The sequence below is a fragment of the Nymphaea colorata genome, chromosome 8, assembly GCF_008831285.2.
Source record: "Nymphaea colorata isolate Beijing-Zhang1983 chromosome 8, ASM883128v2, whole genome shotgun sequence".
Classification (NCBI taxonomy): domain Eukaryota; kingdom Viridiplantae; phylum Streptophyta; class Magnoliopsida; order Nymphaeales; family Nymphaeaceae; genus Nymphaea; species Nymphaea colorata.
This window is the reverse complement of record NC_045145.1, coordinates 14,144,443-14,214,028: the sequence shown is the minus strand read 5'-3', so window position 1 is coordinate 14,214,028 and position 69,586 is coordinate 14,144,443. Positions and strand designations below refer to the sequence as shown.

Below are 69,586 nucleotides of genomic sequence, written 5' to 3'. Positions count from 1 at the left end.
AAAATTCTTATAATCATTTTCCTTTTTGTTAAGGTTATGCATGTTAAATTTGACTTTGTTAACATTTGTGTGTAATTGTGTTAGGCTCTGTTTTAGTTTAGGCTTTGTTAGCATTGTTTTATGTTATGTTTGTTTTACGTTATGTTTGGGTTATGGATCGGGACCTTAGTAAGGACCCGTTTTGCTTTATGCTGTAATCCTTTTTAGGCGTGATTAGCCCTAATGGAAGTTATTATGATATTTTGTTCTCTCTCTTGATCTCTCTCCCTCTTGTTCTCTTCCTCTCTTCCACCGTACCAGTCGACTGATAGCCTTGAAGGCTATCAAATTGTCAATGCTACAATGTAAACATAGTTATGCACAATTCTCACTAACCATGGATGTGGTTCAATTCATTATTCAGCCATCTTTTATTTTCTTAAGCAACATATAGGTGATGTTAATTAGCAAACTCAATCTGTTCTTGACTTTTTTTTTCATCCCATCATTAACCTGATTTTCAACAACATTAGATGTAAAACAGCTGCATGAACTGTACTTGGATATTAGCACTGTAGGGTGCTTTGCTTGCATATGCATAGGAAAAAAGTTAGTCAGGGAATAGTTTGGCAGTTTGATTTTGTGATCCAAGTTCGATAGGTTCTCCCAAAGTTCAGTCTAGCAACTAGAAATGTTGATGTGTTTTAATGTACGGGTCTGGGTCTGGACCCGGTCCAGTGTGTGCTCCTGTGCTCCTGTTTAGGCCTGTTGAGGCTCTACTTATATCTTTGTAACCCTAATTTTTTGGTATGAATGAAAGTTTATGAGAGAGAGTGTCTGGTTGCTAGTGGGCAACAGTCATCTTCACCCGTGGGTTTTCCCCTCTAGTTGAGGGGTTTTTCACGTTACATCTATGTTCGTTTCTCGTTCTCTCGCTTTTACTGTTTCTACATGGTATTAGAGTCAGGTTGGTTTTGAGTTTCTTGTTTGTGCTCGTATTGGATCACCGTTTGAATGGTGATCGTCTGCCGCCGTGAAGTTCCGGTGGACACCATCAACTCTTGCCTGTTTGCTGTGCGAGCTCCTTCACCATCGACGTGTGGATGACCTACCAGCGGATTTGATCGAAGGAGAACCGATTTGAGGGCCGTTTGAAGACGATCATGCCATATTCTGTATACTCAGTTTTAACAGGCCTCACTAAGCCTGTTTCTGTCTGAGCTTCAATCGAGGGCTCAATCGGCTGTAACTTTTGGGGGTTTTGATTCAGATCGCTTCCCAACAAACCAATCTGTTGAAGGGAAGTGGAATCGTGTCAATCGGTGCAGTATTGAGTGAGATTCGAGCTAAAGAAGTCTGATCAGACACTGTTCTGCTTTACTGCCGACCAGTCCATGTTTCCGGTGACTTTTCTAGCGATCGGACCGTTGGATTTTGATGATTCCGGTGCCATTCGATTCCCAACATCCAGGTGATCCTCTCCACCAAGTTTGACGTCGATCGGACCACAGATGGCGTTTCTGGAGGCGACAGACGGAATCTGGCGGGAATCGGCGGCGTCTTCTTGAAGCAGGCGACAGGCAACCCGCGACTTCAAGACTCAACGACCTGCGTGTAGACTGCTCGGATTCAGCCCAAATTTGGAGCGTCCACTCCTTGCCTTGTGCTCTTGCTGTGGTCCAAATTTCAGGATTTTTGGAGGTGTCTACGACTTTATGCGAATTTTCAAGTGAAGCCCTCTCCGACAGGCCTGAAGCTGAGTTGCGCCTGAGGACTTCTCCTGACGGTCCCAGTGCTCTCACGCGTTGGATCATCAGCTGCGTCGTCTGGCTGTCATCCCCAGCATCTGCAGCCTCTCTCATTCTGCGCCACCAGCGTCGCCGGTTTCTTCCAGAGCTGCCTGTTGTATCTGTGCAGCGCCGCCGGTGATACTGTCTGCTTCGCCCTGTGTCGTCCGCTCTGCGTCTGACGGGTCTCCCTCCCGTGTTTATGCATTTCTGCCCATCGGTTGCTGCTCATCCTCTGCTGCCGTGAGTTTTGGTGGTGTTTCTGTTGTTCCCTATTACCGTTGGTAGTCCAGGACTGTTCGCTGCCACCGTGTAGTTTCAGTGGTGGTCTAGTGTTGCCTTCATCGCCTCCGTGCTGCGATTGCCGCTGCTGCCGTTGCTCGTGTTGGTCGTTTTTTGCTCTGTGTGGGGCTGTCTTCTTCCTTCTAGCAGTTGGCCACCATTTGTTTCACGCTTCCAGCCTTTATTGCTATTTTAGTGAGCTTTCGTGATGGTAGATTCTCGTATGGACGAGTGGATTATTGATAGTGGTGCTACTCACCACATGACTGGCGATCCTAAGGTCTTTCATGGGTATAAGCTTTCGTTAGGAAAGGAACGTGTGTCTCTTGCCGATGGTTCCTCTATCTCTGTGGCTGGAAAAGGGAGTCTCTCACTTTTGAACAAGTTCTTAGTCCACAATGCTTTACATGTTCCTCATCTTTCCTTGAACCTCTTGTCGGTTAGCAAGATTACAAAAGAGTTGAATTGTGAACTTATTTTTTTTGCTGATCGCGGTGTTCTGTAGGACTTAGTGACAAGGAATATGATTATGATTGGTTTGTTTTCTGAAGGGCTATATCGTTTACCTATGCGTGCCGCTACTGCTCTCATGACAGCCGCCAGCAAAACAACGAAGAGTAGAGAAGACTCCCTTCAATCGATTCTGCATTGGCATGAGCGCCTTGGACACATTCCTTTTGGAATTCTGAGACAGTTATTTCCTGATCTGTGTTCCAGGTTAGATATGACTATGGTGTCTTGTGATGTCTGTCACTTGGCCAAACATGTTAGGGCTTCAGTCTATCCATCGTTCTAATGAGGTGTTTGCCATGATTCATTCTGATGTGTGGGGGCCTTTAGGAATTCCTTCTTGTCATGGTTTTCAGTATTTTATCACCTTTATAGATGATTGTTCTCGGAACACCATTGTTTACTTGCTAAAAGACCGTAGCGAAGTTCCTACTGTTATAGAAACTTTCATTACTTATGTGGAAACTCAATATGGAGCATCTGTTAAGACCTTTCGTTTTGACAATGCTTGTGAATATACGTGTCAGTCTCTTGATAGCTTCTTTCGAAAAAAGGAAATTGTTCATGAGACTTCATGTAGTTATACTCCTCCTCAAAATGGAGTTGCTGAACGAAGAAAGGGAACACCAGTTGTTGAATATGACTCGGGCTCTTCTTTTTCAACGTCATGTTCCAAAAAAGTATTGGGGGGATGCTGTGTTGACCAGTGCGTATCTTATCAACCGTCTGCCTAGTCGGGTGTTGTATGGGCAGACGCCTCACTCTATGTTACCGGGGAGTCGTGAACTTTTCTCTCTTCCACCCAGAGTTTTTGGTTGTGTCTGTTTTATTCACAATCATAGTCCTCATATTAAAAAGCTTGATCCCAGGTCTATTAAGGACATATTTCTAGGTTATTTTCCCACTCAAAAAGGTTATAAGTGTCGGGACCCTTCCACTGGGCGTGCTTATGTTACCAAAGATATCACTTTCCTTGAACATGCTTCCTATTTTGGTGAGAATTCTCTTCAGGGGGAGAAGTCTATGTCAAGGGAAGAGTATTCTCTGAGTCAAGATATTCAGTTCACAGATTTCTTAGACTATAGGCGGGAGGAGAGTCAAGCAGTTGATGAAAGGGGTTCTACTGGGACTGAGGAGGAACGTAGTGATGAAAGGGGTTTTACTGGGACTGAGGAGGAACATTGTCACCGTTTTGGGCAAGTTTACTCTAGGTGAAGAGTCTGTACAGATGAGGTGACAGGTGGTGAGAATTCTACTCCCAATTCAGTTAGTCCTTGCCTGATGATCCAAGTCATGCTTGAGAGAAACAAGTTGAAGAAGACATATAGACTGTTGCTGCAAGTGAAGAGCTTCCCATCGCCCTGCGAAAGGGTGTCAAGTCATGTACTCAACATCCTATTGGTAACTTTGTTTGACTGAGCAAAGTCTACAAATGTTTTGTATCTTCTTTTTCTTTGGATGTGATTCCTAAGAATGTTGCTTAGGTTCAGAGTGATCCCAAGTGGACTTATGCAATGCAAGAAGAGATGGAAGCCTTGAATAGAAACAAGACATGAGAGGTGGTAAAGATTCTTGAAGCCGCTCATCTGGTAGGATCCAAGTGGGTTTATGTCATTAAGTATAAGCCAGATGTGAATATAGACAGATATAAAGCTCGACTTGTTGCCAAGAGGTTCAGTTAGAAATATGAAATCGACTACTTGGAGACCTTTGCTCCCATTGCAAAGATGAAGACTGTCAGAGTCATTATATCGTTAGCTGTGATAAATGAGTGGAAGATGTACCAGCTTGATGTCAAGAACGCATTTTTCAATGAAGACCTTGAAGAGGAAGTATATATGTGTATGCCTCCAAGATATGAGGAACCTGGAAAATGTTGCAAGTTAAGGAAAGCTCTATATGGGCTCAAACAATCTCATCGAACATGGTTTGAGCGACTTAGACTTGTAATGAGACAATATGGATATCATCAATTTGTGAAGAGGAATGAGCAAAAGGTTACTATTCTGTTGGTATATATTGATGATATGATTGTCACAAGTGATGATGAAGATGAAATAAGTAAGTTAAAGAAACTGTTGGCGATCGAGTTTGATCTCAAGGACCTTGGTAAGTTGAAATATTTCATTGGCATTGAAATTGCTAGGTCTGGTACTAGCCTTGTGCTAAATCAACAGAAGTACACTCTAGATTTGTTAAAGGAGAAAGAGAAACTGGGGTGTAGACCAGCTTCTACTCCTCTTGATGCTGGCCATAAGCGGAGTCTTAGAGATGGGGAGCCTCTCTGTGAAGAGGCCAAGAGAAGATATCAACGTCTTGTGTTGAAATTGATTTATCTTACTCTCACTAGACCTGATATTACCTTCATTGTGAATGTGATGAGTCAGTTCATGCATGCTCCCACGGATGCTCACTTGAAGGCTGTCGACAGGATCTTATGCTACTTGAAGAGGAATCCTGGCAAAGGTCTCCTGTATGTTAAGCAAGACACTCTTGGGATTTAAGGTTATTCAGATGCAGACTGGGCAAGCTGTATTGACACTAGGAGGTCCACCTCTGGCTATTGTATTTATTTGGGTGAGAATCTCATAGTGTGGAGGAGTAAAGAGGCAAGACGTTTGTTCTTTTTTCAGTGTTGAAGCAGAATACAGAGCTGTTGCTATGGGAGTTTCTGAGCTTTTGTGGCTGAAAGTATTGTTGACTGATATTGGTATAAAAGTTGAAGAACCAATGAAGATGTATTGTGATAACAAGTCAGCAATCAACTTGGCCAATAACCCTGTGCTTCACGACAGAACAAAGCATGTTGAGATTGACCTGCATTTCATTCGAGAGAGAATTGATGCTAAAGAACTTGTACTTCCTTATATGAGATCTGAAGACCAAACAGCTGATGTCCTGACCAAAGCCTTGTCTTCAACTTCATTTGAAAGAAATGTATCCAAGTTGGACATGTTTGATTTGTATGCCCAACTTGAGGGAGAGTGTTGACGTGTTTTAATGTACGGGTCTGGGTCTGGACCCGGTCTAGTGTGTGCTCCTGTTTAGGCCTATTGAGACTCTACTTATATCTTTGGAACCCTAATTTTTGGGTATGAATGAAAGTTTATGAGAGAGAGTGTCTGGTTGTTAGTGGGCACCGGTCCTCCTCACCCGTGGTTTTTTCCCTCTAGTTGAGGGGTTTTCCACGTTACATCTGTGTTCGTTTCTCGTTTTCTAGCTTTTACTTTCTCTCGCTTTTACTGTTTCTACAAGAAATAAAGAAGCTATTAAAAATGCATCTAAGGCAACTGTTTTGGTCCCGGTGATTAATTCCCAAATGAAAAGAGTTTCTTTTCATGAAATAGCACAATCTGCTATTGCTAACTCACATGGATTCAAGTTCACATGCGGGGTATGACATGGATAGAACATGTAATGTTCGCATTTTTTTCATAGGAGCAACTATTTATTGTGCTTGCATGCATGTATGAAATATATGCTCAGGATTTAACAATTAAGTAGGATCGAGAATGTGGAAATGATAAATCTGAGGTTGGGTTTCAAATTGTAAACTTTTTGTAATGCCTTATGCTCCAAGTTTGCTGATTCTTGGGAGAGAATTTGGATTGTGCAATAATCGTATACAGGGTATAAAAACATCCTTCTTGGTGCTAAATGTGGTTGAAGTGGCTGACTTTTGTTTCCTTACCTCTGTAGTTTGGCTGATAATAGACCTACTTTATAGGTACATACAGTACGTTAAAAGAAACTTCCAGCCCATACTTACAAAGGAAGCAGAAAGAGTTCTTTCAAGTTATTACCAACTCCAGAGAAGATCAGCTTTGCAGAATGCAGGTATCAGTCTGTTTAAGCTGGTTTCTCTGGTACTTTCTGAAAAGTAGGATTGAATGGCACTAACGTGTTGACTGTTCAGCAAGAACCACAATACGCATGCTTGAGAGTTTGATAAGATTGGCTCAAGGTATGAATTGCTTCACTCATTTGCCACGTTAGTCTGCAGATCATGTTCCTTTTCTCGTTCAACTTTTGAATTGAATTATGCACCTTACTTTTGTAGCACATGCAAGGCTCATGTTCCGCAATGAAGTTACTCGGCTTGATGCTATTTCTGCCATCATATGCATGGAGTCATCCATGACAGCCTCCGCAATTCTTGATGATGCTGGGAATGCTTTACATTCAAGCTTCTCTGACAACCCTGATCAAGAATGTAATAGGGCTTCTTTTGGTTTTCAATTTCCTATTGCTCTTGTTAAATTCATTCCTAAGTCTTGTCATTTTCTTGTCCATAACTAGATGCAAAGCAGGAAAAGCTGATACTTGAGATGCTTAAATCCGTTGATCATGCCTCATAAACTTGAATAGCATTGGATTGGATGAAATATTCGAGTTTGCCAGTCGCTGACCAAAGGAAGTTCGAGGCTTGTCACCGGTTTCTCCTGACCCAAGTTAGTGATTGTGGCCACTGGCAGTTACCTAAGTACCCTCTCACCCGGACAGCTCAGGTATGCACCACTTGGGAGACTGACTGGAAGAAACATTTGCCGGATGTGAGCTGTGGATCATGAAAATGGGTGGATGGCCTTTCAATGCCAGTCAACCTGCACATCTTTGAAAGAAGCCTCGTCACAATTGTTGTTGCACTGTTCATCACTCATCAGTCATAGTGCAGCTTTGGAAGGGATGATCGGATTCCTTTTGACTGTGAGAAAACCCTGGTTTTCTGACACCAAAGATCTCACATTCACAGCCCGTGTGACCTGGCATCACTGTCTGATGAGCCAGAGGCCTAGAGTTATAAACCCTAGGCAATTTTATGTAGCCCCCAATGCGCCAATGGCTTATGGGGTCATGCTAGTAAACGTCCTCTTGTGGCTGACGTTCATTTAAGCATAATGGCTTATAGTTTCTGTTGACTATCCATTTGTAAGTGCAAGGTAATACTAGTTGGCCGAACGACGCCTTGATATGCGACCAGCTCGTAACTTTAAGATCTTTGAGTTGAATCAGGCTAAGTAAAAGATACATTCCTTTGCATAATCTGTAACCCATGCTCTCCCACAGGGAGAAGTTTATCACTTGTTGGAAGCTGGTTCCGTCAAGGATGCATAGCTGGAGCACGAAGCATGTGGCCAACGATTAGATTTTGGATCCAATACTGGGTCATAAGGAAATATTATTTGCGCGACTGCTATCTGCTGGGTAACACATATTCCATTTACCTTATTAGCTAACAATGCGGACTCCTGATAAGGTGTCTGCGACAGCTGTTTGGGTTACGTTTACTACTGTCTTGTCCAGATCAAAGACTTGGTTTGAGTCATGATTATACCTGTGAACATACTTTGCCTATAGTCTCATTCGTTCCTGAAGGTAAATCCTACTAAAGGAAACTGGAGGTCTCCTGAAGGTAAATCCTACTAAAGGAAACTGGAGGTCTATCTGCGAAATTTTGAGCATCGATCATGCTGTTAGCTGCATCAGTAGTCCAACAAATGAAATACCGTAACAAAGCTGTATAACCACTATTCCTTTTTATGTTCATCATGATATGATAGATAAACGGCAACTTGGAGAACTCCAGATCGCTGATTGGGTCTGCGGCCCAGAAATTTCTACATTTGTGGCGTTAAGCTAAAAGCCCTAATCGCGTCGGTTGAGCAAGTCTTCGCCGAACGTTACCAAGCTCCCAACTTGGCATTGAAATATTGACCTTCAACCGTACTCCGGCGATTTTTATCGGAGTACCTTGAGTGCGATAACTGTAGTTATTTGCCGATTATTTGAATATAGGTGCGAATAGTTACGAATGTATAATGTTCGATCTGTATGGTTGTTAGACTGGTGTTTTTTAAACTGCCAAGAAAATCTCATAAACTCATTATCTGCTGTAATTAGAGCAATTTACTCAGCCTGTTCTTTCAGAGTTTAAGTCTAGAATATATCTTGCTTGTGCTTTTGAAATTATCAACCGAGATTTGGCAAAAATTGGTCTTAATGTGATCTCTCTCTTTCTCTCTCGGAAAGGTGCGCACGTAGATTTACATGCTGCCTTACCCGTGGCACATGTTTTTGTCGCTAAATGTCTAAGTGGAGAAGTCGAATTGTTCTACGGCGACGAGTGAAAGAATCTATTTTCCCAACCTGTTGGTAGATCAAGGAAGCCATGCCGACTACCCAATGGCCATCCTAATGATGTATCATTTTTTGTGAACAAAGATAGCTTCTCTGTTAACTATTGTCACTGGCTAAGGCAGGCAGACACCCTACCGCATTATGCGAGCTCATTCTTCCTTATGGACATGAAGCATTTTTTACCCTTCGCGTGTAGTCGGACCCTGTGAAGGAGAAGCCGTCGTTCTAGCGTATCCCTCTTTTCTCTTAATTTTTTAAGGTTGGATTGCCGACAGCGATATCTCCATTATTAACCTGACGATTCCTTCCACTGCAATTTAGTTTAGTAGTGGTGGGCGAAAGGCTAGGACTAGGTTGGCAGATAGATTGGAGACTGGCTAGATCCAGCCTGATCCAAGTTGAGTCTGTTGATGGTGTAGTTAGTTAGAACTGAAGCTCGACAAGGAAAGATTCGACAAGAAATATGCGAATGGATTGACTCATACCCAACTATCGATGAAATCACATATAAAATGGAAGTCTGTAACCCGAAATTTAGAGCCACCTTGAGTGTGCTTCATATGTCAAATAAACAGCCGCTTTATCAATGATTATCTTGAATCGGTAGTCTAACTTCAGAACAAGTTTCCAGTCAAACTCTATTAGTTTGCGTCCCTGATCGCTACGGATGCTAGGAATTAAGGATGAGAGGGGATCTCAAATCAATGCTGCATGAAATCCGCTGTTTAAACAAACAGTGGGTTTCCTGAAATCCACAGAATGTGTGACCCTTGGTGATCTCAGATCAACGTGGATATCAGCTCTGCAGTAAAACAAACGTAGCGTGGCTGAGATTTTACTGTGAACGCACACCAGAGGGATGCAAATCTCGACATGGTAACATGAAGTGACTTGTGTATGACTCCAAAAGCTCACAACCCAAGCACTAGCAGACGGACTGGATCTGAAACAAGAGTTTAGTCAGCTTTTCTTATACATCAAATGCAAACCCAAAAGGGCATTGGCTATAAAAGTTGAGGAAGACTGATTGTACTTGGCCATCGTTATATCACATCCAGACCCAACAAAATTGTTCGTCGTAAATTTAAAGAAGGCCAACAGCCCAATACTTGGGGTGCGTTTTTGTTGGCACAATTTAGTAAAAATGTGCCCAACTCCAGTTTCTCTTTAGAAAAGAAAAGAATCAACTTTGGTGCTGTCGAGGTCTGAACTGATTTGGATTCCTACCAAACACTAGTGGTAATGAGCTAAAACCAGGTGATTAATTTGACAAAGCAAAGAATGTTTCATTCGAAATCACCACCATCCATTGCCTCCGGACAACCGCATTCGTGAGAACTGTTCGGGTGATCTGAAAAACAAATCTTTCGTGCTCTGTCGAATCGGTGTTTTGGATGGTGCACTGTGGTTTCTTTTGGCGGACATAACGTCTGAATGTGGGTCGCAAATTCATGGTTTATTTGACACCAAAAACCCCACAGGAAAAAGATTGTGAAAGCGTGGCGACCTCTTCCGGAAGCCATCTGTAAAGGAATTTAATAGGCTGCCATGTTTCTCTCCGAGCCAGCCCCATCTCCCTCGTGCTCCAACAAAGCTCTGCACATTGTCCACGGCAACTGACAAGTCGAAGGCCATAATAAACGTGTCACCGAAATGTGGGCTCTGCCGAGAGGGAAAGCTTTGACAAGAAAAGCCCAAGAATTTGTTGCGTTTGTAATGCACATAACTTTTAGATTTAGGATGACCTCTCAAATGCGTCTGATTGGTCAAAAAACTCTTTGGATTCTTCAAGTTCTATCGATTCTTTAATCTCTCTCTCCCGGTCGCCCTGCACTCTCCGCAGGAACGCATGGGTCTTGATGTGAACTCTCAACGGAGCCATCCAAGCATCACCTTCAACCGGGGTTTTGGATTACGATATATTGTTTTTGTTTTGTTTTTTCACCACATCCTCGAGAAAGCGCTTCTTTCTTCTGCGCCAACCACTGAAGAACCAACCGAAAAGGGCCAGCGCGCCAGCCGTTTAGTCTCCCTCTGTCTTTATGTTCACAAGCTATTGAACACACGCATCCCTGTACAATAGAGTCTAGGAATCCCTATCCTACATACTTTAACTCCTTTCCCTCGTACACGCACACTAAAACCATAAGTTATGCTGGTCGTACTCTTGATAGTATAGTCTAACCTTAATGAGGAAGATTCACAATTAGACCATGTTCAACAGGTTTTATTTGTTACTTTCATGTATTAAGGTTTAGAGTTACGTGACGGGCCGCTTTTTAATCAATTTAATATTGACGAACTGTTTTCACTAAATAAGACCAACTTAATTTTCTCAGGTGATCATGACGCCAGTTAAAACAATCAACCTAGTAAGTACATGTCAAAATGCACACATATGACTACATAAAGCATTTGATGCCTGGATTTATGTGAACATGACCGTTTGAAAGCGCAAGTTTTTATTCAAAACTACCTTATATTTTACACACATACACGTTTAAACTAGATCTTGACCACTAAGTTCTTAGTACAGTTCTCTGTCCGTATTTCTTTATTGAACTTTTACGACGAAAAGAACCATAAACTCAGTTTTCAGAATGATAAGGTCTGGCAGAAGTCAGGATCTCTTAGACACACACTTGTATATGTGCATGCAGACTGGATCTTAACTTCTTCCAAGCATGGCACCATAACGAGGATGTCTGTTTCCTTTTATTGAGAGAGAACGTCTAATTCTTGGTGACTCAAAATTCATATCCGCGATAGTTTTTCTTTTAAAAAAAAAGGTAAAAAAACTGATAAAACTGTGACTTTTAATTCATGCCAATAATCAAGGGGGCCGTTCCTTACTTGCTCCTAGGGGTACCACTTGTTTGTTAATAGTTAAACAGAAGTGGTGGAAAAAGGAATGAAGTGTTTCGACTGGGGAGGCTACTGCACATGGATAGATATCATAGCATACCATCCTTCTGCCAACTTATTTCGCAAGTATTTCTGTCAGTTCAGTGCTCAAGACGCATGGAGATACCACGATATGCGTCGCACTGAATGAACAAAGGGATCTCATGAAATGGCTGATCTGTTCACTCTATCAATAACCAATTTTTTTGAAAAAGACAGACAATGACAGAAAGTATTTAAATAGTAATGAGGCTGACACCAATTTTCAGCTCATAGATTTTTTAATACAAGACGTGTTCCAAAGCATCTAACTCGTTTCACCACGGGAGCAACTTGTAACAAAGTTAAATTCTAGAAGGATAAACTTCCTTTCCGATACCGACATGGAGTCATATTCTCCAGTTCTTACTGTTCGTGATTTATCCCCTGCCTAACCTTTTGCCTCGCATCTCCAGATAATCTACTTTAATCGCAACCACGACCATTAATTTCTTGCTGCCAACGTCTCTGCTTATGATGTCACATCCTGCAAAGTAACAAATATTGGCAAAATCTACATATTCGAGTTTTTTTTTGCCAATATTTTTGAAGTTCGGAAGATTTCTAGTTTGATTGTAAAATATCAAGCAGGGTAATTCTTCTGCATGTTCTTCCTGATCTTGTAACTTCTGCTATACTGTTTTACCCATATGTAACAAAATTTTAAAAGTTCAGTAGTGAATTTCTTGGGATGTCCTCATAATAGCAAAGAACGAGAAACGCAGATTTTGTGGTTATGATCGTCAGATCGTGAGAAACGCAGATTTTGAATTCAGTAGTGGAGATGAAGAAATATTTAAGAACAATTAAATAAACCTTGAGCCCTCATGTTTCCGAGCACCATCAGGGCAGGGCACAAAACAAACAATACCAAATAGAGAAAAAATGAAGAAGAAAAGCGGGAGAAAGAATGGCGAAATTTTCCACACAATTAAAAGGAAAAAAGTGATCTCTCCGGAACTTCATGCAGCGATTCGCCATTCAGATTCGTCTGCTTCTCTTCGAATCTTTCGCCATCAGTCTTGGCCAATAAAGAAGTCCCATCCTTTCCTAAACCAACAACAAGTTGAACAATGAATTCATAAAATAGTATTTTCCATTAAAAAATTATTCCATGAGATTTTTTTTTTCTCTTTGAGTGACGTAGCCAACCTGCGAACCTTGGGATTTGAGCACCACGAGTCAAAGTTGGTGACGTGGATGGGGCCCGCGGTCTGCAGCCTTTTGGCCTCAAGTGGAAGTGAGAGAGAGGGAGAGAAAGAAAGCAAAGAGAAAAGGCATTTTCCAAATTGGTGTGACTATTTTTCTTCTATAGTTTGAACTGCGACCAATCTTTTTGAAATTTTTATGTGACTGCCGGATCCATGCATTCCCATATAACTTGATCTCCTTATGCAAATCAATTTCCTGTCTTTTCATGTACAGAAAGTCGACGAATCGACTAAGTTGAATGGTGCATAAGCAGTCATGGTGATACGTGCTGAGACCGGGTTTGATTCTTATGGGCACGATCAGCAAGCATGCATGCATGGTACCAAATTGACGTGCTTAGACTTTACGGCCAAAGTGTTAATGCAACTTCGAACCCCCGGAAGCAAGGGGAAAGGAAGGAACCCCAGGCTATTTTTTGGGCGGCTTCCAAGTTCTCCCGGTTAAGGTGTTGCCAAGTTAATCCATGAAAGAGTCAGGACATCAAATGCATTTAAATCTATACAATGATGGTAAACTTGTTAACTCAGGCGGTTTTGTTAATCCATGGAGCAGCCTAGAGTTGATTTGGTATTTCTCTTTTTGTTTCTCATAAGAAATGTAGAGGCCGGTGAAGTTAAATTTATATTGTTACCTCACAGATGGCCGTGTCAGGTTAGAAAAGCCATTGCTGAATCTTTACATATGCAATGGGTTCTTGGTCATCTGTTCAGAATGACCGGGCGCTTCAGGTATTGCACTGTGATCCAGCCAAGGAGACGTAAAGCATGCTCGACCCGACAGGTATTGCCTAACCAGGCTGTTTTGAGTATTAAAATTATTTTAAACTTGAATATAAGTGGTCAGCACTTTTGAAAAAACAAAGTAATTCGGTGTGTTGCACTCTATAAATTATAAACGCAATTAACTGAACGGTTGACGTGTCAATTTAAATAAATTTTGTGTTTACTTCGTTTATATATATTGTCAGGCGTACGTCGGGACGGGGCGGCGAAACGTTTCAAGCCGCTGGGACGCACTTGGGATTAAGTAAGAAATAGGAGTAGCTGGTTAGAAAAAAAGGAGGAGCGGTTGTGGGGTTGGGGATGGGTTACGACTACGAGAACGGGTGGGTCCCATGCGTCGCAGTCGGGGGACAGGAGTCCCTGACTTTACACCAATGGCCGAAGAGACGAGTGGATCCAAGAGCCCGCCAGCGTGTCCTGCGGGCCCCGCCCTCCACCGGCATCGCTTCCCCATGTGACTCCCCCGGGCCCCACCGCCTAAAAAGCAAAGCAAAGCAAAGAAAAACAAATCGAAGAAAAAGAAAACTACTCCGACCCCCGGAATCCCGTCGGTCCTTCTGTCAGAGGGCCCCACCTGCCCGGCGGTCCCCCCACAGGTCTCTTCACGCACTCTCTTAGCTCCAGCAGCTTCGCCCTGGAAAGTGGAGCGATTTACCAGAACGCCACTCCCTCCCTCGTTGGCAGGCTGCCACGTGCTGGACAAACGGACGTCAAGCGGCGCCTTCCTTTGGAGTAAACGGCGCGTCCGTCGACGTTGACGTCCCACCCGACGTGACGTCGATGAAAGCGGCTGTGACGTCAGCTCGCACCGTCGAGTCGCTTTCTTTCCAATCCGGCCTTCCACGTGGCCCCCGCGGCTGGGCCCCACGCGAAACGCTCCTCTACCCCCGTCGAAGCGAGAGACTTGGTTAATGACGCAATTGCCCCCCCAGCCCGGGCAGGCCCCACATTGCTCCGGTTCGGAATAGAATCGGGGCCTTCTTCCAGTGGTTCGTCGCGCTTGTCAAATGTCTCTTACGGGCGCCTTCGAGTCAGAGAGACGAGACCCCTCGGATACATAAATTTAAGCGGGGAGGGGAAAGAAAGGGGTACAAATTCTGTATATTAAAATTTTGGCTAGTGGAGCGGGTTTTTGCCCCTCTTGAAAAAAAAAAAAAAACTTTCTTCAACTTGAATGTCTAGGGGGAGATCTTTGCCATTGCTACTCAAAATTTTCCAAAACGAACGAGAAGGGAGCCGACATACATGAACTTGGTACAAAGCCCAAAAAACAAGAGCTTCTGGTAAAGGTCCCCTTAGTTTTTCTCCCATTTGTTGTCGACTATCTAAGAATTGTTCAATTGCCATCAAAATTCAATGGGTCAAATGTAAATGGTATTTATTCTTGAAAAATTATGTTCCAAAGCATGGTTTGCAAATTCAAAATTAATATGCTAAGATTTTCTGATCTATCATCAAAATTTAAGTGAAAACATTGATATTATACACAAGGGCACACGAAAACTTGGAAAACACTATCTGGGCTACATATTGCTGGGCTTGATACTTATTATGCTTTTGCAAAGTTGCAATGGAGAATTAGGCTGCACCAAAGGACTTTATTTGGAAATGATGGGGACGCATGATGGTGCATGGCCACATACATGATGGCATGATCAAGATCAAGGTACATGCAATTTGCTGCCACCATAAAGTTTGTCTCTTTTATCCCTCCCTCCAGATGGTAAGCGATGGGACCGGGCATGAGCATTAGATCGCGTCATGTCAAGGTCCATGGCATGGCAAAGTAGACGAAACGCCGTCATCATTCATGCCACCTAAGAACACCGCCTCTCTAGGTCTCGTCTCATATGCAAACATCTTACTTTCTTGGTCTATATGGATGCAATGACGGTGGAGACGAGCGTCGCTAGTATATATCCAAAGAAGGGGAGGCCTCTGTTAAAAATGTTCCAAAGTAGATCATGCCACCCTACAGATAGATAATAGATAATAGCTGAGTAGAGGAGCCACACTTTTATCATGCATATATAAAAGTAAAAGGTTTTGCGAGAAAGGAAGGAAAGGTTGGGGCTGCAGAGTTAGTTGTTTATTAGGGAAATCTATGAATAATTGAATATCCATCGCCCCAGAGTGTTATTTTTAGCAGTTGCAGAGTCTCTTTTGCTTCACCTCTCAGACCTAACAAGGGACAAAAAGAGAAGGGGGGCCACGGCCATGGAGTCCCTACTAAAAAAGAAGAAAAAGGAAATGATGGGAATCTCCTTTCCCACACACCCACAAACACTAAAATAAAAAACAAGCTTTGGCTAGCGTGCCACCCCTTTCCTCTCTCACTTTCTCTCTCTCTAACCCCATGTGCATGACCTGCAAGCAGCCCACCTCTTTTTCGTCTTCCAGCCAGCGCCCCCCCGTACACAGATAGAGCTTCGTCATGCGGAAAACGACTCCCCCCACTTGGCTCTCTCAGGTAGCGCCAAGCGTGTGTCGGAGTGTCCATGATCAGAGGCCGGGAAACGGAAAGCTTCTCTCCTGACCTGCAGAGCAGAATTACTGCTAAACAGGGTTTAGCAGGAAAAGAGAGAGAGAACTATCTATCAGAAAAGGTGGGGTAAGTGGGTAACAAAAGAGACGATTCCTTCTCTCCTCCTCCTATTCGTGCTTGAAAAGTTAGGGAGGAAGATTTTGATCGAGAGAAAGGAGGGAAAGGTGGAGGGAAGTGAGGAAAATGGAACGTTTCCCAATCATAGGCACGACTTTTGAGATTGATGTTCTTGTCAAGGAGTAAAGAGAATAGTTTAGTCTAGTCAGTGGGTCGCCTCCTTCTCGGCTTCTGAACCCCCTCTCTTTCTCTCACTTCCTTCTCTTCTTTTTCCAAAAATCGGGAAGGCATGGACCAATTTAAGCACATAACAGTACCGACTTCACCCTCGAACGCCTGAAACAGAAAAGAGCCATGGTGGCTCTTGATTTTTCGTCCTTCCCCTGCTTTTCTGGTCAAAATGATCTTCGAACTGTTTGGGCCAAGCCATTTTCTCCAATAGGAACACACTCCTTTAGTTCAAACATCTTCCTCCATTCTCCCTCACAGTGTTGATCTTGTTGCCTGCTGCCTGCTGGCGGGCGGTCCATTTCTCTTCCGACTGTCCCTAGCCGAGTTTGTGTGGTAATCTTGGTGCCTCTCTCTCTTCCTTCGACCAGATCACAAATACGTTGGGTGGTTAGCAGAACAAAATAAAATCATGCCTAATTTCTACTTATGGTGGCATCTGTTTTTTCCATATCCATGATTGTGCCTAAACAGTGGTATGCATAGCATCCAGGGGTAAACAATCAGCGTCATTTCTTTGGTGCAAATGCAATAGTGTTTCCATCACTGTAAAATAGAGAATTCAGCTGTGTTTGCAGACCTTCCAAAGCTTTAACCAATGGCAAGAGTACAAAATTACAAACTCCATGATATGGCTAAGGATGTGTACTGAGCGAGCATCTCGGGGAGCCTTTTTTTATTTTTTCACCCTGGCATGTAAGAGCGACCGACTCAGACTCTTGGTTACATCACCCTGTTATCCCGTTTTATCAGGGAACAAGGGGAGCAGTAAGTACTGGAGAGGGCATCTCAGTAACTTTTTTGAAAATCCTTCTCACCACTATGTATTCTACTGTTTGCCACCGTCAGATGCTTCCATCACCCCGTGTCTCATGTTACTGTGCACCCTTTTTTTTTTAACATCCCAAAGTTGACATGTGATATCATCCCCAGATTAAACAAAACAAAAGTACCTAGAAATGGCTTCTGAGAAAAAATTCAGAGATCCCCATGCAATCTCTTTTTTCAGCACTCCCCCCTTCCACCTCCCAATAATATCTACATTCATTATAATATGAACACCACTATAATGGTGTGGATTTGACAATGAGGTAATCATCAACCACCGGCAAAATGCCATCAACGTACCAGACAGTAAAACCCCAAATGCACGGGAGAAATCCCACAAAGGAAAGGAAACGCAATCATGGTCAGGAAAATTTTGAAGGAAGAAAGAGTGAACCAGGTGAAAGGAAAGCGGTCAACTCGCATCACCTACCGGCTACCACAAAGATTTAGAGAAAGAGGCAGCCAAACAAGGAAATGGCTTTCGGAGGATCCTGATTTCTTATTTTCCCGGCACTGATCCGCCTCCTTTCTTTATTCACAATCCTTCTCCCTTTTTCCCTTCGGAAAATTTTGTACATCAGCGAGCTGGTAGACAAGGAAAGGTAAACACATAAAAAGCCAAATTTTACAAAAACCGCTTCCCCCTGTTTGCTTCCTCTCTGCACCGATCCTGATTCGAAGAATTCTTTTTCCCAAGTTTGTTTGTTTCCCGTCCTACCCTCTCACGTCCATTGGTCGTAGTACCATGGCATAGTTGGGGGCTGCTCGTAATTGAAGAAGTTGCAAGACTCCTCGGAGTTCAGAAAGTTGTGCTCTTCCATCCTGAGGAACTGATGGAAGGTTTTGTGGGAGGACAAGGAAGAAGAGGATGGTGATTGCGATGATGGCGAGGGAGCCACAGAGAAGTTGAATTTCGATGGCTGGTTGATGAACTGCTGAGGGAAGAGCTCGGCTGCGACGATGGGCCTGTGAGGACTATTATCATCGTTTAGTATCGCGCTGGAGTCGCTATCATCTGAGCCATCCTTGACATCGTTGAAGATGGCAGCATTAGGAGGACTAGTAACGATGCTGGGCTTCTGATCGATGGAGTTGCTCCTCTCTGCAGATTCATTTACCAGCATAATGTTGCTGTTTTTATGGTTGCTCTGTTCTGTTGCTCTGACCTCCGCCTCACCGATCATTTCAATTTCCTCTTGCTGGCTTTCTGAGTCCCTCGTGACGATGCCCGTCTCCTCTAGTTTTTCTTTTAGCTCTCTCACCTGAGTTGGTCAGCAAACAAGGCATAAGCCATAAAAGATGAGAAAATTAATGCTGACGCTGGTGATACCAAGAAACGGATAAGTTGGTTTCTTGCAAAATGCTAAGTTCTGTATATTTATGGACTTGGGGTCTTAAAGATTGCTTGGAAAATCAGGTATGAGTGATCCCAAGAAGAAGGAAAAAGGAGGCCATGTCTGTTCTACCTTTAGGGGTTTGACAAGTTGGGGTTCCAGAGTCTGGCTACAAATATGAATTTCTTAATGATCCCAAGGAAACAATTTCCTCGTGTTTTGGTCTTTCGAGACTAGAGTTTGTCAATTGTCTTGCAAAATTAAAGTTTCTAATGGTGATCCCGATAAAAAGGAGAACTTAGTTCTCCGCTTTCTCTGCTTATGAGAGAGTTTTCATGTATGTATAAATCAAAACTATTTTACTTGTCCCAGCTCAAAGAGAAGCTTGCTTCCTTTATAGCTATTCGACTTCAGGGTTATGTCCACAATCCTAAGCTCAAATTCATGTTGATCTCAATCAAACTAAAGACTCGGTGTTCATTTCTGCCCGGTGCTGGTCGTTTACCTCTTGCACGAGAGATTCCTTTTCCTTCTGAAGGGACTCGTAGCTGGCCTTGAGAGTCTCATAGTCTGCTTTGAGTGTGCTGTAGTCTCTCTCTAATTGCTTCGTTTTCCAGCGGGCTCTCCTGTTCTGGAACCACACTGCAACCTGCCTGGGCTGTAGGCCTAACTCCTGAGCAAGCTTCACTTTCCTCTCAGGTTCGAGCTTGTTCTCCAACTCGAAGTTCTTCTCCAAGGCCTTCACCTGATCCACTGTCAGGCGTCTCTTCTTTTCCTGAATCCGACCCCCTTCCTCACTGCAATCATCCTCGTCGAAACCATCCAAGATGCTTTGGAAGCTCCTGCTGTAGCTGCTTCCACCTCCTCCATTCTTCTCTTCTACAAGAAGGATCATTCCATCCCCACCAGAACAGAAAAACAGAACAACCCATATGAATAATCACATAAACCGCTATCCCAATAGCTCGAAGATGTTGTATAGAAGATGAAAAGAGTAGGCCGGGAATGAATTAAACAAGGAAAATTTTACCAACCTGAAGTTGGACATATAGGAAGCAGACCCCCCAAAGAGTCCGAGTTTTCCATCCTTTTCATGGCTGTTGACAAATATATAGGTATCTGTATGTACGTAGAGAGTGCAGAAAGAGAGAGAGAGAGAGAGAGAGGAGGAGGAGGAGTGCAACCAGGAGTGCCTTTTTCTCTTTCTAGGTTGCCGGGTGGGAGACGGAGATTACTTCTAGTGTTGGAAGGCCATGTAGAGAGCACCTTACGAGAACAGCCAGAGCCGAAAATTGCAGAAATCCTTGGGAAGGTTCAAGGACTTCCAGATGGCTTCTCCATCCTGCTTCTTGTCTCCTGCCTCTTCTCCTTCAGTACCCATCACGGGGAGAGGAGAAAGAGGAAAGATCATTGACTCAAGAAGCTACTCACCATTAACAATCTTCTTGCTCTTGGAGCAGAGGAGATCATTCTCAGATCTGCCTTCTTGTAGAAGACGAAGATGCCGAGTGGAAACTAGTAAAGAAAGAAAAGCATCAAAACAAAAGTATTTACAAACACATCTAGCACCCCTCTCTCTCTCTCTCTCTCACTCTCCGTATTACTATTATATCGCCACTCACGGCTCCCTTTAAATAAACCTTACATGGGCTTCAGCAACGGGTTACAAATCTGATTTGAGTGGTTAAGCGCTAGACTTGTTCTGGAGAGGCTGCTAAATGAAATGCAGCCAAATTCATTCCAAATGAATTCTCTCTCTCCCTCTCTGTCTGTGCTTAGCTTTTGGAATTACAAATGGATAATAAACTTTAAGGCGATTTACAAAAGAACGCTCAACTTTTGACTTTTCACAAATTCACTCCCTTTAGCCTAAAAGATTGACAAGCATGCCCTTCTCTCCACATTTCTCTCTTTACCAGTCACAAAAAAAAAAAAAGAAGAAGAAAAAAACAAAGTGGGCGTCAAAAAGGAATTTTAAAGTGGCAGGGAAAAAGGAGGAGGAGGAGAGCTAGATCTTCATTGCTTTGTATCTCTCGGTTTCTTAGGAAGAGGAAGAGCTAACACGGAAGAAGCAGATATTCGCTCCTCTGTTTCTCTTTCTTTGTGACTTTGTTTTGCTTTGCCTTTTCTCGCTCTTAAAACTTTTGTGTTTGTTTCCCTGACTACTTGGTTAAATGTTCAACTTTTTCCCCTTTACATTCAATTTGTTTTTCTTCTTCCTTCGTCACGTCTCTCAAAAGGAAAAAGCAAAAAAACCATGTTGATTTGCTTTTTCTCTTGGGGTTTTCGTAGTTAGAGTAGTTTTTGATTTGTTTTTCTGTTTCTGCTGTGCATTCTTTTTTTTTTTGAGATGCTTTCTGCATTCTTACCCCAGGCCATTCATTTGTTCGCAGTCGTCGATGAATTTTTCTCTACTCTGTCCGAAGCTTTTTTTGGGATGTTCTCGTCATGATAGATAGCAATCTTCTATCGCCCACATCAAACATGGCATATCCAGTTTCTCCACTTGTTATTCTACACATTTTTATCATAAATTTATCACCGAAACCATGGTTTTAGCTGCTTCTGCTGCTGCCATTTTTTCAACCGCCGAAACCTTGCTTAGACCATATCAGTATTCCATTGAATGAAGCTCAAGGCGGTGCTTGCAGCTGACACCAACAAGTTGGGTACAAACAGAAACAAACCAAACCAAAACCAAAATGCCTGTGAGATTCAAGTGAAGTTAAACAGTGGTGCAGCTCCTAAGATCAATGGCAGTAAGAAATCAACTGACAATTTCAAGGCTATTGCTTGCTGGACAGAAGATTGCGGATGATGATGAGTTTTGTTTATGTTCATCGTCTCCACAGGAAGCGAAGCCAAATTATCAATCAATTTGTCAGACTGGACTGTGTTGCTTGCTGTGATGACAACGATCGTTTAAGCGGTAGGGAAGCAATTAATCAACTTCGACTGGAGGCTAAAAGGGCCAGAATTCGCATTGAAATTATTTAGCAAAAAAGGCTAAAGTTGCTTACAGTAGTTGAGGTACACTTTGTGAAAAGGTACTTTCATACGTTTCGATGCTACTTATAACATATTCTGTTAACACTGATGCAGTTTGAGAATTATTTTGCTAACCAACCTTTAAATGTCAATTCTGAAAAAGTTGAACAGCCCTTCATAAATCCCCCTATAGGTGGGCTCAGGGCTGGCTGCTATTTGTGGGTTTTTTTGAAAAGCCCTTCATGTTAATGGGTTATTACGCGAAAGAACCTCTTGGCGATTCAAGATTTAAAAGCAAGAGAGCTTCGGGAGCCTGGTGTTATGGTTTTGTGGAAGGAGTATTTGGTCATTTTCAAAAAGAAAAATAAAAAGAGTGCTTCAGTCATTCTTACTTTCCATTTTTGCCCCTACGTTGGGGTCTTCTTTTTTGAGGTGCAAGACTATCCACAATTCATGTGTTCAGGCACGAACATATAATTTTATTCCGAAAAAACGGCCTATAAAGCATCACTTGCTATTTACCGTATATCTTGGCTTAAGATTAACGTGAGCCGAAAAATGATCTTAAAATTGAATCCATGTCTTTAATTGTTTACTAGATTGACCTGACCAAACTCTCCAAGTAAAGACAACCAACTTAAATTGCGTTTGATCAGTAATCAAAACCATTTTAGAGCAAATAGCATTTCCGTTGTTGATGAATGCGGCCTCAGAGCTCGAACTAATAAACCCTACGAACGAAGACATGAAAGAATGAAAGGAAAACAAACCAAAACAACGAAGGAAAACAAAAGTGCGCAACAAAAAACATAAATTTGAAAAATTAAATGAAGTGCTGAGCATGAGCTCGAATTAGCCGAACTTCTGAGCATGAAATTGTCTTTATGCAAATTGTTCGTATATGATATTGTAAGTGGGGACTCTATTGCTAATTGGCCCGACTAGAATTATTTCTCAATTTTGCCCTCCATCCATTTAACATTTTTGTCTGGTCGCCACTTTTATTTTGAAGGATCGATCGCCTTGTCTCACAAAGCTCCTGATTCTTTCTACTCAAACAGTGTCTAAAAATTCCATTGTTGTCAATATTGGCGTATCGGTTCTGCTGAAAGGTGCAACGTATCGGTTGATGGCCATTGACCCACATCGGCTTATTTTCTCTATTTATATTCAAGCTACTTTAAACTAATTAAAAGGTGAAAAAACAAAACAAAAGCTCTGTCGGTACAATAAGGTATCATAAGTCATAGCCACTTGAACCCCCGCAGCAGCGTGGAAAAGTCTAAAAAGCTCAGCCGTCGACACCGACCATTTTAAGGAAAAAAAAAAAATGAAACCCCTCAAGCAAATAGGCTAAATCATTACAATGATTTGGAGAAAATTTTGCAATGTTTTTTCAGTGTAATACAATACCTGTTTTGAATAATTGAAACACAGGGGCCAATTTGTGATCCGGGATGTTATCGATAAAACTTGCTCGATTATATTAAGCCTTGGTTTGAAATGTTGTTTCTAATGGGGAGTCTCTTTGCATCCTTCTTTCTTTTTGGTGTCCAAATTTTTATAAGGAAGAAAAGAAGTGAGGGAGAGGAGTTTGAGGTAAAGAGTGTGAGAAGGGATCAAGAGAGATGAGAGATTCGAGTTGATGTCAGCGAATCGCTGGGTGCAATAGGCGTGGTTTAGAAGGCCCCTTGTTTTTGATATATATCATTAATAAGGAGAAGCCACCAACCCCTTCTATTGCGGATCGAGACGTGACACATTGATTGCGACCCTCCTTGAGTGTCCGCGATGTGAAACTACTCTCCGCCTCCTTCTGCTTGAAGTCTTTGCCTTAATTAACCAACAGACCAGGTATGCATGAAATCTTGATCACAGACAGGCTCACTTGGCACGCACCCACTTCGATCGACTTCAAGGTCTCGACTCAAACCCGTCTGATCGACTGTGCCTAGTCCTTTTGGATACGGGTTTTTATGTTTCTTTCCTTCGAAACTTTTTCTTGCCAACGAACGGAATATGGTTCTCCTGCCTGCATGAAATATCTGACGCCAGGTAGAGATTTTCCTTGCACAGTGTTTGGGAATTCCAGATCTTCCATAATCTTTTGCTTGCTAGGGAAGAAGATGGACGTATCTTACGTATCCTTGAAAGGAAGACAAGGGAAGAGGGAACCGGTCAATTTTATCCTAGATTTTGGTTCTTGTTACAAAATTTTCATCCGACTGTTTATCTCAGCAACTTCATAGATTAGGTCCTTTGAGGAAAGGGACGTGCATATTCAATTTAAAAATGTGTGGCCAGTGAAAGCCAAACTCAACCAGTACGTCTGCCCAAGTTTAGGTGCCGTTTGCTTGTCAAGAATAGCATGTGTGAAGTCACTGACAATCTCTCTCTCTCTCTCTCTCATTTAATGTTGATCTCACCGGCTCAACCGATATAGTGTCTTCACCGCGGCCTTTTATCCATCTTAAATTGGAAAATATTTTACAGTTCTTACACAAGCTGGCATTTGATCTAGGCCCCCATTCACAGCTAGCTCCACCTAGTCAACAGGCTGATGTATATATATATACATATACATATAGATTAATGGTCCTCAGTGCTTTTCATGCTTGACTTGTCCACATGCATGCCCAAATATATCAACACGTCTATTGACCTCTAAAAACAGTTGAGAGTTGCATTGGTAATGAGTTTTATACCTGAATCTCTGCATCATGCATAGAAGTTATTGTGGGATCTAAATCCTGTTTTGGTTGATTTTGTCTGACTCCAAATCCGATTAGTTTAGACTCGGCGATTACTACATCCGACCTGAGTCCTGGCCGTTTCCCTTCCTACTCCTGTGATATGAAAAGACAAGGAAAAGGGGCAAATCAGAAACCTGTACTTTATCCTTAATATGGGTGCAAATGGCGATGATAATTCTCAACTTTTATTATTTTTTCTTTTTGGCTGTCATGATACTAAGTGTTGGCAGGCTTCAACCTTTTTTGGGTGGAGGCTTAAGTCATCAATCTTACAGACCATCTGATCTGCAGCACTTTGTCAGGAGCACATTCAGTAACCTAGGCAATTATCTTGTTGCAGGAGTCAGAGTCATTGAAAAACAGGGAAGGGGAAAAGCTTCAAGATCGCTTTTTTCAATGGATCAAGGTGGGGGATGGGACTTCTGCCCTTCAATTAGGTCCATGAGACATCAGTGTGGAAAAGATGGGCCTAGAAATTGAGTTAGCAGGGACAACTGAGATGTCATTGTCCAAAGGGCAGGGTGCTGGCACTAGGTGTGTGGACCTAAGTTTTCTTTTCTCTCTTCATTTGTTTATTGGTGCAAAGTTTTCCAACTTCAATTTCCATTCAATTACTCACTGCCCATGGCGGTGGCCCACAAGTTCACTGTTGAAAATGAAATAGGAAAAGGACTGGTTCTACATGTGGTTAGCCTCTCACCACCGGCTGATTTGATGTCTCAAGGTTTGGGCATCTTGTGGAGTCGAAGCCAATTCTTCGGTGAATGAGATGCAGCAAAAAGTTGATCCAGCTTTTAAACCATGTCGATCCACTCGACTTGGGCTTATTGATCACATGGCCATTTATAATCGTAAAATCTGCAACCAGGACATGATTTTATTGGGCAGCGGAAGGGGAAAAAGAAAAGCAATGATATTTAATTTGCGCAGTAATTGTTTCAAGATCTCATCAACGTCATTGTCATCATCAACAGGTACACTTGAGGGCTTAAATACTCGGCAAAGCATTTAAATGGGTTGGTCATGAAATTGTCTCTCGCCTTTATGCTTTCTCTAAACCACCACTCATCACCTTCTTCTAAGTCCTTGCTCCAGAGCACAAGCTGAAGTACATCTTAGATCCAAGGTGTCGCCCACATGGTCCCAAGCTTTCTGGATCATGGCGTTTCCCCCTTCTCTTGATTTCCCTTATTGGCACCCTCAAGCAGTTGCAGACTGATAGGACAGTGACCATAAGTACTGTAGGTAAACACCAAGGTGGCCATGTGAGAGAGAGGAGGGGAGAAAGCAGACTTAAAAACACCTTTGCCCATTTGATGATTGGCTTCCTGCCATCTCAACTTTACATTTAAATTGGTCATTCGGGTATAAATTCTATTTTTGCCAGGGTTGAGAATCTCTTGGCAGGGAAGGCAATTGGGTGTCCATTGCTGCCCTCCATAAAGGGGTGAGAGCAATGATGTCGGGTGGTAGAACAGCAGAACCCTAAAATAATGTGAGTGCCGTCCATGAGCTTGAGCGAAAACGATGAATCCTTGTTGCCCATATGGCCAATAGTAGCAACGAAGGAAAAAAGAAACAAGGAAATGGTTTCCCTGCATGTGCAGAGATTAGTTTTAGAAAGCTCCCAGTCGTGACAAAATAAGAGTGGTCTTATTAAATTGTTTGATTTTGGCCAAAAGCGTTAAAAACTTCAAACTTAGCCGCAAGCGCGCACATAAAAAAATGATTGATGGTACTGAACACGGAAGCAAATTTGTTCAATTATTTTCACTTTTTTAGGGTTCATAGTGGACAAAGACTGTCCGAGAAATATAAAGTTTAGGCTTGGAGACCTGCTAGCTAATATTATTGGGTTTTTTCTTTTCTTTTCTTTTTTTTAAAAAAAAAAAAACTTACAACCTCAGCTCTTTCCGTCTTTTCCTTTCAAGGGAGAAAATTTTGATATGCAAACTGGAGTTAGGCTGGCGCTTACCAATTTAAGCCAAGAAAGATGTGTAAAGAATATGAACAAATCCTCCTTAAAGTCCGTAAAGAAATAATATCAATGGCCGTTCTCAAATTTTCATTTTCTAGCTCTGCCATTGTTAATCGCATCGGGAGGAAAACCCCGAGGCCAGTACTCTGGCTACCAGGTGGGCAGAGTTATTCTTGATATTAACAAAGGAAAACTACCAGTAGGGTTGGATGGAGATGAAGTCATGACGTCGTAACTGCCATTTCGCCAGTCGTTCTTAAATGTGATTTATATTTCCAGACCTTTAATCGAGAAGATCTCGTGGCCAAGAATGCAAGTTTCCTGCATCAAACTCTGAGCATGTTCTGCAACTTGAACCCCCACTTCCAGTCCACCTAACCAGATGTGAAAGTCTCTACGTGCAGAACACAATATCTGAAAGAATTGCAGAAACTGTAACGCGGTATGGTTTGACGGCAAAGGAAATAGACGACTAAAATAACACTACATTGCCTTATGGTCCTGAAAGGCTGAAACTGCTACAGTATTGATGCTGCTTTTCAAAGTCCCAAAGCCAAAGTATCTGATTCTCAAGGTACCGTATAGCTAAAACAATCTTCTCATCAGTTAGAAGTTGGGAAGAGCTAGTACGCACTCGCTCCTTGTATAAAACCACCCAATCCAAGTAATTAACACCCAATTTGCATAATAGCATCTATTAGAAAAGTTCTCTGCAGTAGTGGATTCTCTACTGCGGAACTAACTTGTAACTGGAGATTTCATGGCTATGTTCCTTTCCAAAGAAGTCAAAACCAGGTGAAGAAGCTCCACATGGCCAAGGCATCTATCAGCTGAAAGCATCGTTCTTTCTGAGTGGAATACGCATCACATCCCATCAGTCTTGAAAATGCACTTTGAGTGACGTAGTTCAGGGAATTTACTACATGCAGCGAAGTTAGAACTTCAGGGGTGTGCAGAGGCTCGTTGAACTCTAAATGAGGCCGCAAAGTTTGTTGGGAAGAAAAATTCTCCTTTTCCTGATAGTGTACACATGATTGAGAATTCACCAAAAGTAATGAACCAGTAACCTTATTTGTGTACATCACTTTTGCCTTTCATCGTCATCTTCATCATCTTTTTCTTTAGAGTTTCTCTTTTTAATAATTCAGGGAGCTAAGGATTTGATATGAAGAGTTGATATTTCATGTTTTCTGTTGATTGCGATGTTATCCATATCGACGTCAGGGGAACGGCTATGAAGAAGGGAAAAAAACGAATGAATTAAGCAATTTCTCGTAGATGTTTTCTGTTGATTGCACAGTTGTCTCTCCTGGTAACTGCTTTACAAAAAGATAGTGATTCAAGCAGTTGATCTTAAATAGTTTCTGCTGATTGCAATGTGATCCTTGTAGGCGACAGAAACTGAATTTCTTCACAAAAAGCTGAGAGAATTCGCCTACATCCGTTGTATTCAATTGCTGTGCGTAATGCCTTTTCAAAAACCTTTTTTTTAATTAAAAAGATCAAGGGAAAGGACCATTACATGTCTACTCGCACTGTCAGCCGTCATTCGGTTAGTTCTTTATGGGCCCCTGCCTCTTTCCAGTGGAAGCCGATGTGCACCAATTCTGCCAGCCATCATTGGTTGATAGATCTTATCATCGCGTTTATTACTCCCCATCTGTGAAGGACCTCTTGGTTTTACTGTAAAACTGAATGCAGATGGGGAAAGAACACTACCATCTTGGGAAGGCTGGATTTGCAGTTCACATGAAAGGGTTGTTTTCTGTGGGCGCTGCTATTCTGCAATCGTCGACGGAACAAGGAATCCCGTCGTTTAACTTCCTGAAGAATCGACATTACAGGGATAAGGGCGTCGAAGAAGCCCAAATCTGTTTTAGTGACTGGAACCCACGGTTCCTGACAGGAACCATCTGCCTTTCCACTTTCGTGATTCAAAGAATGACAGCTCTTGAACCATAACCGAAAGTTTTACACAAAACATTATGTTCTCAAGAACCAAGAACTGAAGAACATAACATTTGACCAAAGAAGACTTCTGTGGAATTTTTTGGTAGACGTCACTTTTGCTGCGCTTGCAGGAAGGAAAAAACAGAGTCCATCGGTAACTTGGAGAAAATTACGTTAATGTTTAAGTTAAATGTTGGCCAACTTGTATAGAACAATTTAAGGGCCACATTTGTCATTTGTTTGGCATTACTTGTCACACCAAGAAAGCTAATACTTAATGACTATGCTCGTAGATGGCCCACGACGCTAATGAATACCTACTCAATTGGGAGCTAGATTCCAAGGACTGATTATAAAATCGTCGTTCATTCTTTAATGAACAACAGGGGTGAGCAGTAGGGGACCTTGCTGGGAGCATTGATGTAATTTTTCTTTTACTTTCTTCCACATGGCCAAACAAAAGGATCTGAAACGACTTCCGAACGTTGAGTCGGCGACAGTTAAGGGGCTTGAGCAATGACCTATTGTTTGATTTAGAGATTTCGGAGGAAGAGTTTATACTCCAGATGAAAGAATTTCAGCAAGGCTAGTGACAGTTTCGCGAATGACAAGTGAGAGGCCTGAGGTCACCAACCATAGGTCCACGGCAGGTGTGACCAACGCCAGGAACCGCAACCAAATCCAAGATGTCCATGGTGCGTCTAGCCATGATTTTGTTACTAGAAACGCCGATGGACCTGGTATCTTGACGTATAGTTGTCAAACAAATAGTTCCCAGGACTGGTCGAAATTGTACAAGTAGCAGACTGCTCCTGTCCTGTATACGAGCAGTTTCATGCAATGGAGTGAGCTCACATGGGTTGATTTTTGGCATACCAATAGCTCCAAATTTATCAAAAATGCTAAAGTTGAGAACAGAAACCATGTACATGAATGACCACGAAAATCGCAGAAGTCATTCACTGCAAAGACAAAGTGTACGTTTCTCAATAACAGGCCTGAGCATGCATTTAGGATATGTGCATGTGGGCGCACAAGCTCGAGCACATGTGATCTCCTTTAAGTATGATAAATAATGGCAGATGGTTTTCAATGTCAATTAATATAATGGAATATTTCATATCTCACCAATCATAGTCGTCAGCAATGAATTCCAAGTGGGCGACTGAGGTGCCTTTTCATCACTTTAAAAAAATGAAAGTTAAAGCCAGACATGGTATCTGAAAGTGCAAAAAGTAGTCGTTTGAATGAAGAAATTGGCAGCTTTTATTGTGGTTGTAAAGGATGGCAAAAGGTAAAAAGTCAAAAGTAAACAGTTAGATAAATATGGGCAAAAAGAAACACGTCCATACATGGGGTAGGAATTATGAAACAACCACCAAATAAGACATCAAGCATTGGCAATTTTTAGATTCCATTATATACCTCAATACCGGAAATGCTGTGTGTGTGTGTGTTTTTTTTTATCTCGTTTGGACAGTCAGAACACCCAGATAAGATGACAATCCGGCTGCACTTTCATTCTTCCCGAACGGCAGTGCTTTGTATGAGCACATCATTTCCTGGCCAGGTTGCTTGATGCTTGAAGATAGTCCTAAGTTCTTGCCGAACAGAATTGCTTTGAATGCCATGTCATTTGGAACCCAGAATGTCGGTCTGCATTGGATTACTGGCACATTTCATTGCTAGGCTGCTCGATCAATGGTGATAGACAGACTGGACCAAAATGGTAAGTCGTTGAAGTTGCAGATGCAGATGTACATCTTCATAACTTTCAGCATCAGTTTATTCAGATAATCTGGTACGTGCAGTTAGTCCAGCAGATGTCAATCTAGTGTTTAGTTAATCTGATGACATGACAACCTGAGGAGGTTCATGAGAGACGGCAAGTTTTTGACTGTACAATATTATAAGATTAGGAAATTGTTAATTAAAAGGACCGAGAATGAAAGAAACCGAAAGTCCGTTCCGAGACCCCTCGCATACAACACTCAAAGTTAACCGAGCATGAAACCAACACCCGGAGACAGCCATACAAATGGCAGGAAACAAGGACTAAGTTAATTGCTGTTAAGAAAATTTTAGTTTGGTAAGATGGATTACTCTTTGCATCCACATTTTTTTGAAACACGAGAAGAAAGAAAAAAAAAAATGGTGCTTTGGTTCCGTTAACCAAACCTTGGTATGAACATGGCTATGGTGATGGTCGAATTCGACTTATGCACACACACACATGCACATGCACTTGGTGTGAAAAGCCTAAAGAATGACAGGTTCCGAGTCTCGAGTCATCAAACCCTCAGCGGTAATGGCATTCCCATCTCCGATCCCCTTGTCAGTCTCCATGCAAGTGCAGCAAAAGGGCTCAAACCTGTCGTTTAATCATGCTCAACAGCTCTGATCCCACTTCTTATAACAAATTTAGGAAGCAGCACGAATGGGTCTTGATCCAATTAAAGCACGACTTTTACATGGCCCAGATTACATGAGGATCTCTGAAGGGCCCCGCTGTCCGGCCCAGATCTTATGATGTCAAGCCTCAGCATGGTTGGATCAGGTAGAAGTCAAACAAATGGTTCAGCCGAAGCCTAGAATGACGGGACAGTGAAGCGAAGTTGCAAATGTAGGACCAACTGGATCATGGTGCGGAAACAAAATTTGAAGCCAAAACATGAAAGTAAGCATATATTTCTGGAATGAACATATTAAATGCTTGACCACCTTCGCTTGTAAAACTTGAAGATTTGAAGTATCTTGTCAAAATATATTTCCAGAAAGCATGAAAATCGTTTGCCGAGTTTTGAAGCATTAAATTGAAAGTGTGGAGTACGCATGATAGTTGAATTGGCTCGCTTTGGCGCCTTCATCAAAGATTCTAATTTGAAATTTGCAGAAAAAGGCTTTGCTCCTTTCTTTGAAGCTTTGCTCCCCAGGGGCTTTGCTCGTTGAAAGAAGAAAGGCTGTGTTTCGGATTGGGATCAGAGGAGTCAACAAGCGAGCCAAGATGATCATGGATGGATCCGAGAATGTGGCGTCGACGGAGCACGTAGAGAAGTTGGGAATGAAGTGTGAACCCCCCATACAAGATCGGAAGGGACACGAGCTGTGGGTGAGAAGGCAGTGCCGAGTGCCGATTAAGCTCGGTAGTTGGAAGCAAGGGGGTGCTTTGTTACGTGGTACCGATGGATGTGTGCCACATCCGGGTTGTACGACATGGGCTAAAGGAAGCTAGCAGCTCCATTCTTGGGGTCCGATAAAGAAAGAGTAACTGTCAATGACCTAGCATGACAAAGCACTCTCCGAGGGCATTTTCAGTCTAATTTTTCGGTTAGAATCTCAACAGTAATGTCTCTGTTATCTTCTCCGGTCGAAATACGGGAAAACCCCATTCAATTATCGATGGAAACTTTTTTTTACGAATTCTCCCCGAAACTGGAAGATCATTTCGAAATCTTCGAGCATATTCGAGGGTTCCATGTTACTATTGTAACTTGAGCCAAATTGCTGCTTTAGAGAAAATCATATCTGGTTTGGAAGAAATCATGAATATCTTTAATGTACGTCTGCTTCAGTTGACAAATGACTTCTCATTGTATTACAAGAGGCACCTAGAGAACATTAACCGATATCTTACATCTTTGTATCTGTCTCTCTGCTCATCCCAGGTGCATTTCAAGTCAACATAGAAAAGGGGAGGAGATTGTTGAAATGACATAATCAATGCTGCATATGGTGCAAAATTCATATACAATTCTGTAGACTGTTGAACCAAATGAGTCATTATCATGAAAGATGTCATTTTTAGCCTGCCTATTATATTTTCTAGATACATCACTTAATCTGCAAAAGTTCTCAACCTGAAAACACAGGCAAAAGATTGATTACACAGGAAAGTAATCAGAGGTAGGATCTCAAGTGGATAAGCTTACCCAAAAAGAAATATTAGTTTTGAAGATATTTCATGTTGTATTTCACTTCATCTAGGAAAGAAAATACACAAAATGAGACTCCAATAGTGAAATATTATTTCAAGCTCTTCATTGAAGTTTCCATCACAAGTAGGATCTCAATGGATAAGCTTACTCAAAAATAAAAAAAAATAGCTTGGATTAGCTTGGACGGTATTTGGTTTCATGTAGTGAAGCAAATACAGAAACTGGGCATGTGCTACCCTTGTCTCTTGTGGTATGCCCTAAACTAGAAGGCTCTGCCCAAAAGACCTAACTGAGTGGGTCTTCGCCGGTGAACTGGGGAAAATCCATTTTCAGAAGCTTCATGCAACTCGTGTACCCCCCATTTCTGTGTGAGGGCTTGCCACAAAATTTGGAGATGTTTTTGCAGTCTTGCTGCCGTACAACGGAGTCCACTGGTTAGCGTTGCTTGCATACTTTGGTTCTCTGCCTATGGCATCTTTTTCAAGCCCTTCATTGAAGCTTCCATCAATACATCTTTCCATCTCCAATCATCAGTGCTTAGAATAAAAGTCCTGATATCAGTAATTTGAGTGTGCAAATGAATAGGAGAGATACAAATAGCTGGATATGTAATAAACATTAGTTAATGGGAAATCAAGTTGGGTTAAATTTATGATGAGTCTGTCCAAACTTGAAGTCAGCCACTAACAACACTCCAATTGGTGCGGTACCAAGGTTAAGAGCTTAGAAAGACCATCGGTACATAGAGAGATCTTTGGAACTTTTGAGGCAGCACATTACAGAGTGGAAAAATCAGCCAAAGGCATATATGCTCAGTGAAAGTGAAGCTTCAGTACAAATCAAGCAACCTTGCTTGTAGCATTAGCCAAGCAAATACATGAGATTTCCGTCGTATGCAGCTCACCGTGCATGGTATTGAAGGGAGAATTCTATGGAACCAAAAAAAAGGAAAGCTGAATGCTATCTTCATTAACTGACAGGGGCTGAACCTCAAAAAAGCGACATTTGGGGGATGGTGCAGCTACGGTTGGTGATGACCTTGCTTTTAGGGAAAAGTGAATATGTTAGCAGCTTGAAGATAATCTACTAATCAGAGTTTGATATTTGACATTCATCAGCCTTCTAAGATACTAAACAACCTTGTGAATAGGTCAATTCTGTTTAAAATTGTCAAAGTCCTATCCACCCTTTTTTTTCTCAATATCAAGGATGCTTCTTCATCTTTTTAACTAGTTATACGCTAGGAATTGATTAAAGATAAACCAAGTGAACACAATAAATAGAAAATAAATTTTAGTACCTAGGCATTGTTCCAGCCACTACACAGCTTGAAAATTAAAAATCTGGCAAGTATATTTTTTTGGCTCAAAAGAAAAGATGAAATATGTATAACCGGAAAATGTATATTGATTTTGGCCAAACATATGAACCTCATAAAAGTTATTCAAAGTTAGATGTCCTGGAGGCTGCCAGAAATGTTTGTGGTTATTATATCACTTACTTTCAAGCATTAAATGGACGTGAGGTAGGTAGCAAAGCTAAGCAGCCATCTCTTGCAGCGTTCTACAGTGTGGTAGGATAGAGTTGACAGTGAGGTTAGACTGAAGCTTTTTGCAGTTGACAAAAAGGGGAAATTTGGTACCGAAAGGATTAAACTTGTATAAGATCTCTGTCATGAGGATAGTACAAATTTAGCATGATAGCTAGCAAGAGCTTGTCACGAATTAGCAGTGGTTGGAGTAGTACAAGTGATCCAGGGATGGTAATTCATACAACAGGAGAAAACTCTGCCAGAGTTCCATCATGATTAATGGGCGGATGCAAGTCTTTTTATAGGCTCAGTGCTCTCAAGCAATCCAGTCTTATGGCTCTTTAGATGGTCCTTTTGTCTTAGATGCTCATTTTGTCTAGGTCTTCAATACAGTGTTTGTATATAGTAGTTGTGGCCATTGACAATAGCTCATCGAATTCATCTGTCTAGGCTTATAACAAATCAAAAAGCGCTCACAAGTGTGAAGCACATAAAAATATACACAGAAAAGAAAAATGTATGTGAATCTCAATTCAAATACTCATTTATTGTAACAACAGTTGAAAGCACATCTAGCTACCATGAAATGTCATCTGAAAAATGGGATATCAATTCAGAGGTTTCTGTTTTTGAAGATAAACTTCACAATTAGAATTAAACTTCACAATTAGAATCATCATCAGAAGACTCCTGCTGACAATGGTAATGGAAATGGCACCGCTACATTCAAGAAGAAACATATGGCCTTTATTAAAGGAGAGATCCAGAAAGAGTCCAAACTCACAAAAGTGGTTCCATGCATGGTCTCCAATCATTAGAGATGTACCAACTTGTGGCCATACCTGAGTTCCTTACTTGACATGGACATTAAGCACCTCCATCCCAATGAAGCTCGATCTCCAACACAGAGAAAGAGAGATGTATAAAATCTATGTGGGTGTGGCTATGGCTTCTAATTGATATTTCTATAGTTTCATTCATTCTACAAGCAATCCACTTCAAAGGGAAAAAATATAGCCTTACTCAATTAGTTTCGTAGATATCATTCTTATTTTTTTTTTATCAGCAAGGTTTTTCTTGGGTATTAAACAGATAGTTTTTTTTTGTCAGAGGAAGTCTAAGGAAAATTTTGGGAATTCAAAACTTTAAAAATATAAAAGAAAAATCATAAGAAATTAAGAAAATTTGACCTCACACCTAATTTTCTTAAGAAAAAGTTATCTAAAATATTAAAAGGAACATCAGAGAAATTAATATATATTAAGAAACTTTTTTTTTTGAAAAAAGGAAAATGCACAAAAGATGCGATAAAAACAGGATAGCTTCATTTCTGTGCTTTTCTCCAAAATATTGACTTTTCCCTATGTTTTTTGTTTTTGTGTATTTTCCTGCTATTTTTAACATGTTTCTGGAAACATCAGAGACAGTTGTAACAAGGGCTCATATCGTATGCAATCACTCAGCAGATTATTCTTTTCGAACTTTATAAATGAAGTTATCAGGAACATGAGGAATTATGCTTCACATATCAATCATACACACACACACACACACGAGCCAAATCTGAGCACTCATGTGCACTTATGATTATTAATTTTATTGCTAACTTTCACGCTTGAATTGAATCTTGATAGTACAATTTATTTTATACTTCATAAGAGATATATTGGTTAGATAACTTTGTAGAAGACCATAGATTTCTTATGCTTCATATTTTTGTTGATAACGTAGAAGCTGTGAACATATGCTACATGTAGGCGAATATGCAAAACCAACTTATTTTATTTGTTTCTTTCTCAGAAATTGCTTCAGGCCATCTCCATAATGATGATTATTTCTATTCAGATGGAACTAGATTTTGTTATTTTTTGTTTTGATTTCCAATTGCTTGTAGGCGCTCTCAACTTAACGATATCGCAAATAACAGGACAAACTGTTTTCGTTCATCTTCGCTTTCAATTTTTGTTTGTCGACATCAATATTTTAAACTGCGGGAAGTAATTGCATTTGAAGTTTCAGCCTATTGCTGAATGCCTCAATCATTTTCTTTTGTAGATTTCAGAAAGTTAATCTTAGGAATGAAGGACCAAGTGTTGGTGATGACAGTGGTGCTACACAGATAATTAGGATGAGGACATCCACGCCCAGGTTACTATCAGCCACCGTTTGAAACCAGGAAATCCATAATCAATTTCTTTGTCTTGAAGATTTTGACCAGCACATAAACGTTCTTAAGCATCAGTATCTCGTCCATTCTTTTTTCCTAAGCTGCTATACACATTAGCACTGAAATAATCCTATGTAGCATTCCATTTGTCAAAGACAATCTAGAAGCCTTGTTTTTCGGTGCCTCTTCATGGTTTCAGGCAAAAGGGCACTCCTGTCCTAGGCAAACCGGTTCACCTCCAAGAATAGATGGACACCCTTCTCCTAACTTATTTTATTTTCCTTTTTTCACAAATTTATGAATGCCAATTATGTACAACAGAGGAAAACAGGAAGAAAGGAAGGAAAAAAGAAAATCGAAACCTGGAACTGGTATTGAATGAAAGTAAGACCCAATTTGCACGGGGATGAATTGACGGAGACCGAGAGCAACTTGAACGGTAGGCAGAGGATATCCAGCCGGACCTCACCCGTCACGGCCACGCTCGGAGATAATCGGTGATCAGCAATGGCGAGCCCGTAGAACGTAGAGCATAAAATAAGCCGTTTACCGATCACTTGTTGGCAGTGCCCGCTTCTTCTCCAAGTTGAAGAAGAAGAAGGAGGAAATGGCGAGAAAAGAAGCTACCTCTTCAGTTCCGTGAAGGCAGCTTAGAGGGAGAGTGTGATGTGGATTGGCCTGGGAATCATCTTCGACAGAGGGAGAAGGTCCGGAGGTAGAGACTTGACGGTGGTGGGCCGGGAATTAGGGCAGCCGTCGGCGACCGGAATTCGCCGCGAAAGCAAGGGCTGAACTTCTGATATTTGATCGAGGGACGATGACTGCCGACCCAAGCTGTGATTTTCGCGGAGGAACGACTGTTCTTGTATGTTTTGATAAGAAATTTGCCGCAAAAAGTTTTACAAAGAAAAGATACCGTAAAAACTTAAATCTTCGGTACTTGTGCATAACTTGCTTATATCAGTATACACCTAACTTCATGATCATCAGTTAGGTTCTGCCAGAGACTTCCTAATCAATAATCATCGGTAAGGTTCTAGTTTTTCAAAATAGGTTAAATTCTTGTTTATATTTTTTAAAACTGTTTTGAATGTAAACTGGCAAAACCATATTCTTATGCTTTCAAGATTTTAATTTACATGGGGTCTATCTAGGTGGACTTATCAAATGTCACGCTTACTTTCATTTATAATATTGAAAAATAATACATGGAAGCGTGCTACATGACGCGAGATTGGAAATACTGACCTCTTTGATTTGAACCACTTTGGATAGCATGCCTTTTGAGGTTATTTTTAATTGTATTTCAAAAATATATTTTGAAAACCGTGTTCTTATAAAAACTCAATTTTAATACCATTCAGATATTCTTTTAGGAAATATTGTTTTGAGTGAAGGAAAAAAAAAAAAAACTCTTCAAAATATTATGTTTTCGCTGAACGGGATAATATTTTATCAGCCTGCTCCCACGATGACGATGCCACATGACATGACGCGACTCACGAGCACGAGCTGAAGCAAGGGGAAATTAGGGTGTTTTTGATTTGGATCTCAAGCTGATCCGTGGTCCCGTAAGAAGCAAAGGGAAAAGTACAGCTGGAACTGGAAGGCCGCCTATCCAAATTCTGCTGGATCCGATTCTTGGTTGACGATGAATCCGATCTCCAAACCGGGTCGGTCCAAACCAACTTCCCGCCCCGCCCAAAATCCGAACCTGTCGTGCTTCACGTGGGCATGTCCTAAATGACCAAACCACCCCAACCTTCGTTGCATAGGATTAGGACAACAGCTCTTAAAAGGGAAAGATGCGAAATGAGGGAGGGATAGTTTGGTCTTTAAATAAAGTCAAAGGCCAATCGCGTCTCCCGCAACAGGACGGAGCGGCCATGACAATGCCGCCTCATCCGCCAAGCCAACGGCTATAAAAGCGGGGGATGGGAGACGCGCCTCATACAGCACAGAAGAAGATTCAGGGTACTTTCCCGCGCATTCCTGTTTTCTTTTATACTATTTTTCGTTCAATTTTGTTGCTGCTGTATATTTTAACAACTGTTCAATAATCAATTCCTTGCAGTCGGTTCACCGCCGGAGAAAATTCATCAACAGAATCCGAACAGGTGTGAAATTCTCTCATGACGTTTGATCGATTCGATTTTTCTGCCCCGATTTCGATTTCTGGTTCTGAAGCTGTTTGAAGCCTAGACACATGAATAAGATTCTGTAACGATGGAGAGCTAAAACTGCAAAAGTGAAATTCGAAGTTCATAAATTACAAGATCTCTGAATATACCGACCTCGGAGTCGATTTATAAATTTTGATCCATGAAGTTAGTTTATGTTTGTATGATCAGAAATTAAAAGAAAAGTTAAACTTTTGATTTTTTAAATGTAATTATACTTTCCTCAGCCTTTCACTTTCTCTCAAGTTCTTTATCTCAAAAATGAAAAATTTAGTCCAAATTGTGTATGCTGATTATGAAAGTAACAGTTTGGAGAGATGAAATCAAGAATTATAAATATAACTATCTTATTGTGAATGAAAGGAGGGGAAAAATATGCCAAGTTGTTTAGGGCTTTTAATGAATTCATCCTTGGGTTATACGCAATTGACATCTCCATCTCTGCGCGCGCTGACAGACAAATTTGTGCCGATATCTTTCGCTTTTAAAACAATTTAAATTCTTTTGTTATTTCAACTTGATTACCAGTCGCTGTGAGAAATAAGTGCATGTGTTTTTTCTTTTCAAGTAACGTAGAGTTGAATTTGTCAATTGCGTATAGATGAAGGTTGAATTTAAAAAAGCCAACACGAATTGAAGGAGAAGAACTTTCTAACCTTATATATATATATATATATATATATATATATATATATATATATATATATATATATATATATATATATATATATATATATAGAGAGAGAGAGAGAGAGAGAGAGATTAAAGTCAGCCGGTTACCTTTGTGACAAAATGATTTTTTCTTTTTTAAATTTTGTGTTATCAAAACTTGTGGCAAAATGTATATTAGTTACAAGGAACACAGTTTTTAATGACAAAATATATCTTTCTAAATAATTTTTAACGACACAAAATTAAAAAAACAATCATCCGGCTTATTTCAATTTTCTTCTACACATATATAACCTTTGGGGATTTCCAAATTTCAGTGAGAGTTAAGAACTTTGACACTTTTTCGTTGAGGCGTGCAGCGAAACATGTTATGCTATCAAACGCCGCATATGAGAAAATTTTCCTTTTAAACATTTGGCCAGAAAATCAACGACAGAAGGTCATTAGTAGCCATGGTGATCAGCTTTTGAGGGCTTCCTGTATCAAAAAAGAAAAAAAGAAGCTGATGCCCCAATCTTGAGGATACAACTAAGTTTCATAGACAAATTCCGAAGAGAAACCAGAGTTGAAAGGGCGATAAACTCACATATTCAAGTAATTTGACTAAAAAACTATGATTTTGATTATCAAGACTTAGGGGTGTTTGATAGGTGGGGATATTCTTTCTCCCTAGCGGAGGGAAAAAAGTGTCCTTCTGTCGACGTTAGCCTTTTGCAATATTAAATATTATGCATGGAAGAAAAGATATTTTAATAGTTATTTCAGATAAGAAACCCGGGTTTGGTTAACTAATTTGTCAACAGCTTCTTTTAAATGTATAGACTTTAAAATAACCATACTGAAATTTCAATGGATAACAAAAACTTGCTTACTCTTACCTAACCGTTTCATTGGATATTTGGATTGCTAAGAGAAAAGCTATTCATCTTATTAATTTGCTTCTTTTGGATATAATGAAGTGCTTAAATGTCACATATTCAGACGTCTATCATGTCTTCTGCTGTCCATTTTTTCTCAATTGTTGACCACTTATTGGAGCGTTCATTGTCGCCATGAACCAAGTGACCTGCTAAAACTTTTTTTTTTTTTTGGGCATTTGACTGTTCTACAGTTCATGAACAAACTAGCCAAACTCACGTGTGGCATCACCAGTTACGTCACCAATGACGCCCTTGTCCTCTAAGGGGGCTCCTCAACTTTCAGAAAGTTTAAAAGTTCACTTCATGTTGGCAGCGCTTTCTTGTGCGACTGTGATTTCAAAGATTGACATTTTTAAGTTCTTAAAAATTCGACCATATAAAACGTAATCTGCATCAAACACGTACAAGTTCGTGCTGGAACCTGTTGTTTTCTTGCAAAGATTTTATAATTTACGAGTTTTTTTTTTTAAAATAGTATACGTCGGGGTTTCTTATTTGTCAACTTCCTATTCAGATGTAAAAAGAAGCAATCTCAAAATACAGTTTTTAAGACTTGATATTAGCATCCGCCCGGCTAAATTTTGCCGGAGGACATAACAAGTTAGTTTCTGACAACGCGGTCATATAAATTTTCTGCAATTAATAACCAATCGTTTGATGAACGGTGGCGACGAAAAAGATAATGATCAGACGTGTTTTGGCTTCTCATCTGATGGAGAAACTCTCCTGCACCGCAGGGACCCAATCTATAAAAGGGCGTCTCCTTGTTGGAGGTTCAATTGACTCGATTCTTTTCCCAATAGGGAAGAGAGGAAGCTGCAAGAAGAGTTCCTTAAATCAATTTCTTGAAATTATTGTTCCGGATCAACAAGTACACCGTTCAATTTCAAGCTTGAAATAACTGTTTCACTAAAGTAAATTCTTAAATTTCTTCTGTCGGCGCTTCTCCATTAACGATCGCTGTCGGTGTTCGGTAGGAGAGACTGCTCCGGACGGCTCAAAGAAGGAAGCTGGCGCGAAAAGGAAAAGTCAAGTCAGAGAAGCACAACGTCCTGGTGGCGGCCGCAGTGGTGGTGGTTATTTATATCCTGCAACCTCTCCTTTCTCCTTGTTCTGCCTCTCTGTCTTAAAGCCACGCCAACTAGTTCAGAATAGCCGTTGCCAATAGAAAAAAGGGGCTCGGCCTCTCAGTTGCTCCGGGAAGAAGGTGCGTATGATGAAACTGTTTGAGTTGTTACTTATATGTATTCGTCGGTATGGTGATGTATGATCCGTTTCTCTTCGTGGGTAGTCTGTTCTTCGCGTGCAGATTGATTGACTCGCGTTTTAAAGGTAACCCATGTCTCGATTTTGTTCGTTACAAATGGCGGGGGCCCAGGAAATTAGTTCTTCGGCGATGGTTAGGACCACGATGGAGCTTCATCGACTGATGTAAAACTTTTCTGCCTTGTTTAAGTTACCTTTTGTTCTTTCTCTTTTGATGCCATGTGGAGCAATTAAGTTTTTGGAGAAGAACTAACTCGAGTTCCATGTGGAAAGCTTTTCAATCTGAAGCGCATTCTTTATTTTTATGTTGTTCAACGAAGTTTCTTTAACCTGATGTCAATTACATGTAATCCAGCTGAAATAGCTTCTGACTGATCCGCTTGTTTCATGTATTTTGGTTGCGCGTATCTTCTTTTTCAGGGGTCGGAAGTTGATACCCGAGGCCAGAGTTCTTCCACTGGCAGGAACTCTAAGAACGCGGAACTCTTTGTGGATAAGGTACAGGAAAGAGAAGACAATCTGTTTCTGTGCAAAAGGTGATAATGGGACTCTTGTTGCACAGAAAACTGGAGGCAGTGAATCTTTCTTTCAAGACAGTTTTCCTTCGGAAAGCATGAATGAAGTTCAGGCTAACGCTTCTGCAATTGGAAGGTATGAAGATAAATCTATTCTAGATGGGGATGACTTCTTTTTACAGCATAGCAACAGCTATGATGGAGATCTGGATTGCCCTTCGGAAGGCTTCAGTTCCGTACCAGAAGCTATTGAGGATATTCGCCAAGGCAAGGTCAGTTTTGGACATGTTACATGTTTTTGTCCTGCACTTCATATGTGTGCTTCCCGAGGTTCTCACTGTATGTGTTGGATATCTGAAAATGCAGTTTGTAATAGTGGTAGATGACGAAGCCCGTGAAAACGAGGGAGATCTCATAATGTCCGCCTCCATGGTGACACCAGAAGCAATGGCGTTCATTGTAAAGCATGGCACTGGCATTGTATGTGTGGCCATGAAGGGGGATCGCTTGGAAAAGTTAGATCTTCCTTTGATGGTTTCCCGTGAGGAAAATGAAGAAAAACTTTCTACTGCGTTCACTGTATCAGTGGTGCGTGCTTAATCCATACAGTGTTGACTTATGATATACAATTTGATTTTATGCGTCACACTTCATGGCAGATGAGCAAATGCATCTGGTTTTCTAATTGTTTAAGATTATTATTGTATCAAAGACAAATGGCTTGCCATTTATCGATCATAGAGTTGAAGGTTACTTTCACTGGCCCAAGATACACTTGTCTAATACTCTGCTTGCAATCAATTGTTTATGGATTCATCTGATCTTTTCAACTTGACCGGCTACAGGCGAGATGTACCTTTAAGCAGTTGAACAATTAGAAAATAAGGGCTTGTTGTGTCCTCTCTCATTTCCTGTTATTTGTTTTCTATGATATGTAACACTTTCATCTAATCTCATTCAAAGCATAGAAGTTTTGGATTTTCTCTTATTTGTGGCACATTAACTACCTCATATGGTACTCATTCATGCATTTCTGTGTAGGATGCAAAAGTAGGTACAACCACTGGAGTGTCTGCCACAGATCGGGCAAATACCATCTTGGCTCTCGCATCTCCTGATTCAAGGCCTGAGGATTTCAATCGTCCAGGCCATATCTTTCCTCTAAAGTACAGGGAAGGTGGCGTGCTTAAAAGAGCTGGGCACACAGAGGCATCAGTGGATCTTGCTGTGCTGGCTGGGTTGGACCCTGCAGGAGTGCTATGTGAGATTGTGGATGATGATGGTTCCATGGCCCGATTGCCTAAGCTTCGTGAGTTTGCAAGACAGGAGAACTTGAAAGTAATATCAATTGCAGACTTGGTCAGGTATTACAGATAATTTATCCTAGTAAAATTAGGAAGCGGTGTGTCCAAAATGTCACATTGAAAAGATCACTATTCTGTGCTGGGTTTTCTAAGCTCTTGAAACTTTGGAGTTCCTTGAAGTGGTAAATTTGCTTTCCCCTGGGAAGGGAAAGATATTTATGCTGCTCGAATTGGGTTCACACAAGGTTTAAGGAAAACCAACCGTCATCATGTCTCCTAAAACAAATCAAATGCCATTTTCTACTCTCAGGGAAAAGAAAGGATGACAGTGAGCTTGTGAACTTGGCTGTGAGTCTTGCACCTCATTTTGGCCCTGATTGTTGAGGCAGGTTAGCTCACTTGCTTCATGTATCAAACAATGGGGTGGTTAACTTAAAACGTCAGCTGACTTGAACATGTTCGGTCACTGTTTCATGAGGCCGACGGTTTGAATTATGTTTTAGAAAAATCCTGAAATTGAATAAGTCAACCCACTGAAAGCCTGAAATGTATCAGTACGAAATTCTCCTCTGCCCCCTTTGTGACCAAGTGTCTTCTTTTTCTTCCACATCTCCAAGACTTTGACTATTCTGGAGTTTGATATCAGGTGGACATGTTGCTTCTGTAGTTACTTCAACTTGTAGTCTATTGTTGAAATGGGATATCTGATTAAATGTACTATTGAGATCACAAGTGGAACAAAATGGAGGTGCATTGAATTTGTTCTAATACAGAGAATATCATATTGCCTTTTAACAGGTATAGACGGAAGAGAGAGAAGCTAGTGGAGCAAATATCTGTTGCTCGTCTACCTACAAAATGGGGTCCTTTCCAGGCGTGCTGCTATCGTTCCCTGCTGGATGGAATTGAGCATATTGCATTTGTTAAGGTACGGTATGGAGCCAATCAGATAAGTACAATTTGGTGCAAGAGATGCCACAGTAAAATATTTAGCTATGAAACTTCAGGAGACACAGCTGCCTATACCACCATTCAAGTTTTGAGAAATGGAGTCTAGAAGTTTTGGGCATTGGGATAAAGCCAGCTCCAGCCACTGCATCATACTTGAACCTCATATTACCAGTCGTGGAATGATCAATATTTGTTTATTTTTTAGATGACGTTCTGTTTTCTCCATGGGCCATATCTTAGTATTGTTCTATTGAACAGGGGGATATTGGAGATGGACAGGACATTCTAGTCCGAGTTCATTCTGAGTGCCTTACTGGGGACATATTTGGATCTGAAAGATGTGATTGTGGGAACCAACTAGCACTTGCCATGCAACAGTTCGAGGCAGAAGGTAGGGGTGTATTGATTTATTTACGCGGACAGGAGGGGAGGGGCATTGGCCTTGGTCACAAGCTGCGTGCCTATAACCTCCAGGATGCTGGACGTGATACGGTGGAAGCCAATGAGGAACTAGGATTGCCAGTTGATTCACGTGAATATGGCATTGGCGCTCAGGTATCAGAAGATTTCTCAAATTTCCCTTTGTATATTATTGTGTTGCTGTGTTTCTGTAATTCACGGTGCTTGAATAAAGCCATATGCAGCATCCAGGTGCCTAGAGTTCTGCCGAAAAAGTAAAAGACATTTGGTAACTGATACCATTAAATTCGTATGTCCTAAATTGGCATTTGTAAGTCAGATTTACAGCTGAAAATGATATAGAAAAATTTAGGGGCCATAGTCTTAATCCTCTTAATATCACATACCACAACTGAACCGTCCAGCTTTTAGCTGATAAATGTGCTTGTGCTTTCTCCCAACGAACACAGCCTTCTGTTTTGCCTTGACTTTTTGCTGCAGCTTAGATTCATTTCTTCATGATTCTGTTACACCTCTACTTTTCACTTCTTAGGGGTCTGCAGTCAACGTTTCACTGTTGTAAGGCAACAGTTAAAAACTTAAAATGCTTCACTACGTTCAACTTCCTCCATAACGAGCATCTTATGTGTTTGATTTGCAGATACTGCAAGACCTGGGTGTCAGAACTATCAGGCTAATGACCAACAACCCTGCTAAATACATTGGGCTGAAGGGCTATGGTTTGACCATTGTAGGCCGTGTACCATTGTTGTCCCTGATCACAAAAGAAAACCGGAGATATCTGGAGACAAAGCGCTTGAAGATGGGGCATATATATGGTTCTGAATTCAGCGACCGTCTAAATGGCTCCTCCCAAGCACTGGGTGTCGACAATGTCCTTGCCTGATTTGCCTCAGATATAACATGTACTCTTATCGATAAGTTCATTTGTTGATTTCTTGTTCTCATGAGGCTACATTTGAAGGCAAATAAAGAGGGTCCACTATTCTACATGTTCTAGTAAGATGCGATACCTACTGGACTTACTGATCTTTAGGTGCGTCTCTACAGCACAAAGAAGTTAAATGGCGAGTCATGGATAAGCTGCTCTTTCCATCATTTCGAATGTGCAAAGTCGAAGCTCTTCTCCGCTTTACTTGTTTCATTTTATTTCAAAGTTAAGAAACCGTACAATGTTGAAGAAAGTCCTTAAGACTGGGAAAATCAAAAGGCAATCCCCCACTATAACTCTTTTCAAATTCTAACCAAGTTGGCTGCCCTATTCAATCGTAAGCAGAGTTTTAAACTGACTTCATATATGTTTTGAGTTGCAAGGCAGGTTGTCCTGACTACGTTTCAGGTAGAGGGAGGCCACGGATGGAATGCCCCATTGAAAGTTTAGTTCCATATTAAATAGTCAGAAATCATTAAGGACTTCTAAGGAGGGTTGTTACGTGATGGTTGTTCTAGTTCTTAGTTTTTTTGGGGACTAGAATCAAAGTTGCTAAAGGGTGAGTTGAGATTTGCCATATCAGGGATTCAAGTCAAGTGTGCAAATGGACTGGTTGTTACATTCAGTATAAAAGGGGGTTCAATACTCAGACTTAAAGTCCTACATAAACATGTATGCCTTAAGGACGACGGATTTTAACATACATCTCATTGAAAGTCCAGTTATATATTGAATATTATAAGAGATATTCAAGGACTTACAAATGAGATTGTTAAGTGTTTGATTGTTCTAATCCCTCATTTTTCAAAGCTAAAATCAAAACTGCTAAGAGATAGCTTGAGATCCGCTGAATCAGAGACTTGAGCCTGATGTAACAGTGGGCTGCCTGGTGTGAGAGTGAGCGGGGTTATTACAACCGATGTAGATGGTCAAGGTTTTAAGAGCACGGCTTCTTTGCATGTTCCGAGTTTGGCCTAACCCAGTTCGTAATGTGCTTAGACATCCGAACTGTTTACATCCCAGTACAGGTGCCAGTACATGTAGCAATAATTGACGGCCGCATAATGCATTTCTTTTTGGACTAATTCCCGATGGCTGTTTCAAGCTGGCTTAGCAAAGAGGAAAGCAAGTAACAAGCCCATCATTTAGATAATTCAGACCAAAAAATGCGGATACAGTAAGGCTTCAATAATATTCATGCGTGCCGAGTTAAGGGGTCAAGCAGAGCAGGTATTAGGTACATTAATAAAATTTCAAACCTAATGTTTAAAATCGAAAAGCTGTTTACTGGACATGAGAGAGAGAGAGAGAGAGAGAGAGAGAGCGAGAGAGAGAGATGCTTTTGAGCTTCATTGGTCTGGGATGGAGAGGTCCTTGTTCATATCTATTTTTTTTCTATATTGACTCGGGCAAAAAATCGATGTTTCACACATTCAAATACCTTCAGGCTTCAAAAGGAGGACTTTCATTGACTGATTCCGGCAGAAGTTCTTCCATTTTCACATCTACATCAAAAATAAAAACTGCGCTAGTCAATCCATTCCATTAAGCTCCACTTCATCTGTAGATTTGAGGCAGTTTGTTATGAAGCTCAACTACCGGATGCCTAATTTTCAGCCTTAGGAAGGGACCTTGCTATTGGGTATTGAGCCCCAAGTAACTAAAATTGCTTCCTGGAAGCTTCAAGGCACATAAAATGAAGAACTCAAGAGGTGTGAAATCATCTTCCCATAATTTTGCTGTACCTCCGGCTGCTGCAACTTGCAAAGATTTCCTAAAAAGACAATCTTGACAAGAGAACTATGTCCATGCTTGCATAAAGCATGCCGTTTAAAATGTTATTCATGTTTCCCGATTAATTCAATCTTGCATTCGACTGCAATACGGGAAGCTCCGAATGAGCATAAACCATGACTCAACAGGCACAGGCAAGCCCAAAAGTGAATAACCTCAAGAATTAGCATCAAATTTATGGCTGTAACCAGAGACGAACAACAATGAGAAAGGAAAAATCAGTGTGCTTCTATAATCAACTTGCAGCGCAGAAAATAACAATAATTTTGTAAGATCCCAATTAGAAGTTTTCGGATAATATTTGAAGCAGGATCAGGAATAAGACGGCACCACTTGCTTGGAATTGCACACTGGAGAAATGGATGCCTGTGAATGAAAACCCAGTTTCCTGTATTTGGGCTGCAGACAGAGCGAAAAGACCTGGTTCTGTGGATGATAGAAGATAAAAAGCAAACAGATGATGCATCTAATGTTTTGTTTAGTTGAAGAAAAACATTCATGAGATTTTGACAGTAGAAGGGACGACGATATTAAATAAAAGAAGAAAACTTGCATCATTGAAGAAAGCGCATCAAGGAAGCTTACACATTTCAGATACCACACAGGTAACCAACCAAACAGTAGACTATGTGTCAACAGCTTCAAACTCTAACAAACCCGGCAGAAGGATATAGCCGAACGCCAAGTCTTGGCAGTTCATCACCACGGAGGCCACTCAATCGCCATCCTCTTCTCCATGTTAGTACAACGCCTACACTTGCCAAACTCAAGCAGAGAGTAACAGCCCAATACCATGCCCTGTTAGAATAATTGTCGACTTGATTCTTTTTGCCGTTTATATCAGAGGACATTTCAGAGCAATCGGAACTACCATTGGACTGAGAAACCGCACCCTGCGATTGTAGCTGCAAGATCTCCAGTTCAAGTAGCTTCACCCATTGCCGGTAAGCAAAGATCCGAGCAGAACCTTTGAAATACAAGTTCAGTAGATTTTCGTTTTCCATGCTCATAATACTAGCTTTTCTCTCTGCTACCCTTGCGCGCGTCTGTGAGAGTTGAAGTGCTTTCAGCAAATCAAGTTTCTTGTCAGGATGCTCAGTCGTACATTCTGAAGTTTCGGTAATTCTGCCTCCAATGCTGGTAATAAGAGAACATCAGATATTTTGAGATTAAGGAGAAAATGACCACGACAAAGCGGCGGAGAATTCACATAATAGAAAATCGCGTACGATTCAGTGGAGAATAGAGACATTTATGCAACAGAAGAAGCACATGATTAAACCATCCACACAAAATGAATACCGATTCATTTGGATTCTCCCGCAAACATGTAAACCCAGAAACTATATTGGCTTTCATTTTAATGTGCCAAATTTCACAGGCATATACAATAAATGCAAATCATAATTTATTTATAATACTTTCCCCAGGTAGCTGGTTGTTAACAAGAAGCCTAGGTTCCTTCAGAAGCAGAAGAATAAACAGTATCATTTGAATCAAACCAAAGGAGAGAGAAAAGGGTGAAAAACTAACACGAAATCATGCAAAACACACAGTAATCTCAACGAATTAAAATAAACACGAAACACTATAACCCCACAACTTCCTTGGGAAGACAGATGATAGACCCCATAATTTGAATGAAAATAAATAGGTAAAAACAGAGGGGAATGAAAACACAACCGACCTCTGTAACAGAGAATAGTCATAATCAGACGAAACAGATTTTGTTGGTGCAACAGGCTTGTTCCTCTCTCCCTCCAGGGAATTCTTCAGACTTCTCCTCTGATATGGAGTCGGAAGGTCACAATTCTGAAGAGGCTCTGACTGCCTATCTGCAATCATGAGGGCCAATTCCTTTTCCTCTGCCAAGTACCACCGAGACCTTCCATACCTCTCATCAAGTGGCACTTCCCCTTTGTTCTCGGAAACAATTTCACACCCCTCTCTCCCTTCGAGACCCAAAGGATCAGGCTTCCTCGGCAGGCCCTTCTGAACCACAGGAGAAGAGCTGGGCGAGAAGTTTGTATTGGGCACCACTGAAGTCATCCTCTCGCGATGTCCTGAATCAGCCTGCAGCCACCATTTGTTGCCAGAGAAGCTGTTCGGTTGGTTCATCTCTTGCAACCCCAACCTGTTCAGAGGGAAAGGGTGGAGGTGGGGATGGAGGGTACTCAAAGTCGGATCCCAACCGAACTCACAAAGAGCTTCCCGTGCCGTTTAAGGGGAAACGGAGGGGTGGGTGAGGACGTGCCGCAAGGAACGGGAATCAACATCTGGCGTGCATGACACTCCAAGAAAGCGCCTTCTTACACACATAGCCTTACCCCTCTCTCTCTCTCTCTCATCACAATCTTATTCTTTCTACGCATCTCCTGTTTTCACTTTCCTGAAAAATGTCACAGAGTTCTTCTCTGGCAGGAGATCGGCTTTCTCCCTCTCTCCCTCTCGATCATGTAAGGCATTATTTTGTGCAGTTTTCTGCCTCGCTCATCTCACTGACAAATTTCACCTACTTTTCTCCCACTTGAAATCCAATTCTCTCGCTCTCTCCCTAAATTGAGCATCATAAATTGACGCCGTTCTTTCTGCGTAAATGCCAATCTTTGTCTGCACGCTGATCAGTGATCAGTGCGTCTGCCTTGCAGAGACCTGGCCTTCTTGGGAAACGGAGTCCTACGTAACGGAAGCATATCTTGTACATTCGGGCTTACTTCAATTTTACGAAAATGGCAGATTCGTGATCCCCCTCCCTCCCGTTGATCATTTCAAGGAAAGAAAAAACGAACGAATTGACCTGGTGCTCATCCTGTCCTGTTGTGATTGAGGAATTGTGGGGACTGAAAGCTACCGCCCCGTCTCTGTAATCTTGGTGTAACAGCAATTAAGACTTATCTAATCTGTCGCCCTATGCACCTAATCACCTTCACTTTCGATGACCTGTGCAATTTCATTTAGACTTTGTTAAACGTTTTCCATTTTGACACTCTGATTTTATATTTGTTCTCAATGAAGAAACCAGGAGAAGCAAATTGGAGTACGCAGATTGATTGTCAACCGAAAAGACTGTAAAATGTTAAACTTCGAGTTTTAGTATTTTCATCTTAAAAAGGAACTATTAGACAACACAAAGTTTAAGGCTCGAAGTTGTAGGAAATCAATGGCTTTGAATATATCGTTCGCCTGATTCAATAAGGAGCCAGAAATTGGCCGATACAGGCCGGTTATTATTATTATTATTATTATTTAAAAAAAAAAGGTTTGATGCGTATCGGCAATACACATTGGTCTTTTCCATTTCTTACACGAAGCAGATACCGAAATTTACAACATCGGCATACATGTCGTAAGTCGCAGTTGCTGACAATAAGGCATATATATGAACTAAAAAACTTGAGTGTCGGTGATATGCCAACTCCACATAATAGGTTTATAAATAAATGCAAAGGGCAAGGCTTGGGGGAATGATGGTGTAATCGCAAAAGGGCGCAACCCTGAAGTTTTCAATGTATAACTTCTTAAGTTGCTGTCACCGTTTGATCTCTGAAGCAATTAATTTAAAAGCTAAAAGACGAACATGCACCTAACCTTGTTGCCCCTAACATGGAAGACAGTCTGATGGATAGTAGCCTGCATATAATTAAGATAACAAATGAAACCAGAACCATAAGAAGATAATATTTTCTTAATGAAGGTGGGAGGCCTAACCTCTAGCCGAGGCTGTTTTTGGTAAACAAGAACCATAAAAGGAAGAATCTAAAAAAATTTCTTGGCGTACATCAATTTTGGATCCCAGTGCTTTTGGCTTGAAATCTTGGGTACGAGTATCTCATATTAACATGGGCAAATCCATAGTCGACTTTGAAAAAATGAAACCAAGGCGTTCGGAAGAGCAATTGATGTTGATTAAATTGAATGCGTTTTAAGAAAATTTCACAAAATTAGCACGCTCTTTTGAATAAGATAACAAGAAAAATGCATGCTCAAGTTTAAATTTCTTTCGTTTTATTACTTGAATTACCTTTTTCTTTTCTTTCTCCTCCTTTTGTAGAACCGGGAAATGAATAAACACATTTGGGGCAGAAGACTTGATTATGATTTTTGGGTTGAAGTTGAGTTCTAACAACCAAGTGTTTCCACTGTTTGAGGCTTGATTCAGAGTTATCAACTTGACACCACTTGTTGATAACGATTCAACTTGCTGTTGTGTTCACCAACCCTATCAATATTGATGCAAAAGGAATATGAAATGTCCCTGTCAATATATCAGCAATGTGGGGGAATGATTCAACTTCATATCAGCTGATGTATTAACAAAATACTATGAAAAAAATTGTTTTTGTTAATATAAAAAATATCAATTTGGGAGCGCAAGTGGTATGGAAAAAATTAAAGAATGGAGCCCCATGTAAGCTTCCAATCAAAGAGTGGATGGATTATGGGAGTCGAATACCTATTGGGCCTTTCGGCAAGGTGAAGGTGAAGGTGAAGGTGAGACCCAGCCTGGGCCCCTTGAATTTAAAAGAAAATAACATGCGGGTACTCTTAAAAGAATTCTTTGGAAACATGAACATATTCAAGTGCATTTAGTACCCATTTAGCAACAACAGGATTCATATATGTGCCCTAAAATTGACACAAATATATAGAACACTGTCATATTAACTTTGCACTTAAAAATTAGAGCAGATTCTTAAAATTTTCAGGAAACAGTAACATTGCCCAACGACCCCTTGATGTAGCGCCTAGATCAAGATGGTAGATAGGACTCCGTCTGGCAACAGTAACATTCTTTAGGACTGTAGCTGAACAGCCTCTAAGTTTGGGCCATTTCCCAAATGAATTTTTCATCCATGAACGAAGCTGCTCAATCCCTGTCCACCAATCAACATGGAAGGCCGAACTGAGGTGCTTGTTTCATGCAAGTGCTGCTGCAACTAGCTCATGTTTATTTCTGCTCATCAACTGAAAAGAGAAACTGTGGGCAAGCACCCACAGACTTCAACACCCCATGTCACTTCTTGTTTCTTTTCCTTCCTGTCTTCGATCCGTTTCTTTTCTCTCCCTTCTCTTGCAACATGAAAATTTTGTTCATATACAGGAAAAGGACAAACTGAAAGGTGAGGTGAGGGATGATGCCCGTCTCTTTCACCTCCACGGCTCCACCACCATCACGTACAGTTTCGTTTTTCTTTCTTTTCTTCATAAGATGACAAGGCTCTCCGTGTAAAGCTCTTAAATACAGCGTCTTCATCTGCTGTGGTGACTTTCAACTCTTTCGGAGAAAGTTTAATTACAGGAGCATTTGTTTCGAGTGGATTAAAAAGTACAGGATTTGCAGTTTGGTCCTCAAGTCCGACAAAAAGTCCAGAAAATCTGTACCGCATGTGCGTAAGTTAAAACCTAAAGAAGTTATTCAGAGATTTGGAACAATTTTTGAGAGGCTCATGCATGGACGGTGCAGCCTTCTCTTTTTCGGCAGACCAGCTATGAAAGCAATCAGAACATTTTCCCTATTGTCTATGAAACTTGTTCAAACTTCAAACCAACTGCGCAGGAAGGGGTTTCTTCTCAAGCTTAAAACACATTGATTTTTTCCGTGGTGATTCGCACATCTATGGTTTGATTTGAGTTTAGAAAAACACCACTTACAAAATCGAACTTTCGTCGGTTCATCAGTTCAAGCAGCTATGCGACACTCCTCAAAGCATCCATACTAAAAAGAATAATTGAAACTCATGTTTGTTCATGAATATTCAGTTTGAGGTCGAAGACCTGGAAACCCTGTCAAATTTGTGCATTTTCCTCCTAAGCGCTACAAACTTGCCCTTGTAAATTGAATAACATGCTGCTACTTATGATGCATGCCTCTAAGCAATATTTCACATTTCATTGATGGCGTTTAGCTGACCGACATTTTTATCCAGTCTGCCATCTCCACAAATGGTCTACATTAATCACTAAGGATGCGTTTGACTCACCCAAAAAGAAGTCCACGGATTTTTTATCATGGAAAAAATTTCTGGAATAAGGTGGAAGGACACTTTTTTCCACCGATTGAGGTCGCCTATTGTAAGTCCAGAAAATATGTCTGCAATATTTCAAGTGTTTGATAAACATGACAAAATGTGGTGTTTGATGCACCCAGAACATGAAAAACATTTCTGGAATATGGTAGAATGAAATTTTTTTTCCACCGATTCTGATTGTGTTTGGTAAGTCCAGAAAACATTTCAACAAAATATTTCAAGTGTTTGATAAACATAGAAAAATTTGTTAGATAAAATTCTAAATCACCTCTAAAAAAATAAACTAATCACACTTAAAAACAACTTCAAACTAAAAAAGAAAAAAACATACCAAACTATTGGAATCGCTAAACAAACATCGAAAATAGAAATACCAATTAATTGTGAATATGACAACGCTTCTCAGGGCAACTTGCATACATAATGAAGAAAAAAGAAAAACACACACATATATATATATATATATATATATATATATATATATATATATATATATATTCATTGGCATATGACTCTAGCAATTGGCTTACTTAAAAGCTTTTGGTGCATCTCCGATGACTCCATTAGATACTTTTCACGTGTCGCTGATGGCATCCTTAGAAACTCTTCATATGTCGTTGATAACACTCTTAAAAACTCTCAGCACCTTGTTAAGGATTTTTAAGATATTAAAATACAGATGTTAAGGGTTTCAAATATAAGTGGATATCAAACCGGGTACCCGACATGTATAAAGTTGATGGTCAGGTCTGACTAGATAACTAAGTGGGCCGGGCTTGGGCCCCCGACAAAAGCTTTGGGCCAACCCAAACCCAACTTTATTGAGCCTTGCTTGCCGGGCCCGGGCCAGCCAGATGCCCAGACTTAAAACAACAGAGGCTCTTGTTAATTCTTTTTTAGATCAACGCACAAATAGTCTGAAAGGCTTACCTAATCTTAAGTGGACAGCGTTTGATGGTTTTTTGAGGTGTACTTACCTGACGGATCAGTTTGTCTCCTTACGCTGCATATTATACGAATTTGACTGTCACATTTGGTACAGAAGGAAGTTTCGATATATGTTTTCTCCTCAGGATGGGATGATTTTTTTTTTTCCTGTTTTAATTGTTCGAATTAACAATCAAATGTGGTTAGCAAAAGGCCAACAACTTTGCTTGCTTACGCGCAACTATATGAAGCTAGCGGCAAGGGAGTGAAGTGGTGGGCGTTGGCCTAACCCAACAAGCAAAGAGGAAAAGGGAAAAGGGAAATTTGTGCACTTTGATGAGTGCTTACTCTATTGTCACATAAAACCCTTTTAAAAAAGGGTCCTTCTTTTTTTAAAAATATAAAAGACACATAAAGAACATGTTCCTTTTCCATGTTTTATTTTTCTTTATTTCTTATTACTGCATTTCATTTTTATTACCGTATTGCACTTAAGAAAAGCATCCCTGCTTTTAAAACCTGTAAACAATATTTGTGACGATGCTTGCTGTGTAGTTCTTCAATGTACAACTCTTGGGTCTCACATGAAACTGTTACTTTGGCCACATGGTAAATGACACACAACCCCGAGTAACATTTAATCCTAGACTTCCTTTTAACATAGAGATCTCAGGCCACCCTCCTGGCCAAGTATAAAATATATATCTGCGGAAATTTGTGCACTTCACTTGGTTCTATGCATTAGCACCATGCCTCCCTGCATGCCTTTAAAGTGAATCATCCAAGGAGTAAGCAACTTGAGTTGCATGTACACGCTGAAGAGTATAACAGAGCAACAAATCGCTCTCTCTCTCTCTAACACATGCAGACACTCACACATAAAGCACACAAGTACTTAATCCTAGGCTTCCTTCAACTTAGAAATTCTAGGCAACGCCCATCCAAACAAGCGTGAAATAATATTATTTGTGCATGGCAGTATGCGCATTACACTTGATTCTAGGCACCCTTCATGCCATAAGAAACCGAGCAAAAGGATGTTATTGAATTCCAAAAAACAAACACATGCAATTCTCTCAAGCATGCAGAAACACAACCACGTGCATACACAAAAACATGCATGCACAGAAACGGAAACAGTTTTGAATTCTTATGTACTAAATTTAAAAAAAAAAAAAAAGTCTATTGGTCTTTTCTTTTTTCAGGAAACAGGTGAACTAATGCTTTCAATATTCTGCCTTGCATGGCAGGCGACGCTATATATACGCACCTTGGACTACCATTTATTTATTTTTTTGAATAAAAAACCTTGGAGAACTATTAGTGGGAGTACTCTATCAGGTCACTATTTCATCTTTCCGTATGGGGGCCGCATTTCGCACTTGATTGGGCGCTTTAATAAGTGGGATTCCAATGCTTTCATCGTCCTCTTGTGATTCACAAACTTTGTTAAATAACAATGTTTTCGTACTTTGTTTCAGAGGCAATATTAACTAGTTGAGTTGATACTACTTTTACTTTTAATCATGATGGAAGCAAATATGTTTATGAGAAAGTATAATGATCATTTTTTGCCTACCAATGGTCTACATATAGCACACGGACAGATTGATAATTAGTTTGTTAAATCTATTCTTTTTTGGTAAGTTCAAAAGAAAACCTGCGCCTGAATTTTCTTCATGGCAGCAACAACAGACCCTTTTGGGTGTAGCATTCTTGGTTTGAAATAATTTTATTTTCCATTATTAGATTCTTGTAACTATTTTATGTGTAATCGATTTCGAATGTTCAGCAGCGAGAAAGCAACCAGCTCATGAGGAAAGATCGTCATTGAGACATTTCGACATAATTCATGTAAGGCAGTTTGAAATTTATTTTCCTTAATATACTTTACATGTGCATATAATAATATATTTCTTTGTCTGTTGATTTTTTTTAGAATCAATTCTTAATTTACGTACTTTTCCTTAAATTAAAAGTGCTGCCAAAGCATACTTTGGTCTACCACATCCTAGTTAATTTCTTCATGCATCCTGCGTACTTTAATTTTCAGGAAAATCCATTTTCTTGACAAAAAAAAAAAAAAGCAAGGTTTCTTTTCTGACTTGAACCTTGTCAAGAAATTATTCCCAATATCTTTGTCTTTTACGACTTCACCGGCGAACTTTTCAGCTCTGGCTGCCCAATTTATTAGGCCAAATTGTTGACAAAGTCAATATGTGCTGCGAATTGTGGCCTATGTCACCTGATCAGTACTTTTATCAGCAAAAAGGCCAATAACTATTGGATCGTTCACATTTAAGTGTTATTTGCTTCACCTGTTAGATATAAAAAGTATACCATGTTCCAGCGAACTTTTCAAACAGGTAATCAGTTTTCTGTAATTAATTATAAATTTATATATTTCTAGCATACTTAGCATGAGTTTGTATATCAAACATTTTACAATTAAGATTTTTTACATTTCTATAGCTTACAAGTACCATATGTCCTCTCCGACAGACTTGAGGAAGGGACACAGGTAGAATTGGGGGAGCCCGGACAGCGCAGCAAGTTAAGTTAACTACCATGGTCCGGTCCTTTTCGACCAACTGCCAAGAGACCCTCACCCATCTGACTTAGATGCTGTAGTCCAGCTCAAAAGTTCAATGGGAAGCATGCGCTTTCATCTCAACCAATATTTTTTATAAGAATAACAATAGCAATTATAATTATAATAATATGCTTAGTGGAACTACACGATACTCAAAATTGACCCATCCGCTTCACTCATGAATTCTTGCGTGTTAAGGGATTTGAATACTTTTGATGGAGGGAGAGGTGCTTCTCGGCTCAAAAGCCAACGAATTGTGAACATTAAATGTCTTCTCAGTAGCTTTTAGAGTTTTACACATAAAAAGGAGTTGGGAGCGGCAATTGGTAAATATTTGTAAAAAGAGTAAGATGGTAAGAAGAAGCTGCATGTATTGTTTAGTCATAAGGTTAAAACTAAGTGTATGGTTCTCAATCTACCATCTATGGACTCGAGAACACCGGATCTACTGTATGAATTTTGATCAAGTGAACAAACTAGGTATGGTAGACAGAAATAGTATTCTTCGGCAATGAAATCGAATTATGGTAAACAGCCCCAGAGGATATTTATAAAATTCCAAGTAGAGATTCTGGAGTTTTTGCATTGATTCACTAAACATTCTATACGATGATAAATTCGTTCGAAACTCTGCTCTCCAAAACAGTGCATATTATATTATGTGGAGCACAGGGACCTGCACCTAACGCTGGTCCCCTTTGGTGTGAAGATTTTGCAGAATCGGGACGGTATAAAAGCTAAGCTGCAGAGTAAGTAATAGCTTCTAGTTCTGAGCTATTTGCAGGTTTATCGACCTACCACACAAGCCCATGCTGTAGCCCATTCCATCATTAACATCACATATTCACAGGAATCAAACAAGTATGATGCATGGCTGCCAAGATCATGCAATATTGAAGAAATCTGAGAGAGAGAGACAGAGGGTTGACCATAAGCTGAATGGTGCACATGGGTTGCTGGCAAATTGTGCAACCCTAAACCTAGAAAGAAGATCATGTGCAGCAAACTGAAGTTGGCAAGCTTTGCTTTTCCCTTCCACCAAACTTCGACTACCTCAATTTAGAAATATTACACAAAAACACACAAATATATAAATTACGAGAGAGAGAGAGAGAGAGAGAACAACATATCATTATAAAGTATAAGCAGGAAACGTCAAGCTAGAGCCCACCTGCTTGCTCCTCCATCCTCCATTATGCAGTGTTGCCATCAAAGAGAACTTTAAGTCCAATTGGCCGCAAGGACCTGCGGGACCAACGAGTTAAATGTGATAACTAGCTGCTTATCTCCATCTTCATTCCTCTTCTCAACAACAATGCCTTAGATAAGTGTTTAATGGAATTAGGGTTGCAAGTGGTCGGATCTGGTTTTAGTATTTTGATCAATTCCGGTGCATCAGATTCCACTCCGTCCGGCATCTAATCCATTGTTGCTGTCCCAAACTCGAACCGATCGGTTTGACGCCCTAATTGGAAGCCAAGCCTGCAAAAGCGAGCTCTATATTTTATTGAAGGAAGATTGTCTTTCAAATTACTTAATATCTGACGTTTTCAGCATTTGCACGCAATTTATTTATTTTTTTTTATAAAAAAAAAAAAAAGCAATGTTGGTATACATTTTTTCTGTCCGAGTTTTGGTTTTTCTTTGTGGGCGCAAACAAAATTCAGATCATGGCCCGAGCCCATTAAACCTTTTATCTTTTAATTCTTAGTTGCGAAAAGCCGCTCTATTATCTTCTGCAAGAATTCCTCTTCCTTTTAATGCTTTAATTGGCTTAATTTTACTGCAAGAGAGTTATACTGCAGGTGTTCAGTTCTTAACATTTCGTCTTAAACTGGGAAGGGTTCAAGGGATCTAAAGCCGCCTAACCTTTAAGTGAAGAGAAAGGCATACACTGTGCTTTTTATATAGTCCGTTGATTAACGAGATAACGATGACAATAACCAAAGAAAAAGGTGAAGGAGAAAGAAGAAAGGGAGAGATTATGAAATGAAAAGCAGAGCAAAAAGGAGAATGCCTTCAACAACAATGGTCCACCCACATGCATGCACGTGCTTCTGCTCCTCCCCATTCATTCTCAGTGCGTGCGAGAGTTGGAAGCATGCGAACAAGATGATGCTGAATTAATCACACTTTGAGGAAAGATTAAATATCAGAAAGCGGAACTACGCCACCATAATTAATCCTTTGCATTGTTTATATAATTCTCAATCCCACGTCTCTTTTTTGTGCTGGAGATTTACAATTAGAATCTACAAACCCACTTATCTTTTGGTTGCTTATTCCACTATTTTTTCTTTACGATACAGTTTTAGACATACATCTCTCTCTCCATCTTTCGCTTTCTCTCTCACTCCATATGCATTAGCAACATCCCATGGGCGCCCTATGAGGAGTCCCTTTCCTTCTTTTCTCTCTCCTTGAATCCGAAGACGGCACCGTTGCCGATTCAACTTTCCGGCAGCCGGACGAAGAATCCCCGGTCTCCGAATGGCGCTGTGGTGACTGTTTTCGTCGATGGCTGCCTGAAGTGCCGGTGATCTTCAATTGGAAAACCAATATAAGAATGTGCCTCCAACAACCCACAAAGAAAGCTCAAGCAAAAGTAGTGAAAAAAGTGAGAGATTGTGGGAGGAGGCATGGGTTTAATGTGGTGAGAGAGAGAGAGAGAGAGAGAGACTTGCCTTGCAACCAAGAGAGCAATAGTAAGAGGAGTCAAGAAGGCTCCTGTCACAGATCCTGCAGGTGTTGCTGACGGCTTTGGCTGGCCGGAGCTGCGGCCTCTGGTTCAAGAACACCACCCTTGCGCCGTTGATCACGTAGGTCTGCACCCCGGAGATGTCCAGCACCTTCTGGATCTCGGATACCCTAATCACATCGTGATATGATGACCGTCTGATCTGCATTGTTCACGGCCTAAATGTCGTTAATTATACTCTAAATTTCTATCAGCCGACAACTCTGTTACATTTATTAGGCAGAGAAAAAGCAAAAAGAAGAAAGGAAACAGAATGATGCACAGAAAGCCATCTCTTTTCCAATTGAGGGAGTCCCCGATTTCTGTCAAGTTATATAAAAAAAAGTGGACTAATATTCAAGGAAATTGCATTGTTCTCCAAAATGCAATATCCCAACTCATCCCACTTTCCTAGGCAAGGCGGTGCATTCGCAGGGAAAGAGAGAAAAAGAGAGAGAAAGAGGGAGAGAGACCTGAATGAAATGATGGTCTCTGTGAGGGATGAGGCAAGAGGAGCACAAAGCGCCATTCATGCAGTCTAGGCAGTACATGTTGTTGGGCTCACCGTGGAAGTTGCAGTTGGTGAAAAAGGTCGTTTGGAGGAGAGGCTTCAGCCATCGAGGCCACGATGCTTCTTCTTCCTCTTCCTCTTCTTCTTCTTCCTCTTCTTTTTCTGCTGCTTTTTCTCTTCCCTGCTCTTTCTCTTCCCATTCTTCATTTAGCTCATCCATAACGGTACTTGCATATGAAAGGAAAATCACAAAGACGAGAATCAATTAGAAGCTAAGGTTGAGAGCATCAGGGCCCGAAATCCGTGGTGTTGAGGAGGGCAAGAAGCGGCCTGATCAGAAACTCCAAAAGATGATCAGGAATCCAATTCCAGAAACTGTGGATTTTCTAGCATTTAATGGGGGCTTAAAAGGCCCCTCTGGCTCTCTCTCTCTCTCTCTAAATGTGCTGATGATGTAACGCCCAAGTTTAACTAGGGAATGCGTTATTATTAGGTTTTCGTGGTGATTTTTATATTTCGTTTTCAGACTCCCCGTCGCGAATCAGAACCCACAACATCGCAGCAAATGCTCATCTGACTTTTCACTCAACTCTTTCAAATTTAAAATCGGGCCTCCCCCTTTTCAGTTTGCACAAACGCAACCCCAATAATTTATATTCGAATGCCTAGTAAAAAATTGGCTGATTCGCATGCATAGTTCGTTTCGGGAATCGCTTGAGAAAACCATTGCATCTGTATCTGTTTGGCTAATTATCTTTTTTCAATTTCTTAAAAGAGTCATTCTCTTCTCTTCCACCATTTCTTGTTGAACAGCCAGAAATCATGGAATTCTAAAATAAAAATTCTCATTTATCGATAAAATAAGAATTGTGTCATCAAATCAAACAGAAAATTTTCGTTACAGAATTATAGCTTCATTCTAGAACCAGAATATTTGTGATTCTATAATGAGGGGTGAAATTATGATTCTGGAATTTTAAATTTTTTTCCCATCCGTCTTTGGGGCACATGCGATGATGTTTTCAATTTGTCAATTCTACAGTTTTAATTCCTTTTGGTATCAAAATTGTAGGCTGTCAAATACAAAGGAAACCTAAAACTAGAAACTCCGTTCCAATTTCAGTTTGAGGTGTAATTAAAATTCAAGGCCATCAAAAGCCCCCTAAAACAAAATCTCGCAAAAAAAACTAAAGTTTTCGACCATTTAATGGAACAAGGATCGAAATAGGTTGGTGAGAAAAGTGTATCGTGCGACTCACACTTTCCTCGGCAACGAAGAATCGATCTTCATCTGATCTGGGGTGTTGCCATCTTTTACTTTTTCTTGTCGATGGGGAAAAGGAAAACTGTGGGACCAAATGGGCTCTAAAGGTGCAAAATAACAAAATGTTTGGGCATTAGAACCTGAGCCATTATTATGTGAGGTCTTTTGGTAACTATCTTCAAGAGGGGAGCTAAGCTAAGAATTAATTTTTTTTATGAAGGGGGCTGAATTATACTTTCAAAATTTTTATATCAGATAACTGAAAACTTTTAACAATTTACATGTAAATTAAAAAAAAAAAAAATTGAGGGGACCCAATGCCCCCTGCCGACTCCCTTGGCTCTACTCCTGACCGTGAAAAATAACCCAACTAGCGGACATGGAAGGTGGAATGTCAACGATCTAAATTCCGACGACTGCATTCGGAATTCATTTCAATCATATAGATCGTAATTAAAAGCATATCTAAAACTCCAAAAGAAGAAGAAAGCTCCACAGACGAAGGAAAATTAAACACTAATTAAAATTACAAGTACTCCAGTGCAGATTTGAAACGCGAGAAGCAAGCCAAGCAGACGTTTTTTGAAAACCACCCTCGATAAAGTTAGGCCCTCTCTACACAGCAGCTTAGAATAGCATAACGAAAGAGAAAAGGCAGAAAAGGGTGGTCCAAATTTTAACTTATTTCCATGCACGATCTCGATAGGGTCTCCGTAATTTAATTTAATGGGTACCGAACTTTCATGAAAAAAGAAGAGCAACAGTGTGCCAAACAAGTGAACATCAATTATTTCCAAAAGCATATGTTGCATGACGTGCGTCATTAGTTTATAATTTTTTAAAACTTTTCTCCAGCCCTTATATTCTTATCTAAAAACATAAAAGGCTAGCGAGATTAACTTATTGTAAAAAAAAAAAAAGGTAGAGAAAAGAAAAAAAAGAGGGGAAAGGAAAAAAAAGAAAAAGAAAAAAGGTGCTAGTGTTCTCCAGTACGTGATGTTGACTAGCACGCCCTTATGCAAACTAAGCCACTGATCAGTCGCGAAAAAGAAGCCTTTTTGAGGAAAGGGATTTTGTCATAACTCCCACAATTAGCGGAGGACTATGGGCCCAACATTTAGGTTGGATCCGGGTCATACTTCCCAAAATTATTTTTCACCGCCGTTTTTTTTTTCTTTTTCTAATTCGACATACTTCCAGAGGAAACTAACTACCCTACGCTGAGAACTTTGTGGCACTCATGTCCCATAAATTGCCTTAAGGCTGAGAAACTTTGTCGCACACACATGCCGCATAAATTACTCAAGACTAAGAAACTTTGTCGCACACATGCTCATAAATTACCCAAGGCTGAGAAACTTTGTCGCACACACATGCCGCATAAATTACTCAAGACTAAGAAACTTTGTCGCACACATGCTCATAAATTACCCAAGGCTGAGAAACTTTGTCGCACACATGCCGCATAAATTAGGGTTTAGGGTTTAGGGTTTAAAAGGATGGACGCCACTAACATTATTAAGAAATATGCCTCCTGTTCATGGACTCCGATGCCATTTGTCCATGGGAATAGTTTCTTAGTTCTATGAATTTGACTAAATAGTTGTAAAAGATTCATAAAATATTGTATTACAATGGTCTATGCATGCATAGACCCCAATTTTTAGAGTAGATTCATGACTGCAGCTTCCCCTTAATCTATTTTAAACTTATCCCTTTTCAACTGGGCGCCCCTAGCGTAGTAGCTCTGCCTCTGTAAAAGACTTTCATTGATAAATCAGCATAATATCCAATACTTTGGATTTTTTTTGTCTTAGCTTATTAGGAGGATAGCGTTCATGACTTCATTACAGTACATCAATAGGCATTTTAATGACCTAATTAATCAGAAATCAAGGGACTGTAGCATACATCACGTTCAGGCCTAAAAGTTGTTATATTTTGATGATGGAAGAACCGTTTCCAAGTTAAAATATGTCATTCGTACTAATTAGTTATAGTATATGTACTTATAAGCAGTTATAGTAGTTTTTTCTAAGATACATCCTTAACTTAACTAGCCTTTTCTAAATATCGAATAGCTGGACGGATTATAGATGTTTTTGCATTATTTTAAAATTTTACAAAGCAAGCAATAGCGATTATAAATATTTCATACATTAGGGTGCACATGCAAATTGTCTGATGCTTATCTTAAGTATAATTCCTTAATTAACAGTTGGTCTGAATTCTTAATTTTTTTTTTTAATGTAGTTTTGATGTTTATCTGAATGTAGTTGGGTTTGAGCAAATGGTTAAACGGGTCAAGCTTGAATTGCGTATGCTTGACTCGATCAACCTCAGTTAGCTTGCCTCGTAAAGAACAAAGGATATACATTTTTCGTATAAGGTGCCTTAAGTTGGTGGAATGAACATATATTTTGGGTTTTTAAGTAAAGAACCTTACTTTCAAATGTCACTATGTTCTTTTTTCATACATGGCTCGTATTCAGATCGGCTGGAGCTTGGCCCGACTGGGAAAAAGAGAAACAACAAGTGATAGAACCTCGATTCAGCTAATCCTACATGTGAAACTAAATTTGCTTTCACGCATTTTCAATATATAAAGAAAGCGGCAACTAGCATAGATACGAGCAAACAATTACCAAACTGGCAAATTTGTGAACGAGTTGATGTATATAATATTGATAGCTTGGTTTATTTAACAAGACAAGACAATGGTTTCGGAGTTGACGTGCAGACAGGGCAGCTTATGTCATTGATAATATGAGATACGTGTCGACTTGCGAGGTGGATCATGTGCAATGTAGGTGTACCGACTTGTACATCAACTGGCAAATGCATAAAGAGATTGGATTCAAACTGATCTAGGTAAAAACAAAACGTTTCTGAGTGTCTTATACCAAACAGAGTGCGCACGAGTCTTGATCCACATGGGTGCAGATCTTGATATAGGTGCAAGTGTGATCCCAATGTAAAACAAACATTTTTTAAAACTTTATGCTAAGCAAATAATGTCAAAACATACACTAAAAAATATTAGTCTATCTACCTAAGATATTTGCACCAGTGTCCACTCTTTTCAGGCATGTCTGTGTGAAATGGTTCTTAGTGTGTAACAGTTGGGAGTCGATCTTTGGATCTCATGTAGCCAGCTCCAGAGATTCAGTTTCAAACTTAGAAGACTTCAGCTTTTGACAACATGTTCCACATTTATGTGCAATCAACTGTGACCTTTGTCGGACGTAGGAGTAAAACACAGTCGCGAAACACTGCATGGACGTGCGTGAAATAATTCATAATTTTTGAATCCTACCGGACTCGGGTAGACCGGATCCGCCGCAGAGCATCGTCCATGGCGGCACTTATTCACTCTCTCTCTCTCTCTCTCTCTCTAGAATCGTATTAAATAGAGAATATCAATGTTACAAATATTGTCATCATACAATAATTTGGCAAATCAATACTAAGAATTGTGGAGTTTGAACTGCCCCCTCTTTCTCTGCTTCAGTCTTTTCTCTCTTGATGAATAATCGGTTCCATGATTGTTTCCGCGTCTTCCTTTGCCTCAGCCACCTGCATTCAAACATTCAGGAAATTGAATAAGAATTTTGTTTTTTGAGAAGCACCAAACAATACTAGTTGCGATTTTTTATTTTGGAAAGGAAAAAACGCGGCTACAATCCGGTTTTTAGTTTACATTATTATACACGTATGCTGAATTCCGAGCTTTACCTCATGGATGAGTTTGAGTGCCAACTCTGCTTCTTTTTTGGCTTCTTCGGACACATGTTTAACAAACAAGACAGCATCCTTCAGCTTTCCCTCAGAAGGAAGAGACTCTGCAACCTCTTCTGATACCTCCTCTGCTACGGCTGCCACCTTCTCCACCACCTCCACTGCACCTTCTACCTTCTCTGCAACAGCTTCTATTTCTCCTGACAAAACCAATATATACCGAACACTCAACATGCAATATATTTATAGCTGATTGTGTTGTAGAAAGCTCTTCGGGTTTTAATTTCCACATCCATGGATCAAGAAGTAATTAAGGAAACCCTTCTCTCTCACAGACATACACACCCACAGGTATTGAATCCTTTCAACTTGAAGATCTATAGTCCCAATTTACTTCCCAGATACGTGGATACTGCTAGCAATGTTGACTTCATAAGCAACCTTCTGTTCTTATAGTCTGTAAGAAGAAAGTAGCCACACAAATTTGCTTACCTTCTATTCTAAGAAAGTTCTGCCATTTCGTTTGCCAATAAGGGAAGATAATAACTACGATAGAACCGAGCAGCCACCGAACCCTGCAGTTCAGTTTGATGTAGAGGTGGAATTAATTTACGTACCACAGCAGGAAGATTGACAGCTATAAATAATTCACAAGGATTTGAATCCGATGCTTGCTTTCAGTTTTGCTTCATGAAAAATGAGATCCTAGCAAAGTCTGGGTTTAGATACATCTACATTCTATATATATAAAAAAAAAAGATTATTCAGATACTAATGAATTGATTTGGGTTAAAGTCAGCAAATGAAAATTAGATTTAGTTTGTATCCGAACCAAAGTAGCCATTTTCACCATGTACTTTGTTCCGGTCACATATAACATTAATAGCTAGGAGATAAAATTTTTGGTCTGAATTCAATTTTACTTGATCAATCTGATCAGAAAAACATAAAGCAAGACACTACCAGGTGGAGAATTTTCTTGGTGAGCCATACGCAGTTCCTAACTGTGTCACGCTAATCTTGTGCCCGTTGCTGCATTGAACAAAAGCAATTCTGGTTAACTAAGAAAACCAAGACGCGCGTAAGTTCTCGATGGTTTCGCACTTAGAAATGAAAGAAATTAGCATACTTCACTATGTGGTCGATCCCATGACTTTCAGCTGTCTCGCCGCCCATTGTCTCCTGTTGGGCAGCAGGCCTCTTCTTCACTTGACTGTGAGCAAAGGAGTGGGAATATCTGAAAGGAGTCGCAAGATTAGAAGGCAACATTCTTCCGAGAGGTAATTGATTTCTCGAAAGGATGCTCTTCAGATAATAAGACGACGTTGATCTCATTCCTTGGTGGATGTTCAGCTTTCTGATTGGGTTCTTCCTCTTTTAGATATATATATATATATATATATAGCGTGTCCGCCTGGTTGCTTTGCGCACTCTTGAGCTTAAGTAGAAGGAAGAGATTGAGATGGCACTTAGAACAAACGCAACTTTTTGCTGAAGTTTTTTCTCTTCATGCCTTGACGTGCTTGGGAAGAGTTGCTTAGACTTTTAGATCACTTGTTGCTTCCAAACAACATCTATATGTATTGAAATATATACGACTGATTAGCAATATGAAGGTAAGCTCAAGGCATCGGATTTGCACCGGACTCCGCATGTCCGGACCCAGCTGGAATCTCAATCTAGGCTAACTGGACACTACTTTCGGAAATACTTTTACAAAACCTGGTTTGTCAAAACTGAGTTTTTTTCAAACCCAGTTTTGAGGGCACCCGAAAACTTGATTTTGGGTGCAAAAATCAGGTTTTATCTCCAAAACCTGGCTTTCAAATGTCAGCGAATCACCCGCATACTGTGGTGTGTAATTTACGAACCCTTTAATTATAATTCTTGAGCCGTTTGAGATTATAAGATGTTTCCAGTTTTTGGTGGAAGTTGGATGTGGTTAAAACCCAAAACGTTGAGAAAGTAAATACAAAGTGAAATCCGTGGAAGAGAAACCAGACTTGGTCGACAAATACAGTTGGTCGGTATAAGTTACAAAAGCCACTTCTAAGTTCTATGGCCTATATATACGCATTAATGTCGTACAGTTGAGAGAAAGAGTCGATAACAATTATTCAATTAAATTTCTGGTGGGACAACAAAGTTGATGTTGTTGTATGGCATTGAACAAATGCACCTAACTAACTAACTCAGAAGAAGATTACTTTGTGCCTATTAAAGCCCTGCCAAAGCGGGATCATGTCTTGGGGTTAGATGATGTTACCACAGACAGACATGACTATGCACCATCATAACATGGTCGTTATGTCATGTTACATTCATCATCATTATTCACTGACCATCGAGCAAATTGGATTTATTTGGAATATTTTCGTGAAAGAGTGTACATTCCTAATGTGGTTGTTCGGACGACGCATCGACAACATGGTGATGCCTTATTATCGGTTCATCTAATCAAAGTATTATTTGTGCAAATCTTTTCTTGCTAATAAAGGGACATATCTTAAAAAACAAGCCACCGCATGAGTAAGTAGGACGTGAGTGCAACATAAATAGTTAAATTACACTCGGAAAAAGCTTGTCAATGCTCTAATTCGTGGCCAGTATCAGCCTTCCAACAGTTAAACAAAACTCCAAAAACAAAATCACCGGAATCAAACTTCTTCAACTTGACTTTCTAATCTTTTTTTTAATCACCAAACCATTGTTAATATATATATATATATATCGAGTTCTTTCTTTTTTATTTAAAGGAGATGGGGGCCTTTGCGTTTGGAGTTGGAAGTCTCGACTCGCAATTACACTTTGGCGACGCTGCGGGGTCCCACGCTGGGCCACCCCTTTTAATGCTGGCAAAAAGTTTATTTAAGAGCCAAACTTTTGGATCTAATTACATAAGCCGCCTCTCTCCATCTTTCTGGATTTTTCCTGTTAGCGTTTGGAGTGCTTTTTATATTGACAGCCGCCGCATAGGAACTCCAAAGGCTAGAGGTTGCCACTTCTGAAAATTTGCATCCCCCTTTCGTTATTGTACCGCCGACTGGAATTTTAGCCCATTCCAGTAAATTACTGCTTCTTTGAGCTGAGATTTTAATTTGAATTAGCGTTCATGTCGGCATCCGACTGTTATCAGCAAAAAGTTTGGTCCAAGGCTGTTTTGAGAATTATTACAGATTTTAGGGGTGGTATTCAAATGAAGACTGTATAAAGCACTTGGAACGTGGGGCCTTGAAATTAAGTGAGATGGATGGCAAACGCAAACGCGTCTTCCTTTTCCTTTTGACTAACATGTACATCTTTCCCTTTTATTTATTTATTGTTTTTTTAAAAAGAAAACTTTTGTCTAAAAATGAGTCATTCCTTTCCCTCTTTCATTATTTTTCAGATGGCAGAAAAATAAGACTTGGGTCGCTTAAAGGCAAACCATAAAACGAAATCAAAGTTGGTGCAACGCCTGATCGCCTTTTGTTTTTCTCATTTAAAGGACAAAACCTCTTTCATTAACTTTTTTAATGAAATTTTAAGGGACGTAGCATAGTTGGTGTCGTAGTTAGCATGAAAATTGCATAGACAAGATGTCTTCAATTTGATTTATGTAGGTACTACTCTCCTGATCTATAAATAATGACACTAGTGATACTCGAGTTAAAAGGATATATCATAATAATAAGATCACTCAAATTCTAAAGTAACTAGGAGAACCTTAAATACAAAGTAAAGAAGAAAAAACTGACTTTCAACCTCTCGCATAACACTTGGTAGTTAAAGTTAAAACTTTTTAGTTGTCGAATTCTGCAGGGCATCTCAAAGAAAGACTCGTAACTTTTAATTCACATTTAGGTTGGTAAAGGAGAGAAACCCATCCCTTGACAATTACAGCCCGATGTATTGGAAGAGTGTTTAATGCGTGAACGTGGGTAGGACGGTCAGCGAATCTATTGAGACACGCAATCGTGAGAGACTCAGCCCCATCACAAAATGCGCTAACAAACTTAATTTTTTTTTTTTTGTGGTTCTCATCGTTCCGCTAAATTGGTGGAAAAGTCAAACTGAACTTGATGTGTTGTAAAGACATGTTCTCTATTTTCTTGCATCAAATATATTTTAAGGATACATTTGATGAGAATAATATTGTGTGTTATTAGAATGCATGTTATTAAAATACATGTTTTAAGAACGCCAAGTACTTGTTTTAGGAAATATGACCTACTTACAAATGTTTTTGTAATGCTGGACATAGCCGCGTGATGTTTCTTAGAATACGTGTTTGAAGAACACAATGGTCATCTTATCACATGTTGAACATCTTTCGGCAAGTGTAGAAAAGAAAAATCTGAAGTCAATCCAACTAATAGTTCAGTTAACAAAAACTTTCAAAGAGTACAATGTTCTTATGAAATGGCATCTAAAATAGCATTTCAAACTATAAAAAGATGTATGAAAATGATTCATTTGATACTTGAAATAAAGAAATAGTGAACCAAATGGGCTAGTTTCTTGTTGAAATGGAAGCTTCACTGCCAATTAGTAAGAAAACCATGTCTTAACGCAATTCCCCCAACGAAGGTTAAGTTTAGCTCCGTCAGTGTCAAGGTGATGGTGCAAGGATGACTATCATTTTCAATAATTTGGTAGGTGTTAGTTGTAAATCAGCAAAATGTATTGTCTACATTGACTATAATGTTAAAAGGCAACATATTTAGTCGATTTAAAACCTCAAGTTATTTAAAAAGTTGGTATTCATTACTTTCAAATGATGTCGTGATAACTCTATATGCCTTTTTTTTTTTTTCCCATTAAGATAGATATAATGAAAAGTTGTTGAATTGCTAAAATTCTAGAGCAAGTTTCTCCAAAGTTCCTTTCTGTTAATTTGTGAAAACATGGCCTAGGCCGTACCTTTA

General features: G+C 40.3%; 6 protein-coding genes and 1 long non-coding RNA gene across 14 annotated transcripts in view; 2 read left to right on the top strand and 5 right to left on the bottom strand.

The window, feature by feature from the left end:
• The window catches only part of LOC116258894 (probable DNA helicase MCM9), a 21,587-nt gene extending 14,057 nt beyond the window's left edge, over window positions 1-7,530 (top strand). For all 5 annotated transcript variants that reach the window (XM_050079125.1, XM_031636338.2, XM_031636341.2 and 2 more), the window contains 4 exons: window positions 6,286-6,395; window positions 6,475-6,522; window positions 6,619-6,771; window positions 6,858-7,530. In XM_050079125.1, coding sequence (XP_049935082.1) covers window positions 6,286-6,395; window positions 6,475-6,522; window positions 6,619-6,771; window positions 6,858-6,916 — 370 coding nt within the window. In that variant the 3' untranslated portion in view covers window positions 6,917-7,530. The remainder of the gene's footprint in view (window positions 1-6,285; window positions 6,396-6,474; window positions 6,523-6,618; window positions 6,772-6,857) is intronic.
• Window positions 7,531-17,610: 10,080 nt separating this feature from the next.
• LOC116258732 (homeobox-leucine zipper protein ATHB-6) lies at window positions 17,611-20,237 on the bottom strand. Its single transcript, XM_031636080.2, has 3 exons — window positions 19,660-20,237; window positions 19,131-19,504; window positions 17,611-18,553 (listed from the first exon to the last, which is right to left on the bottom strand). The coding sequence occupies exons 1-3, from the start codon at window positions 19,718-19,720 to the stop codon at window positions 18,014-18,016; spliced, it is 975 nt and encodes a 324-aa protein (XP_031491940.1). The 5' UTR covers window positions 19,721-20,237; the 3' UTR covers window positions 17,611-18,013.
• Window positions 20,238-32,298: 12,061 nt separating this feature from the next.
• LOC116258973 (uncharacterized) lies at window positions 32,299-36,885 on the bottom strand. Its single transcript, XR_004173852.2, has 2 exons — window positions 36,290-36,885; window positions 32,299-32,780 (listed from the first exon to the last, which is right to left on the bottom strand). It is a non-coding gene; the product is annotated as an uncharacterized LOC116258973 (long non-coding RNA).
• A 1,116-nt stretch (window positions 36,886-38,001) lies between these two features.
• Window positions 38,002-45,158, top strand: LOC116259090 (bifunctional riboflavin biosynthesis protein RIBA 1, chloroplastic-like). 3 transcript variants are annotated; one of them, XM_031636716.2, is made up of 9 exons: window positions 38,002-38,044; window positions 40,677-40,906; window positions 40,991-41,130; window positions 41,386-41,752; window positions 41,847-42,068; window positions 42,522-42,844; window positions 43,583-43,712; window positions 43,994-44,290; window positions 44,796-45,158. In XM_031636716.2, the coding sequence occupies exons 3-9, from the start codon at window positions 41,039-41,041 to the stop codon at window positions 45,039-45,041; spliced, it is 1,677 nt and encodes a 558-aa protein (XP_031492576.1). In that variant the 5' UTR covers window positions 38,002-38,044; window positions 40,677-40,906; window positions 40,991-41,038; the 3' UTR covers window positions 45,042-45,158. The 3 variants fall into 3 exon arrangements, with proteins under 3 accessions (XP_031492576.1, XP_031492578.1, XP_031492577.1); XM_031636717.2 differs by lacking the exon at window positions 38,002-38,044 and adding an exon at window positions 40,272-40,570; XM_031636718.2 differs by lacking the exon at window positions 38,002-38,044 and having other exon boundaries at window positions 40,271-40,906; window positions 41,009-41,130.
• A 1,361-nt stretch (window positions 45,159-46,519) lies between these two features.
• Window positions 46,520-49,672, bottom strand: LOC116259678 (uncharacterized). Of its 2 annotated transcripts, XR_004173956.2 has the most exons (3): window positions 48,568-49,672; window positions 47,466-48,017; window positions 46,520-47,306 (listed from the first exon to the last, which is right to left on the bottom strand). XR_004173956.2 is itself a non-coding variant. In XM_031637553.2 (2 exons), exons 1-2 carry the CDS (start codon window positions 48,996-48,998, stop codon window positions 47,522-47,524), a joined length of 927 nt encoding a protein of 308 aa, XP_031493413.1. In that variant the 5' UTR covers window positions 48,999-49,671; the 3' UTR covers window positions 47,326-47,521. The 2 variants fall into 2 exon arrangements, 1 of the variants encoding a protein (XP_031493413.1); XM_031637553.2 differs by lacking the exon at window positions 46,520-47,306 and having other exon boundaries at window positions 47,326-48,017; window positions 48,568-49,671.
• An 8,902-nt stretch (window positions 49,673-58,574) lies between these two features.
• On the bottom strand, window positions 58,575-60,161 carry LOC116259036 (protein RGF1 INDUCIBLE TRANSCRIPTION FACTOR 1-like). The gene is made up of 3 exons (XM_031636630.2): window positions 59,640-60,161; window positions 59,114-59,329; window positions 58,575-58,970 (listed from the first exon to the last, which is right to left on the bottom strand). Exons 1-3 carry the CDS (start codon window positions 59,895-59,897, stop codon window positions 58,794-58,796), a joined length of 651 nt encoding a protein of 216 aa, XP_031492490.1. The 5' UTR covers window positions 59,898-60,161; the 3' UTR covers window positions 58,575-58,793.
• Window positions 60,162-64,240: 4,079 nt separating this feature from the next.
• LOC116259199 (uncharacterized) lies at window positions 64,241-66,055 on the bottom strand. Its single transcript, XM_031636884.2, has 5 exons — window positions 65,809-66,055; window positions 65,643-65,711; window positions 65,172-65,254; window positions 64,677-64,879; window positions 64,241-64,517 (listed from the first exon to the last, which is right to left on the bottom strand). Exons 1-5 carry the CDS (start codon window positions 66,012-66,014, stop codon window positions 64,449-64,451), a joined length of 630 nt encoding a protein of 209 aa, XP_031492744.1. The 5' UTR covers window positions 66,015-66,055; the 3' UTR covers window positions 64,241-64,448.
• Between the last annotated feature and the right edge of the window lie 3,531 nt (window positions 66,056-69,586).

Bases quoted from the DNA above. Each gene is read 5' to 3' on its own strand.
- LOC116258732 (XM_031636080.2), bottom strand. From the start codon at position 19,720: ATGAAAAGGATGGAAAACTCGGACTCTTTGGGGGGTCTGCTTCCTATA. The intron at 19,505-19,659 runs GTTGGTAAAATT...TCCTTCTTGTAG, and splicing joins TCCTATATGTCCAACTTCAG to AAGAGAAGAATGGAGGAGGT. The intron at 18,554-19,130 runs GTAAACGACCAG...TGACCAACTCAG, and splicing joins AGGAATCTCTCGTGCAAGAG to GTGAGAGAGCTAAAAGAAAA.
- LOC116259090 (XM_031636716.2), top strand. From the start codon at position 41,039: ATGTCTCGATTTTGTTCGTTACAAATGGCGGGGGCCCAGGAAATTAGT. The intron at 41,131-41,385 runs GTAAAACTTTTC...CTTCTTTTTCAG, and splicing joins ATGGAGCTTCATCGACTGAT to GGGTCGGAAGTTGATACCCG. The intron at 42,845-43,582 runs GTATTACAGATA...GCCTTTTAACAG, and splicing joins TCAATTGCAGACTTGGTCAG to GTATAGACGGAAGAGAGAGA.
- LOC116259036 (XM_031636630.2), bottom strand. From the start codon at position 59,897: ATGGATGAGCTAAATGAAGAATGGGAAGAGAAAGAGCAGGGAAGAGAA. The intron at 59,330-59,639 runs GTCTCTCTCCCT...TGAACAATGCAG, and splicing joins GAGACCATCATTTCATTCAG to ATCAGACGGTCATCATATCA. The intron at 58,971-59,113 runs GCAAGTCTCTCT...TTCCAATTGAAG, and splicing joins ATTGCTCTCTTGGTTGCAAG to ATCACCGGCACTTCAGGCAG.
- LOC116259678 (XM_031637553.2), bottom strand. From the start codon at position 48,998: ATGAACCAACCGAACAGCTTCTCTGGCAACAAATGGTGGCTGCAGGCT. The intron at 48,018-48,567 runs GTCGGTTGTGTT...TCTTATTACCAG, and splicing joins GACTATTCTCTGTTACAGAG to CATTGGAGGCAGAATTACCG.
- LOC116259199 (XM_031636884.2), bottom strand. From the start codon at position 66,014: ATGAGATCAACGTCGTCTTATTATCTGAAGAGCATCCTTTCGAGAAAT. The intron at 64,880-65,171 runs GTAAGCAAATTT...TGGTTTTGTCAG, and splicing joins GAACTTTCTTAGAATAGAAG to GAGAAATAGAAGCTGTTGCA. The intron at 64,518-64,676 runs GTAAAGCTCGGA...GTTTGAATGCAG, and splicing joins CACTCAAACTCATCCATGAG to GTGGCTGAGGCAAAGGAAGA.